Raw genomic sequence first — 72,089 nt, 5'->3', positions numbered from 1 at the left:
CCAAATAGTAATCTGTGACATGTGGCATCACTTGACACACAAGTTTAGAGAGTCCAAAGGCAGTGCCAAATCCTGGTTTGGAAAGCAAATAAAGAAAAAGTTACTGCAAGTATACTTACTTTAAAGAACAATATGATTGATGAGTTGATTTAAAAATGTCCATCAGAATGTACATTGTATAATGAGATGTACAACCATACCAATACAGGAAGCACATACAACTCAAAATAAGCGAAAAGGGATAAGAAAACTGAGTAAAAAACATAACATTTGGCACCCATTAGCAGGAATCAACCCAGGGATGGGGTGTCAGTCCTTCACAGGACCCACTTTATATTTGCTTTTTATTTATTTTTTTCATTCTTTCATTCATATTTATATGTGATGTTTTAAACTTTTGAATACCAGTGTATCCTTTTCATCCTATTATAGTGCTAAGCCAATTCCTCAAATTCAGGAAGGTAATCCACACCCCAAAAATATGATATTTTTCTTGTTTTGTTTTATATATCATTTCCCACTATTTTTTGGATGTGTCTTTTTTTTTGCTATGGCTTTGTTACACTTTTCTTTGCACCTTGCAGAAAGTATCTTTGTGCCTCAAAACACATTATTTTCTTTTGATTTTTGTGTCTACCGTTCTCAGGACTTCCTGCACCTCAGCACTAGAGCTTCTATTTTACGTTTGAGGATTTTTGTTATTGGTTGATGACTACTTAAGATTTTTGTAAATGGGTTACTGCAAAATATACTTTTTAACTGCAATTTCTAAATGGTATGTGTTTGCATCCCTTATTAAATTTAATGTTCATTTTCATACAAAGGATGTAGCTCGAAGTGCTTTACAACATGCCAAAGAAACAGTTACAAGAAAAGAAAAAACAAATTAAAATGAGATATGAATAATAATGAATACATCATATACACAAAATAATGCATAAATAATGAATTTAATAAAACAATTTAGTAAATTTTTCAGAAAATTGGCTTCTAAATATTCCTGCACCATTCACAGGAAGTTCATGTGCCACACTTGTTGAGAGAGATTTCCTTGTCCTGTTTTAATTTTTATTACATTCACCATTACTCAATTGATAAGCAAATTGTTTTTACTGTTAAAAATGTTCAGCCATTAGAAAAATCATTCCTGAACTGGTCAAAAAGCAAAAGAAATTATTAATTTTAAAGGAAAATTTAAACACAAAAGTTCATCCAGCTAAATGATAACTGTTTTCATAGCAACAATACTGTATAGGGACTTTGAGGAATTATTCAACAGGAGTGGACATCTTTATTTATGCATAAATAGTAGCATTATATGTAAAAAATCCCCATAATCACATTTTCAATTATTAATAATAGTAAAAGAGTTGCCAGCATTCTTGCCGCTCTTCTTTAAGCTTTCTATACAGAATGTTTTTGTGGTACTTTATTTCATATGCTACTTTTTGATAAACCACTTTTTTCTGCCCATGGTCCTTGTGTATAAGATGAATGCTGTACACTAATACTATTCTAAAAATGTCATAAAAAGGGCATAAAAAGAGGCTGGTTTATGATTTTTTACCTCCAGAGAAAGTCTGTGGTTTGATTGTATTCCATTTATTTATTCAGCAGTCAATCACATTAAAAATCCAGAGATTCCAGATGGAAGTTTTTTATTCTTATCCGCATTTTAACTGCCAGTCTCTAAACCGCTAGGAGCGCAGCTTTACATACCAGTCTCGCACTCTTCAAAAGCAGGCAATCGGGGCTAAATCAGCATGCAAAATGCCACTCAACCTTGGGCCTTTATTAAAGTTTGCAGGGACTCAATTTGAGATAGCGATCATTCCTATTAAAAAGCGAAATGTAAGATAGTTTTTTATATAAATCTCTGGGTGGAATGGAATTGTTAATCAGCATAGGCTGATGTGATTTCTCTGTCACAAATCCTGCCGAGGGCTCAGAAGCGGGACTTTACCACTATTTCAGGATTATCATCGGCAGCTAAACTATACATTCACCATTATGTATTTAATTTTAAGGAATATCAACTACTGGACAATGACAGCCTATTTACATTAAACAACACCATGATAGTAAGAAAAACAGTTTTATTTAAATTTGTTTAAACATGCATATAGTTATTATTATCATAAATAAGACATCTTGTACCTGATATTTTAGCCACTCAAACTATAACTATAATAATTTCTAAGTCAAATGTGTCCTTAACTTTTTAAACTCTTTTATTTTTGTTTACCTATGAGCACCATGCAAAGCCTACCAGTATTGTAAAAAAAATCATTTACACAAGACCATAAAATTGAGGTAAGCCCCCATCTCTCTTAATACGTCTCAGTAGGTTAGAGGTGCAAATTCAACACTGACTTTTGCACAAAGGAGGGCAGCACAAGCAGAGAAAAGCTGACAGGTTCATCTAAAGCTCTTAGTTATAGTCATGTAAAGCACCAAGCATTCATCTATTGATGACAGAGATGAAAAAATGTTAAATTATAATCATGCTAAGAATATTGAGTAAAAAGTATTTTAAATCAAGCAGAAAATGTTTGATGAAATACAAAATATAATAGGATTTCCCTCTAACAATGAATTTGGTTTAGTATTAAAAAAAAAATAATGCAAGTACTATTATGTGGCATTCCCTGAAGAATAATAGTATACTTTTTATCAGCAGAAGTGGTTAATTAATTATTTATTACTTTATTTTAAATTATGGATTGCAGCTCATCCTGTCATTTAAAGGCTCAGATTTTGTTCATGAAAGACTTAGATAATAGTATCATATTCAAAGAAAGACCCCTGCTTCTGCCTGTGTGAAATATTAACCCCCCAGAGTTCAAGTAAAGTTTGTTTCTTTTCAAATTGGACAGTAGTTCTAAAATCTGGTGAATAATATGCACAACAATGATATACTTTAGTAGACTATATTTGTAAAAGCTTATGTATATGAGTATATATGTATGTACATGTCTCTTTATCTCTCTCTCTCTATATACAGTATATACTGTATGTGTGTGTGTGTGTGCATAGATAGATAGATAGATAGATAGATAGATAGATAGATAGATAGATAGATAGATAGATAGATAGATAGATAGATAGATAGATAGATAGATAGATAGATAGATAGATAGATAGATAGATAGATAGATAGATAGATAGACTGGTAAGAGCTACTGGATTACATGGATTACTGTCTCTCTAGGACTATCTGTTGTTCACTTCTGCTAGGAAAGGCACTAACCTGCCATGACTCTAAATTAGATTAAGCAGGTTTAAGAATATTATGTAACACTTTTTATATACTGTATGTGCTGCCTTGGTTTGGAAACAAGAAACATATACTGTGAACTAAAACGTTTAGAAACTTGTTATTTCAAATAAATTAATATACACAAACTAATATTTGGCCATATAAATCATGTCTTGAGGACATTCGTGGAAATTAAGGGGGAATATATCTAAGCCTGAAGTTAAGAAGCATATCTTCATGCAGTGAGGTGTGGGAATCTGGACCAAACCAGCAAGAGAAGAGGTAAGGCAGAAACCTTGACTTGTTTTTAAAAAGTATATACTGGGAGAACTTAAGTATTAGATAACCAAAGAAACAAGATGGATTGAATGATCTCCTTTCATTTCATATGTCAAACTTCTTTCATTCTTATTTACAAAATCAGCACAATAGAATAGCCTTTTCACGGTCAGCCCCGCAATGATTTGAACACCATATATACTGTAAGTGATGTGGTCAGCTTCGGCCTGATCCTAAAACAGGGCTGCTATAGGGATACATGGTGGCCGGTCTGTGTTGAATTTTCATGTTCTTCATGTGTCTTGGTGTTTACTCTGGATGCTCCAGTTTTCCTGCCATCTTCATTAAGATGTGCATGCTGCACTAATTGGCAACCCTAAATTATCCTTGTGCGGGTGTGCATGTATGAGTGGTCTCTGCAGCAGACTGAAGCCCCATCCAGTACTGGTTTCTGCATTTTTGTCTAATACATTTGGGCCTTTAAGACTGAAAACTGTGAACCGGTGAAACAGATTTATGAATGCTTCATTATATGCTCTGTTTTCTCTCTTTCATTACTAAATATAGACAATTGTATTATTTTCTACACTTTTAAAATATATGTTGATCTCTAGAAGGTGATATTTACAAAGCAGATTTTAACTTTTCTCTCACAAATTGAAAATTCTGACTCAGAGTGGATGCACTGGTGCTGGCTTAGGCAGCAGAAGTGTATTACCTATATGCCATAAGAGAGTAAGTCACAAATGTCATTTCATATACTGTATAGCTCTTATGCTGCCTCATAAGAGGCAACCATGAGAAATCTATCAGAATCATATGTTGTGTGATTGTAAGATGCAGCTCTAAATTAAGCAAGCAGTGTATGGTGATCAAAGGAAACAGTGTGCAGCTGGTAAGAAAGTATTTCTCTATATACAAGGGTATAATAGATTTGAACCCTAGGCAAATTCTATCATTAATAACAAAATGCTGATTTAATGCAAAAGCATCCAAAAAAGCATGGTGTATTTAAAAATAATCAGTTTTAATAATATATTTATATGACTAATAAAAACCTTAATGAAGTACACAGTGTTTGCCAGTAAACACTTTCAGCATTGTTTTCTTTGTATGGTTCTGCATCATACAGCATATGCAAATATGCAGTTTTGTGTAACTTTTCTTAATGCCTAAGCATGGTGTTTATCAAGGACTTATTTAGAATTCTGCTTTGCACATCCCTAGCGGATTTTATTCCATAAATGATGGTATTATTTGTCAGCCTGGCAGTGTCTTGAGGCTGCTTCTGAGAGATACAAGGAGGCAACTGATAAGAAGAGCATCAGAAGGGCAGTTAATTGCCTCCAGTCTCTCGGTGCTGGGAATATTTAAAATCTATGGGATTAAAGGCAGATTAAAAACTGCAGAAGCAGGAGCCCAATGGCGCTTAAAGATTGCAATCAGCAAGGGTAATGGCGGAGAAAAAAATGAACGCGGCGAGTAAAATGACAGATAGGAAATTCAGATCCGCTTCTAATACTTAGAGTTCCATCTTGTAAGCACAATTCATCTACGTGTAAATCATTTTTTTTTTTTTTGGCTGCAAGCTTATCAGTTGATCGGAGAATTAAAAATGCTCTTCCCTCAGAGGATTAAGAAGGTTGATTGAAGCCTATTTGAAAACTAGCTAATAAGTCTGAAATGTCAGAAGGGCACTCTATCGAAACTGTGTACTTTTCATAACTGGAGCTGTCATGTCAGTGCTACAGGATCGGAAGTTAGAGATGCTGTGTTTGTTCAGTGGAAAGACTGCGCTATTGAGCACAGAGCAAGGAATACCAGTCACTGCATAACAGCAGTGCCAGCAAATAATAGGTGGCATACGTTATCTCAAATTGGCTGAGATTCAGAAAAATAAGTAATTATAAAGGAAACTGCATTTAATACATTTTATTCAATTAAATCCAGCATATGCATACATACAAAATATATAATTACCCTGTTTGCAATCAAAAGTCTAATGCCTCATAGTTAAGCGGCAAATATGAACTGCCCAATTGAATGATGTAATGGACTGTCCTCCCATTCAAGGTTGGCCTCGCAGCTCATCACTGCAACTCTGCAACTGATTGCATTTTCCTTTTTTCCCCAATGTCATCACTAGGTATCATAAATGCACACATGAATTATGGGAATAAAACAAAAATTAGGTATTGTTTCTGTTATTATTTAGCTCTCATGCTGCTGTGTTAATCCTATTATGATTAACATTAAATACAGTTGAAGGTATCAGCTAAAATCTGTACAAAGCTTTTTTTTTCCTGAAGATTAGCTTCATAAATTATGCAGACACAGATAAAGTGTAATCCTAAGCAAAGATATGATCACCAAAGTAAAGGGCCACAACAGGCCGTATAGTAATAATAATAATAATAAATATGAAACAGATGTTCACTGACATTTGAAAATAGAATACAATCCTTCCTCTATGGCTTAAACTATAATATCCCCTTTTTATATTTCGAGGATAGTGGCCTTTACAAAAATGCTTCTTTGAAAAAAATTTAAGATAAGGCTTCTTTTTGATAGCACACTTTTCAATTAAAATTTTAAAAATTCATTTTCATTATTTAAGCATATATTACAAGTTTGTAATTGACTTCTTCATTTTGTCCCCCTCATAGATAGATTGATTAATAGAAGACACTAAATAACAGACAGACAGACAGACAGACAGACAGAGACAGACAGACAGACAGACAGACAGACAGACAGACAGACAGACAGACAGACAGACAGATAGATAGATAGATAGATAGATAGATAGATAGATAGATAGATAGATAGATAGATAGATAGACAGATGCTGTATTCAATTTATTACTTTACAGAACTCTGCTCACTCATATTTAAAGGTATTACTATTGTTATTGTTAATATTATTATCAGCAGTAGTACTACTGATGTATGTATAGGTACAATGAAATTCTTACTTGCATATTTGACCAACATGCAACACATCGCCACTATCTGGTGTCATGATAAACAGGAATAGATGAAAATACCTAATAATTCATAATAACATAATAATAATAAATAGAATAATAAATGCTAGTTATCATTTAGTTATTACAGTATGTATAGCTGACACCTTTATCTAAAGTGACCTAATATTATTAGTATATGGTGACTTAGAAATTTTATGTAGTTGGAGCTTGGGCAGGTTAAGATCACACACTGAGATGGAGGTGAGTAATTTGGTGATTTAGAGTCCCATGCCTTACTTTCTAAACAATTCTGTGTATGACATGGTAACAGTAACACACAGAACCGTACAATATTTACATGCTTTAACACACATGTCAATGTAAACTAAATAAAAATAAATCTCAGTGGTTAAAAACAAACAAAATCACTTCCTCCATGTATTCATTTATCCATTTACTCATCTATTTTCTAACCTGCTGATAGATGTTTTTTTTTTTTTTATTATTTTACTTTAATGAAACCTTTAGTTACAGTAATACAACAGACAGCCTGCATTTTCATACATGGAAGCAATTACAGATTTTTCCACAAAGGTTAAAGCATTAGAAACAAACATGTTCATCTTCAGCAGAAAATAAAACATCATTAATTCCCCATATTTCTTGAAATACCTCCAGCTAATTTGTCATTTTTAATAAGAAAATTCTACTTTCTGTCTGCAATGACTCAGAACTTTAACAAAGCTTCAGTTGTTATTGTGCCTCCCATTATATTGCACTGTGTTTTCAAGATAGATATTTTAAAGAGACCTTTATTGTTGATGATATATCAGTTAAAATCCTACTGTATTAACAGATGCCAATGTATAACATATGGAAACATTTACAATTTTCAGGATTTTCTGTTCAGGCTTTGGTCTCATTGTGTCAGTTGTTACCCACTACTCAATGAAACTCGGATTGGAGAAACTTATGTAAAACTTCTACACCGAAGACACACCAGCTGATAACAGAACCAGGTTCCAAATGTTGTGAAATGACAGTACCACTGACAGGACAATCATTCTACTCAAGAAATGATTTTGACAGAACAGAAGAAAAACAAAGTCAATAAAAGTCAAAATAAATGTCTTTAGTCAGTTAATACTTAAGCTTTTCATTTGTGGTGACTTCAATTAGAAATGTGAAACAGGATAGAAAAAGTACTCCAGATTTTTGTATTTTGCCTTAATTAGAGTGGAAATTCTAGAAGTTATTTTTCAAATACAGTATGTTAAATAAAGTAAAGTTTTGCTATAGTTTATCTACAAAGGTAAATTGTCACTACACATAACTTCATTATACTTTTTAAAGCAAGTGTATTACAGCATTTAAAATATTCCAAGCATTAAAACTTTCTAAAAGTGAGATAATATTTTAATCCATATATCAGTGTTGGGTGGATTCGCTCTGGGAACTGAAAGTACCATTTGCTGAAATCTGAATAAATGAAACAGAGATAAAGAAACCATCTACCAGATCATAGCTTTTCAATGATCCCTAAATTTCACAAGGGTTATGTCTTTTTGTTATTGTTATTCTGAATATTATGCAGAGTACTTAAAACTACTTTTGCTAAAATATAAATATGAATGATAAAGGCTTAGGCAGTGTAGCATCAATCTAAATATAGACCTTCAGAAAATTGCATATTCCGATTTAGATCTTACCCAGCACATAAGCCTCATAACACTTTTGAGCAGTGGATTTATATACTGTCTTTTAAATCCCAGAGGTAACTGAATACCAATGTGATTTAAAGCGGATATGGGATAAATATCCATATTAATATAAAATGAGCAGTGTTAGCCCAGTCTCCACTGAATTTGTTTTGGATGTAATATTTCAGAGTTGGACAACATGGTAATATATGATTGATCGCAAAAATGTTTATGTTGTAACATCAATCTGTGAAATCAATTTTTTTTGTAAAAGTACTTTAGCCAAATAATAATGAAGACTTTATAGTCAGAAATGACATTTCTTAATGTTATCAATTTTTAGGAAATAAGTTGAATCATTTTAACAACTTGTTCATTCTCTTACTGCTTTACTTTTTTCAAAATTCCACAGGTTCAAGCTGACCTGCCATAGAGAACACTGGTCTCCCTGCTCAGTGGATCATTTAAATACAGAATGTGCGCACTTAAAATACTTTGTGTTACTGTATTTTACCATATTATGTATGTACATTTTAAAGTACTTCTTATGAGGGAAACAGCAGGTAAAGCAGAAACTAACTGTGCTTCAACTACAGTTCAGTTGCAGGCTGCCATGTCTTTTAACATTAGTGCTGTGTTATTCCCCTAAATTCACATTGTCAGGTCAAAGAGTGACACAACTTGCCCGATTAGGTGAGTTGGTGTGTATCTGGCCAGTGGGTACCTGACGTGCCAAATACCCTGTTTGTTTTAGCTACAATTCCCTGAAACTGTGAAGTGAAGATAGTAGGCTAGAAACTGAATAAATAATAGAGTATACTCATGTATTTTCCGTTTAAAACCTCTATTTTCCACTTTTGAATTACCGTTTTTACATTATTGACCATTCAGTGAAATATATATTCTTTCAGTTTTAGTTAAAAATAAAGTTATAAATATACCAGAAATGAAAATCTGAAATTACCTGTGAAATGCTCTACTGTACATAGTTACTATCTATTATTTTTGTAGCTTCATACTGTTTCAGATGGAGCCCATTCTGTCACCCCAAGTGCTACTCTAGTAAAATGCCAGTTCATTATACAGCACTCTTGACCACACAAGCATTCACACATACTGGTCCAATTTAGGGTCACTGGAACAGGTGAATATGCAAACTTTACACAGAGGGTACTGTTGCCTAGCACGTGGACATTCAAGGATATGCCTCCGTAGACCATCACTGATCCACCGCCAAACCTGTCATGCTGGATGATGTTGCAGTCTGCATAATGTTCACCATGGCATCTCCAGACTCTTTCATGTCTGTGACATGTGCTCATTGTAAACCTGCTCTCACCTGAGAAGAGAACGGGGCGCCAATGGTGGAGCTTACAATTGTGGTTTTCTCTGGCCGCACAGTGATGGGCTGTGAGCACAGGTCCCATATCAGGCCCTCATGACACCCTCATGAAGTCTGTTTCTGACCAACATGCATACCAGTAGCCAGCTGGAGGTCATTTTGTTGGGCTCTGACAGTACTCCTCCTGTTCCTCCTCACACAAAGGAGCAAATACCAGTTCTGCTACAGGATTGATGCCCTTCTATGACCCTATCCAGCTCTCCTTGTGTAACAGCCAGTCTCTAGGTATCTCCTCCATGCTTGAGACTAGGCTGAGAGACACAGAAAACATTCTTGCGATGGCACGCATGCCACCAGTAATGACAAGGACACTAGCAAAACACAAAACTAGAGACAAATAGAGGAAGGATAAGAAAGGAGCAATTGTCTGTGGCCACCATCTGCAAAACCATTCCCTTTTTTGGGGATTGTCTTGCTATTGCCTGTCCAGTTCACCTGTTGTCATTTTCATTTACATCTAAGCAGGTGAAGCTGATTCCCAATCACTTATGCTTCTTAAATCGACAGACTGATATCCTTGAAGCCTAATTGACTTGGTGTTAGACCGTGATGATTTAGTGTCCACTTAATTTTTTGAGCAGTGTAATTAAGAATCAGTCTATCAGTAGGAAAAATGGAAATCAGCGTCACTGCAAATTACATAAAGCTATGGTGATGTTCTGACTGTCTGATATTTGTGTTGAAGCTGCTGACTCCCAAGATGGTGCTAGGTTTTGTTCAAGGAAATTTTCAGGTCATGTCTGACTTTAATTTCATGACTCTGACTTTGAAAAATTACTACTAAATCACAGAGATAGGTATGTATAAAGGGGGTAAGTATTATCACAGTAAAGAATTGTTTCAAAATTAGTAATGGCAAATATAAATACAAGAAGAAAATCTGAATCTTTATTTTTGATTTGAATCACAAGGCAGATGAATTCTCACAAAGAATGTGTAAGCTACATAATGTATTGAAAAAATGTACTGTAAACTGAGTCACTTTAAATCCTTTAACTTGGAGATGACCACCCATTTTGGATCCCAAAGTAATCTGTGATCTTCCCCTGGATGAAAATATCTTTTTGTGTTTGTTATTAATATCACATCATTTAGTGTTCAGATGTGTAAAAGGGCAGGAGAAAACAGATGAACCTTTTAGTTGTATGCAGTGTGAGGTCATATATCGCCAGGTGGACCTCTGTTAAATAGGATTCAGTTGATAGCTGAAAATTAAAACATTTGGCTTGATAGTACGCCACTTTCATGCAGATGTTTCTACTAAATCTGCTTACGTTTGCTTAATATGTGGAAATAAAAAAAAAATACTCCATAAATAATGATTCTGTGCTTCTACTTACAAAGCTAATAACACTGAATGTTTTTAGTAAGACTGTCTGTCCATCCATTTCTTGCTCTCGACAAAGTGCTTTCGTAGCTCAAAGCTTTGCTATCAAATGAAAGGTGTAAATAAACACTAATGTTGATGGGTGAAATTCGTCAACATGTTTTTTGTAGGGAATGTGATGTGTTTGGGGTACATTAGCTGAATATACTGTATAACACTAAACCCTGTGTGCTGGCAGTGCAGTCTTGCATGACTACTTTCTCAAAACAAGCCTTAAAAGAGCCATCCTCCTCATCATAAAATACAGGATATCCTGTTAAATAGTAATAATAACACATGATTTATTACTATGTACCAGGCGTTTCTTTCTTCTTGATGGAAGAAAAAAGTACAAAGTGTCTGCACAGATACATCAGAAACAAAAAAGACGTTCCAGCTTTGCTCAGATTCATGACTTCAAACAATGGAAAGAGCCAGTCCCACACTGCAAATTAGTGGCATGGCTAATGTGTGCCCCAAGATTGGAACCCTGTGAACGCAATGATGTATATTTTATTTACTTATTGCTAGTTTTTGTTGTTTTGTTGTATTATGTTTGTGGTACTGTTTCTGTGTGCATCTTTTATTTGTTTGAGGCACGGTGGTGCAGTGGTTAGCGCTGCTGACTCACAGCTCAGATCACATTTTTAGCCACAATAATCGGTTCAGCATAGTTGGCAGTCGCCTCCCTAGCCCACAGAGGCACTTAAAAGACCACTGCACCATTATAGGACACTCAAAACTAGTTTAGTTTCTACTTCCCCATTGACTTCAATGCATTATATGAAGTTTGTCAAACTTCCCAAACAATTAACGAACTACTCGATGTTTGCTCATTAGTAATAAACTCTAAATGGAACACAGTTGCTCATACAGGACTGATATATAATTGGCAATTAAAGAAACCTAAATATCTTTGCAGTATGTGAGAAAAAATCTATGCCGCTTGAGAAAACAGATATTTGGGTATACATAAACATAAAACATATACATAAAACATACACTTATACATATGCATATGCATATACATATACTGTACATATACACTGAACTTTTTTTTCATATTTGCAAGCTGAAGGGTTAATCATCATCACCAAGTAGCTTTCAATGCCAGAACAAGTCATGAGTTAATGTAAGAGTGCGCATCTACACACTCTTAGACCAATTCAATATTTCCATATGTGTATATTTTTTCCAGTAGACAGAGAGAGAGGGAGAGATTTGGAGCGAGAAAGAGAATGTGTACAAATATCCTATATTTATATGTTTATATATATTTTTTATTGCAAAGATAACTTTGGTCTGTTTTATGAAGCACCCGCAAGTGTTCCACAAACAGCATGTTTTATGGGAGCCCAAGGCAGTGTTCACCCATCAAGGCCTTGACAGTAAGAAGAGGATGAATGAGGTCTTATCTCTAACACACATGTAACCTCCCACGTCCCTCTGCCCTGACCTCTCTCTGCACTCATTTATGAAAATGATTCATCCTCACAGAGCCGCCTTATTTGACCTGCAGGCTCTAGATCTTTGAGCAAAGGCCTTCTTGACACAGACAAAAAAAAAGCTTGAGTCATGGAGGGCTCATCGTAGAATAGCAAGCTTTGCCAAAAATGACTTTAAATGAGGGTTTAAGTGTATGTGAAAATAGGATATAACTGAGAATATCTAGAAGCAAAAATTCAACAGACTGAAATGGCACAATATATTAAATTCATTTCATGTGTTAAAACTATGTATGTACTACATCTATATTTAATCTTGGGGCTGTGTACATTGGCACAGCACTTAGCAATGCAATTCTCACAGCTCAAGAAAGACGGATCAGAATTCTAGTCTGGTCACGGAAATTTTCACGTTCTCCCAATGCCCCAGATCCCAATAGTGCACCTTTTAGGTTAGTTGGAGAGTCAGTATTGGCCAAGTATGACTGAGTGTTGGTATAGACATGTGATTGCGTGGTGCCCTCTCCAGGGCTATTTTGTATCTTGTGCACAGTGCTCCTTGGGAGAACTCTGAGCCGTTTTAAATGTGTTTAAAGTTTTTTTTTTTTTTTTAGATGCTTCTGTTAGAAATGATGAATATGACTTTATTTGCCTCTTTAACACAGGGAATTAGGTGCTTTGTTGTGTTATTTTTACAAGTAGGCATTGCCTTAATCGGCACTTTGTTATTTTGGTTTCATAAACTGAAAGAACAAAGAAAGGACACAAAAAGTGCATTGGCTAGACATACAGCTTAAAAAATCCCACCTATCCTGTCGGGTAAGTTCAGTATGCAACACTTCAATGAAAATCGTATTGGAAACACTGCAAGCCAGTTGGTGACTATAGCAACAGTCCAAGCAAAGTGACAGAAACGGTGACTGTAAAAACATGCACAAAGAAGGTGTGCATGTCAAGAAAGTTTGTTAGATGTATTGTTTTTTTAGTAAAGCGTACTAAATATATCTTTTTGGCAATGTGTCTCATCGTATTAGAGTGTACAAAGCAATCCTGCATTTTATTTTAGCTAAGAGCAGATAAAGAAGTTCCTCAAAGTGAATTTATTCTTGGCTTGGCCTTTTAGCAAGCAACTATTACCTTTTTTATTAATGGTAATTTCCAAAAAGGGCAGAATTTACCTTTTTATCTCTCACTTTCACTTATGTGTGGCACAATGTTTAGTGCTACTTCGGCTTACTTCCAGGGACCTGGATTTGTTTACCAGCGATTACTAATGCCAGTTTCCATTTTTTCAGCCTTCTTTCTTTCCACATCATAAAGATTTGTATGTCAACATAACTAGTGACTCTAAATTGACCTAATTTAAGGGATGGTGTGTGTATATGGTGCTCCAGCTTCTGCTTTGACTCATAATGCCTTGGCACTTTCTATACATCTTAGAGACCAGCATTTTATATTAATTGTTTAATTTAAATTGGCCACCATGACTGTGTGTAGCCTAATGGATTGGCATGCCCTGCATTACTAGGCTCTCCCTTCAGTTGTAATGGAGTAAGCAGGTTCATAAAAACTGAGTGGATGGATAGGTAATAATATACAAATAAGGGTCCTGAGGGGTAAACAAGTCACCAGTGGAGTAAACAGAAGCCTTTTTTGCTTGGCCTCATTAATAATGACTTTATATAATCTTCTGGCCTCATTAATAATGACATTATATCATCTATGAAATGGGAGCAGTAAACTTAGTTCACTACATACCACGCTGATTCCCATCTTCGTCTGACTTGCACCTCCTATCATTGATCTCTTATCGCCTTGCCCTCCTGCCCTCAGTTTGGCTTATAAAGTGCCAATCATTTGTACTGAATCTTTGGGTTCTTTTAAAATGAAGGGTCATCCTTTAACTTCTGTCCACTAGAAAACAGTTCCATGAAATATTATGCCCTGACTGATTAATGTTCAGCCATTGTAGCCCCACTTCCACTAACAGGTTATACTGCATGAGAAGTAACCCTTTCTGCAAGTGACTGGAGATACCACATTCATTTGGACATTTGTTCAAAGACAGAGGAGCATTTAACGATGCTGTCACAGAAATCAAAAATTAAAGCATCTGTTGAACAATGAAATCACTCTAAGTCTTTTTTTATCATGCTTTTTATTAGGAATAGCTTATGTAGTCTAGCCCAGTTTTTCACAGTACAGTATTTACTTTTGGTTTAATTCTTTCAATTTCTTTTAGCATACAGCAAAACAAATTTAATGCTATAAGACAGGGAATGTCATCACAGGATCAGAAGTAATCCTTGTATTCACAAACTGCTTTTTTGTTTACACCAATCTATGGCTTACTAGTAGGCCAAAGCAGAAGGTGTCAATAGCATTTTGTGCATTGTAACAAATGCCTTTGTATATGCTAAACAGAGCTCAACGAGTAGGGTTAAACTTAGTTATGAATGTCTTAATATTAACATTAAAGTAACCATTTGAAAAGCATTTTACTTTCTATATGCGGGGCAACAAAGTGGATTTTTTTCATTTTAAAAAAGTGCGAAACCAACATGCCTTTCAGCGTTCAAAAAAGAAAAAAAAGAGCAAATTACACTCAGGAGTCTTATCACTGGCTCTATCAGGAAACAAATTTGACAGAAGGAGGGCCTTTTTAATTTAGGCCTTATATTCTTTGTAAACTCCTGGTTCAAATTATATTGCCAGTAGACACTTAGCTTATCTGTAGGAGAAATCAGTGATATTACAACATTAGGAAGGTCTTTTATAACACAAGAGATGTGGGTGAAGCTTTTTAGCTGACATGTAATTATCTTACACAGGTGATGTGCCAGAAAATGTTGGTTTTGATGGGCAAGTTAGAAACATGTGGTGCTAAGATAGTGCGAAAATGTGAAACAAAAACATGATGGATTGTCGAACTTTACAACCACAAGGCCTGCCATATCACAGGATAAGTTTTGTATATGCTTGTTTAGATAATGCATTCTCCATTGAAATGTTAAGGGAGGGATTATTTTTGCTGTGTTAGTGGGACTCATTTCACAAATTAAAAATTTTGTTTAAGCTATTTAAATAAATAAACATATACATTGATAAATAAATAAATAAATATACTGTATATATACACACAAACTATGGTCTGAACACACATCAGAATTACTAAAAAGGAAAAAAAATTGAAAAAGAAAGAAAAGAAAACTTCTGAATTGTAAGTCACAGCTGCATTTTGCATTATGCAGGCACATTGCCGTTGGTATAAAGGAGCCCCAGTGTTGTTTCTTGACACACTTTTGCTGAAAAATCTGTTGTACTCTGTGTTAGTCTGCAGAGAGAGTATGTGTAGTATTGGATCACATTTTAACACAAAAGGGATGCATTTGTAGCACAGGGGAAACACAAAGTATACAAAAAAAAAAAAACTATTAACAGAATTGGGCAGATCATGCAAACGGCCAAACAGACTCAAACCCTAAATATTAGAGCTGAGCCACAAAGTGTCGTATAAAATTAAACACTATAAAGAAGTTTGAAGTTTGAGAATTCTTATTTTTTCAAGATTCTGCATCTACATTTTTTGTTTGTCTTATGATAGGATACCCTGACAAGAAAACAGCGGGGTATTTTCTATTTGTAAATAGGCCAAGGTTTTACAAATCAGCACAGGGAAGTAAAAGCAGTGTGGTATAGTTGCTAAAGTATTGCACTTTAGACCCCCGAGGCTTCTCATTCCTTTCTCACCTGTGACTAAAGGTGTGACCCTGAACAACCCACTTAAACTGTAACAAGTATCTTTTAATAGTGGTAACATATCTTAATCTAACATAAACAAAAATTACTTTGAATAAAGGCATCAGTAAAAAAAAATAATTTCCTACTAAAATTATTCTTGAAGACAAGGTAGTTCTTTTCTACATGACTCTTATAAAAATGCATTGTTCAAATTAGTATATAAAAGAGTACAATAAGAGTTATAAATTCCTCACATTAAGAAGTTCTGAAATAAGGCTGTTATACTCACTAATCATGGGGCCAGTGATGTGTTGCTTAGCAGATAAGAAGAAGAATTTCACTCTACTGTGTATATGTGACAATACTGACCTTATAAATCTATCATATTTAACAGTAACTGCTTCGGCAGACTTTAGGGAGCACTAGTCTAAGCCATTTTATTGTTCCTAAATCCTGAGGAGCCTTGAGCAGACAGCCTTAAAGGGAGACTTTAGCCTGGACTCTAGGAGCAGGTACAACAAACAGACTAGGAGAAGGAGGAATTGTGTAATTTGTAGAAAAGCAGTAATTTTTCTCCTTGTGAAAATTGTGCATTTGTATTTTGGACAGTGCCCTAAGGAAGCCAAATGACAGCCATTAACATGATAATGGAAGCTGAATTAGGATATCTGTTTGTAAACATACAGTAAACAGGTACAGATACTTTACTTTCTTTGATCAATACCAACTAGAATGAATATATAATTGAGAGCATCTTTTTTAAATGTAAAAAAAAAATATGATGTGTCCCCTTAGGATGATTGGTTGATAGAGTGCTAATACTGGCTATAACTTTCATAATTGTACTTCTTCTTTCGGCTTTACCCTTTAGGGGTTGCCACAGCGGATCATCATCTTCCACATCTTTATAACTATAAAGGCTATAACTTTCATAATTCTATTTAAATAAAATTGCAATGCCCTCTGTCTGTCTTTTGACATTTTCAGCCGTGTTTGATATTGTTTATCCATTTTGCACACTTAGGACCTCCTTTCCAACTCTCAGGCTGCATCTTGTCTATTTGCTTGTTCAGCAATCACGCAAAAGCAGCTGAATCGATTTCCAGGAAATTTTGCATGTAGGTTTCCCTTGGTCCAACTCAAATTATAGGAAATATAAAGTTTAAAATTTTCATTAAGGAAAGGGGTTGTAATGGTAGCGCAAAAATGGAAACTGTTTAGCCAATAATAATGAATGATTTGACATTCAAAATAACTGTTTATGGTTTGCTTTTGGGACAGCAGCAATAAGAATCTGCTTATTAAATTAAAAAACAAAAATACAGTATATTGTCTTTAAACTAAGCCTTAGTGTAATTCAGAATATTCCAACATTAGGAGAAACGTACTATCCCTCCTACCATAATAACTGTCTTTTTTTAAATAGTCTTGCATTGAGGAAGCATGATACAAGGCCTTAAGGATAGGAGGAGGTTGGTATACCAGGCCAAAACCATTTTTTTGAAGAAAGGGAACAAGGAACATTTTAGGATGATAATATAAAGATGACTATGCTAATAAATCCAAGAATGGTTACATGAGAGTAGATAAATTAATAGTTATCAGAGAGGGAGTGTAGATGATGGATGGGACACTTGCATTTCTGCCACTAATGACAAAACGGTCAATGTTTACAAATCACATAAATATTTTCTTTCTTACTATAACCCGTTATACAAATATACCTGGGAATTACTGGGTACTTCAGCTAGTTGTTACATAAATTAATCAATTCTGATATGGTGCTGCAGTGGTTAAAGTTACTACCTTACTGTTTCAGAATTTTTGTCTATGTCTTTGTCTGTGCAGAAGCTGCACATTCCCACCACACTCCCTTTTTTCCCTTGATACTCTGATTTCCACCTACACCCATTCCCAAAAAATGTGCACATTCTACACGTTGTAAATACTCAAACATGCAAATAAGATACTGAATGAAATTAAAAAGTATACTGAATACTAGAAATGAATCATTCATCTATTTTCTGAATTTGATTTTTCCATCATAGGATTATTAAGAGCAAGTTCCAAATCCACCTACATAAGGCAGCATCCACAAATACAAACATGGACTCTCACTCGTACAAGACAGCTTTGTGTCACCAACCAACCTAACCTGTACTTCATAGCTTTGAGATGTGTGAATAAATCAGAATAAACACAGAAAATAACACAAGTAAAAGTCAAACATACTGCATACAGACAGTGAATTTGCCAGAAATTCAGCCGAAAGCTTTGAAACAGTAGTACTACTATTATGCCCCTTGAGAAACAACCATTTTGTGTATTTTGAAAAATGTTAATACAGTGTTTTGACTGCAACTTAATCTATTAAGAGGATCATAGCCTATCTTGGTAGCATCAGGCACAAGGCAGATTCAAACCTGGATGGGGTGCCATTCCACCAAAGGGCACACTCATTCTCATGCCCATAGTCTTATTACATTGTTACATTAATGATAACAGAACATTGTTCAGTACTCAGAGAAAAATCCATGCAAATACAGAGAGAAAGATCAAATTCCACAAATAGACTGTGGCAAAGCTGTGAGGCTGCAGTGCTTAACAGCTAATGTTCCTCCGCAGAAATAATCATTCAGTTAACTTTATTAAGCATATTAACTCAAAGAATACTGTGAGACAATGAAATAATCAAATGTTTCTAGGTAAGTATAAATTCTTGTGCACTGAGTCACTTCTAAGGCACCAGTTTTTAAATGCCTCAAAGCAATGTGTCTCATGATGAACACATCTGCCCCCTGCAGCACATCAAGGAGATCAGTAAAGGTGGAGGCTCACACAAAATGAATGTTGTATACTGCAGTACAAAAGGATACACACTGGAGAAAATGTGTTTTATTCTTTACCACAGAGTAGGTGGAATGTGATGCTTTAAGGCTGAATCCATACATATTCCATTAAAAAATTGCAGCTAACACATTATACATGATGTGATCAAATGTACCTCTCAAAAATACTCTGAAAACAGTGACAGCAAATGGAAGTTGCACCATATATAGTTGTATCAACTAAAGTGTCAACTCTTGAAATGCTAAAAGGCCAGCCACAGATGATATTACTTACTGGCCATGTTTTGATGGCAAAAGTAAAATTTTATGGATGTGTTTAATTTCAGAACATTTTATAGTACATGAGGGATTGAGTTTTTCAAGATGTTTCTTAAACTGAGGGTACACAAATGCAGTCAAAGCAAGCTACTCTGTTGTGGTATATTTAGTAGTAGTATTTCAGTGCTGGTGTATTAAATCTTTTTTATGGAAAAGTAATTATCTAATCCTCTGTTTATGTGAAGGTAGTGAAAATGTGAGAAAATGACTCAAGGTTTTTCAATTGAAAGATACTTTATAGAAGCAGAATACACCACACAATTGCAGTGGAGCAGGTACGGTTAAAAGTGCTATGGAGTTAGGAACCTGTAATAGACCCAGATCCCAGTTGCTAGAATGTGGCTACGGGTGATGGCCATTAATTTTAAACTTAGTTATGTCACTCTGCAAACCACTGGAGTTGTGTCTCAAATCCTTGGGAATGGATGTGGTGCTGAAGTGAATGGGAGTCACCCCTGGAATTTAAGTTTGTCTTTTTCAGATCTCGCAAGTGGTGCTGTACATCCCGTAGATGTCTGTTGTGAATACAGGAATGCTGTCACATAAACATGAACACAAAGCTTAGTAGCAGGGAAGCTGCATTTATCAAGGGTATGTGAAATTCTCCTTGGGATTAATAACATTTATCTAATCTAATCTAATAACCTAATTTTCACATATACTACAGCATGTTACTTTCATTTAAGGAAGTTAAAAATCAAGTCATACTGTGTATCATCCATCCATTCTTTAACTGTGCAAAGCAACAGTTATAAGCTAACACCACACTGAGTGGAACACAACTCTGTCATAATGTGCAGTACCAAGGAATTACTATAGCAAAGAAATGTTAGTCTGACTACCTGGAGACTCAGGATCAAACCCGGAAGAACAATAAAAAGGTATGTGTGAATTAAAGCATTTGAAAGCTGCCAAAAATGTGCCTTTAGATGCTCACCAGCAGAAGTGGGATTCTGCTATTTCTTTGCAATAATTTCAGCAAGAAATATCAGCAAAATAATAGGTGTTCATTTAAAAATATGAAGCATGAAAATAAAAAATCATATTTGTCAAGTGTTTTTTAGTAAACACTATCACAAAACATTTTACCAAAGCAACCTTCAAATAGGCATATTTTTCTTTAAAGTCCTAATCTTTCTGCTGAAACCAAGGAGAAGATTCAAATACTGTATGTTTCTCTCCATTCTGGTAAACCGGTTGCATTTCACAGTGGCCAGCATTATTATATTTCCCATGATTGCTTTTTCTTTTCCCATTAATAACGTTTTCCCAGATATATAATCAATCATTATTTTCATTATTATGTTCTTTGCTTTGTTACAGAAATAGTGATTTTAGAAAATGGATAAATTATCATTGAATAGTTTTCAGAATTTATCATTTAAAGAACTAGCTGTTTAGAATATACTGTACATTTTAATGTTTTCATTCATGTGAGACTTTTAAGTAAATGCATTATATATATATATACCTGCTGTTAATTACATTTTTATCCCTTGATTAATTTTATTTGCTTTGTAATGCTGTTTTACAGCGACTTTGATGATTAACAAATATAAAGCAGCAAAATCAATCAAATTTAATACTCATCCAGGAAAGGTGCACAGATTTAACTCTTTATATTTGTAAAACGGTGCAGGAAATCATTTTTCCCCTGTCACCCTGAAACTTCCTGATTGGGAAACTCTGTGTTTTGAAATCTCAGCAGTTGAAACATTTCTTTAATTGAAGCTTAACTGCCATTGCGGCTAACATGTATCAACAAGAATACTCACTACAATTATGTGACCAAAGCAGTTTGTACCAGCATTTATAAGTTAGTGGAGGCTTTGGCTTCTAGGATGGTGACAAGAATCAACATGCCTCAGTGATGACACGCTAGTGGAAACACTCACCTGAGGGGGAACAGTGTCTTACTAAGAGATTTAAAAAATTGGATTATTTGCTTTCTATTTCTTCTATTCTGTATAATGTCATTATTAATAATACACAATAAGTATTTTAGCTATAGCAAAGGATTACTAATATTATTATGAAAAATGCTTTTCTAGCTTTTAATGTGTGTGCATAACGCTTTATCACTCTGCATAAGGAAGACACCAAAAGACTCTCCTAATGTCAGTCTGGCTTGGCATGGAGTAACATATTACTTTAAAGGGTGATTATTTTAATGCAAGTGACATATTTGTATTGTTTGGCACAATTATACTCACAGAATGTTGAATCAATTTGCTTTCTTTTTTGTCTTTTTGTTGCAGTGTTAATAGCATAATTTAATACAAATGAACAAGGCATGGAGCAAAAGAAATCTGTGACAGTATATTGCATCCAATAAGCAGAATGGCTTGAGATATTATAAAAATAAAATCCCTCACAAGCAACAGTTTGCATTTGATTATTTGTTTCATTGTGGGGCTAAAGACATAGGAATAAAAAATCCTACTAATTCTCTCAACAATTTTGGACACTCATCTTTGTAAGCTGCTTTACTATGAGGGTCTCTAGCCTCCATTTATGGAGCACTGTCTTTCAAGATTTAAATGAAATCAATTTCTAAATTAATGTATCTGAAATTGGTTTCATTTCACTCACTTTTTAAGACTCTGACGTGTTAGCTGTTTTTGTGGGTGCATTACTCTCTGTATTGAATTAAGTTATATTAATTAATTTTATCCTTTCACTCAATGTGTATTATTATTCACATACTTTAGGGCAAGACATAATCATTTGTTTGAAACACTTGCAAGCAAATTACTTATGAACATCATTTAGAAATATGGATTTGTGAGATTTGGAATATAAAGCTTAGATAGAAATCTGCTATATACAGTAAGTGGGTACCACACCATCCAAGTAGGGAAAAAACAGTATGCTGACAGGTAGGGGAGGAAATGTCTGACTTGATCTGACAAAGCATTGTATGTCTGACTGATTTGTAATTCACTCATAACATAACAGCATTCTCACACCCACCTAATCCAAGTCAGAGATAGGGAGTCCTATTAATACATAATAAAAATGGCTTGTACTAGGTGTATATAATGTATTTAAGCACATTGACAGTATTTGAAATGAAAGAAATTCAAATGTTGTTGCCCTCTGGGGCTCCCCAAAACAGCTTAGTCACCCCGTATATCAGCACAATATTGTATAATACACGCCCTTTCTCACTTCCATTTTCCCTCTCCAGATTCTGTCCAACAAATCATTGGCTTGCTGTTAGTTCCCCTCCAGAGTCTTCACCTTCTGACCGTAACAGTAAATTTGGTTGCTGTTCCAGAAGAAATTCCTTGGATCAAGGGTGGCTAAATATTTATAAGAAGATCTTGGGGGTTTCAGCTTCACCCAGTAGCCCCTAATGTCCCTGAATTCCAAAGCGTTCCATTGGATGAGAATGATCAGGCCTCCTAGTCAGGCCTACTGCATGTCTTATTTGAAGAGCAGCACAGTCACATGTGTTGCCTCCTGGGACCTTGTGCTGTCTAGTGGCTAGGGAGTGTTTCCACCTCTGGTATTTTATTTATTTAATGTGCCACAGCCTAGCGCAAATTTTCCTTGTAGTTCAGTTACCATTACTCATGTATGCATATTCTACAGCCGTGTCAAGTCCTGGGCTGTCCTTTCCTGTCTGCATTCTCATCCCTTCTACAAACATATTCAGTTCATTCTTAAGAAACACTTCAATTGCTGGACATACTGTAAATATAAGTATGATATGGTTAAAGTAAAGACCAGAAATATCATGTAAAAATGATAAAGTTCAGCTCTTTCTCACCTCTTCTGATACAGAATTACTCATCATGACTGCATCACCTTTGGCTGGATTACTGCAGTTCATATGTCAATTGACGTTCTGCTCAATTACAATGTGCTTAAAAATGTTTTTGCTGGAATTCTTTTAGGTACCAAAAATGGTGAATGCATCATCCCTCAGTTGATTCGACTACACTGGCTTCTTTGTGTAGTAACACATTATATGTTTAAAACTATCCTGTTGACTTTCAGAGCTGTTCATTTCAATACATCGGTTTACCGATGTGATCATGGCTTAACTCATATCTACCAGTCTGACCACTGTGATATCATAGTGTCACTCTTCTTGTCATATCAAAGCACTCCCCTTTTTCTCTTGCATCTCTCAGACCCTGACCTGTCTACTTCCCACAACATGAGCCTTTGCCCACAATTCTCCTTCCAACTGCACAGTCACATAAGCTCTGGCAGTGAGGTGGCTTTAAAACTCAAATTAGCAAATTTCAGCCAAGCTCTAGAATCACTTCCTTGATCAGTAACACTCCTGCCTTTGCCCTAGAAGCTGCAGGCTAGACCTCAAGCTGCTCCTGCTTCTGTCCCTGTACGTCTGAGCCCTTTGTTACCCTGAAAAAATGGATCTCCCAGGCAGCTCCCATACCATCTGTTCTATTAAGAAGACAGCACATGTCATCTTCTTGGATTGTGTGTCTTCTAGTCTCCTAGAAATTTTGCCACTGCTTTACTTGTCTCACCACTATATTTAAATAAATACTGTGTAAAATACTTTTTTTTTAATTACACACTGACAGGTTCATATGTATTTATTAAAATTGTACGTTTCAGAATAAAACTCCACTCTGATTTGTAATATTCTGTAAATCAATGGACTGACTAGGTTTTTAGGTTACATAAGACTGCCAGCAAGTCAAATAAAGGTGAGACGCCTCTTTGGAATGCTGTGCATGTATCAAACTGTCAAAGGTTTCGCTTTACTATAGTTTGAAATACCAGAAAATCTGCTACCACTTGCTAATTACTGTTTTTGACTGTTACTTCCTGCAAAAAAAGTTAAAAATGCTGTAAAGCTGAGGGAGGGTTACAAAATATTATCATTATTTCTAGATGGCACAATATGTTCTTTTCAAATAGATCAGCATTATTTTTTACACAGGAAATATAATTAGAAGTAATTTGCTATTTCTGACCCTTCGCATTATACAGAATTAGCAGATATGGTTTCAAACAATTTCTTGGATTTCTTTGTGATTTAAGTGAATAATAAATTTCCATTCCACCACACCTGAACAAATCATGCTAAAAAAGTGAGAAACAAAATTGGAGGAGCAAGGTCAATACCCATGAAGCACAGCTTTCATTCAAAACTATACAACCTGATGAACTTATAAATGCTTCAGGTTATTCCTCCCTTACATCTTAGACAAGTAAAATATCTAGAAACCCTTGTGCATTAAAGTTCTCAATACTTTTAGGACAAATACAAGTTTGAAAGCATTGGTGTAGTCCCAAGATATGATCAAGTGCACAAAGTGGTCACGCAATATAATAGTAGAATATCTTGAACAGGCCAAGAATGATCTGTTACCATCCGTGTATAAAATGCAATTTGGAAACACAATGAACCTTCCATATTATTTGCTGCTTACCATTAATAAAAAAAACAATAAAGTGTTAATGAGAAATGGTTACCAACAGATCTGAATGAAACCAATGTATCTACAGTATATAAAGCTGAAAATCGATGATTTTATAATGCCTATTTCTAAATGTGACAGAAATGCTCACCTTCAATATTGTGGTATGAGAATTTGTACAAGACATGCTTGACAGGTTTGGTAAAAGCAAACACTGTATTTATAGATGAGACTATGCCGAACTAAAAAATAAAAAGAAACAAAAGTTAAACTTCCCTTCTTTAAATTTAAGAAACTACAAAAATAGAGCCAAGGGCTAATATAATAATAGAATGACAGATCATGCCTAAGAATACCTCAAAACACAAGAAGGCCTGCTGAGAGGAAGGAGGCTTTCTTCAGAAAACACCCAGAATTAAACAAGCAGGCAACAGAGCTTGCAGGAGCTGTAGTTACTTATGAAATATTCACTAAACAAGCACTAACAAAATCCTGACGCTTCTTTCTTTACTACCTTCCCAAGATCAGTTCCAGCTTCACTAAAGCTTTACAGAATCTCCTTGCTCAGGCTCTTTGTTTCTTTAGGCTGAAGAAGTGCAACTCTATACTAGCAGGGCTCCCAGCAATAGCTATCTAATGTCTAAAACTCATTCAGAAAGCTGCTTCCTGACGTGGTGTATGTTGATCCTCCATTAATTCAAACTGTTCCTTTTCTTTACTCTTTCCATTTGCTTCCAATTTCTATTAGGGACATCTACAGAATCCTTATCTAGACCTCCTGCTCACTGTGTGACTCTCGCACTATCTCATCTCTGGTCCTTTCATATATCCCTCCAAAAAGGTTTAGTTTTGCTTTGGCCTGACTGTCTTATCAGTTCATTACACACTCCATCCAAAAATGATATGTTTTGTTTCTGTTACTCACCCCACATTCTTTGTGAAAAAAGAAAAAAAAATGAAGCTCATGATTCATCATGGACAACAGAGAAGATAAAATTCCTTATACAATGGGCATCAATGAACAACTGCAAACAATATCCAAACGTCTTGTCAAAAAAAGTTCATATTACTTGTGTCACATAATCCAAATGTGAGCTATCCAGTCATACACTCACAAACTCCCAAATACATGTACTTTTGTTCTCTAAGCATTTTAAAATAACATTTTGATTCTTAAAAACAGAGGTAGCTTTGCTATTAGTGGTTAATGTCCACCAACATTCACAGCAGTGAAAATTTAATTCAAATCATGCTTTTTCCTTCATTTTATCTTTTATGCTATGTTTGGTTTTTCTATGAGTTAAATACATATTTAAAACAACACATTATGCAAATGCAATCAGGCTTCAGTTTTTTTATCTTTGTGTTGCCTTATAAAATATGATCCTCCTTCAGATCATGCTTTTATGTTTTAAAATTCATGATTTTTCACAGTTTTCTTGTTACATCCTGAATAATGCAGATAAACATTTAAAACCGTAAAAAGTGGAACTGGAGTCTAAATGAGATCAGCTTGTCTCATTTAGAGTGCGTATAAAAATATGATTACCTCTTCAAATGATATTTTTAGACCTAAAAGCCCTTTTTCATATTCACTTAAATGTATTTTTTCTGTTTCTTTTTACTGTATGTTGTGAGCTATACCTTAAGGATCATCAATTGTTCAATTTTTGTTAAGCTGTATGGTTCCAGTCTCATACTTTCTAGTATATGTGTTTCTCTTGGTTTAGGAACCTTTGCCATGTTTCATTCGATTTTTGTTCTTTCAGTTTTTTGAAAAGTCCAAAATGTCCTTGGAACATAACTATTCAGATCAGCTAGGTCTGAGGAGACTAAAATGAAGGGATCATGGGAGGGGATGAAAGGCAGGCCAGAGAAGTCATGTGGCCCATTGTTTTGTCCATTGTCGAATCCAAAAAAATAACTCCCAACCTAACTCTACCCGACTCCTCACTTTTTGGAACACCCCGACCTCAGTTTAAAAAGGTCTCCTGTTTCTTCTTGGTTTTGTCTGAATGGCCGCAGGACTGTACAACTCCATAACTGTGCAGTTCATATGCCTGCAGTGTTCTCATGCATCTTTCTATTATAAACAACAATTAACAGAATTCTCCCAGGGTCCCAACACTTTATCATCTCCTTTAATTTTATTTTTACACTAGAAACTTGTTCTGTGGTGGGTTGGCGGCCTGCCCGGGATTGGTTCCTGCCTTGCGCCCTGTGTTAGCTGGGATTGGCTCCAACAGACCCCTGTGACCCTGTGTTCGGATTCAGCAAGTTGGAAAATGGATGGATGAATGGACAGAAACTTGTTTGGAGGTGCCTGAGTTATTCTGTTTCTCTTTCCCTTGACACCAACCCAATAAATGACATAATTTTTGTCAATTGTTTCAATATTTTGTCATAATGAGAAGTCAAGCAAAATTACACTTTTTATTGGCTAACTGTACTGATTACAATATGCAAGCCTTCAATACCTTATTAACACCCTATTAATATTTTCTTATACAAACAGGCCCATCATGTAATCATCCACTCAAGGTTGCTGGATCTGCACACTTTTCCAGTAGCAAAATGCAAGAAGGAACACAGAATGGGACACAAATCCATTACATGGCTCATTTATGTACAGAACCATTCAACCATTCAATAAACTCAACAAACACATTTTTGGAATGTGGGAGAAAAATCTTGAGAAAATATTGCGCAGACATAGGTAGAAACTCCACACTAGAAGTAACGTGGCCAGAGTCTAAATACAATTGCCCAGAGTTGTAAAGTGGCAGTAGCCACCCTGCTGTACCACCTGTTCACATTATTTATCCATAAAAATGTTTGGTTCAGATATAAAGGTCCAGAAGATGGCAGTTTCAACCAGACTAATAGGTAATTCCTTCTTAGTATCTGCGTTAATTTGATAGTCCCATCATACCTGAATGAATATTTGGAGGTTCAGGATGACTTTACTGCCACACAGCTGCAGATGGGGGTAGGTGGTTAAAGAATAAGGTGCTGGACTAAATTAATTCAAAGTCTTTAAACATTTTGTGTAATTTCTTTTCAGTTGTTTAATTAATTTTTGTTACAGCCTGCAGACAGCAGAGAATGAGAACGTATACAGCAAGACACCGTCCTTTCACTGCAGAAACTCTGTCCAGATTACTGTGAAACTTTGGCAAAGGTAGCTAGAGAGTGCTTTACCAATATTGAAAGGGTGGCTCTTTAAAATGGTGATTTTTTTAAGGTTAAAATAATAAAAAGAAAATCAGATATGTAGCAGTTATTTTCCATTATCATTCATAAGATGGAAAACTAACTGCCATTTGCATGCTGCAATATATGTTTCGATGTTTTAGTGTGTAATAGCAAATGACCTAAGATCTAGGGCAGTGGTCGTCAACCAGTGGCATTCGACTGATAGATCTATGAGACTTTCTCTGTAGGTCCCAAGAGAAACAGAAAAATTAATACATAATTGCATTATGTCTGATTAATGTTCAGTTTTGCAAGCACCACTCTCTCTGTAGATCCAGTTGTATGTTTTCCTGCATAGTAGGTTCTGAATTAAAGTAACCAATTAGTCAAGTCAAGTCAAGTCAAAATTTATTTATAGAGCACATTTAAGACCACAGAAGTGGTTTCCAAAGTGCTGTACATGAAAATAGATGAAAAAAATCAAATATTGTTAAATAAAAATTTTATAGAAATAAATAAAAACAACAAACAATTGACAAATAACAGCAGCATATTAAGACACATCATGAACAACTGAAAGCCAGAGAGAAAAAATGTGTTTTCAGCAAAGATTTAAAAATTGACAGGGTTGAAGATGCTGTCATCTGTAGCAGTAGCAACTGGTTAGATGATCTCAGGGATCGAGAAGGAACATAAAGAGACAAGGAGGTCAGACAAATAAGCTGGGTCCATACAATTTAAATATTTAAAAGTATGGAATAAAATTTTAAAATTAATTCTAAGACTGAAGCCAATGAAGTGAAGTCAAAATAGGAGTGATGTGCTCACGCTTACGTGACCCAGTTAAGAGCCTCGCAGCAGAGTTTTGGACCAACTGCAGGCAAGAGAGGAGAGTTTCACTGACAACAATGTACAATGAATTACAATAGTCAAAGTAGGATGAAACAAGAGCAAGAAAAACTTTTTCCAAATCAGCATAACAAAGAAAAGGCTTGATTTTTTAAGATGATTCTTAACTGGAAAAAGCAGGTTGTTACAGTAAAGTTTATCTGCTTATCCATTTTAAGACTATTGTTGAGAATAACACCAAGGCTTTTTGCAGATGTCTTAGAATGAGCCTAAGTTAGTAACAGGCATACCAGATGCACTGGATGGACTAAAACGCACAATTCAGTTTTACTTTGACTTAAGTCAAGAAAATGTGATGATGTCCAGCTCTTTACATCATTCAAACAAGCCAAAAGAGACTCAAGGGAGTTGTTTCCAAGCGGTGTTAAATTTGGGTGTCATCCGCAAAACAGTGGAAATATACATTATGCTTATGAAAAACAGAACCAAGAGGAAGCATGTATAATGAAAACAGAATTGGCCCAAGTAAAGAACCTTGTTGGATCAAACATATTAGCTGAGTGTGGGAAGATGACAATCCACCCAAATTAACTGAAAAAAACTTTCAAAAAATATGAACGAATCCAATTTAGATCCTCGAATGCCAATAACATTGTCTAAATGATACAGTAAAATGTTGTGATCAATGGTGTCGAAAGGTGTTTAAAGTCAGACTGAAAAATGTCATGCTTATGATTATCCTCTAAAAATGTTTGCAACTGATCAGTTAAAACCTGTTTCGGGATCTTTGACATAAAAGGTAGCTGTGATATTTGGTATAAAATTTGATAGTACAGTTAGATCAAGATTTGTGTTTTATTTTAAGAGAGGGCACACCACAGCATGTTTAAAATAGGCTGGGACTGAAAAAGTTTTGAGGGAGATATTAATAATATTCATAATAAATGGCCCAAGAGTTTCAAAGACCTCCTTTAGCAACCATGTAGGAATTATATCAGAGGGACAAGTTGTGGACTTTAGATGGCTTACCAACTGGGACAAAGCTGTAAGAGAGACAGGTACAAATTTGTTTAAAAACATAGAACAGCTAAGGGAGTTATGTTCATCACATGAGAGTGGTTGAAATCCAGATCTGATTATATTAACTTTATCCACAAAGAAATTTTAAAACTTCTCACACATGGCGATTGACAACTCAGAGTAAATGGGTGTAAGAGAAATTATATGTCACCATGCTTTGCAACTAGAGGGGGAAGCTGTCTGGACAATGTTTACACGAGTGCTCCTGACGCCTACAAGGCCCTACCCTACCCCCACCTCGGCTGTTCAGATCATATTAGTGTTTTTATGATCCCTGAATGCAAGTCCCTCCTGAAGCGCACTAAACCAGCCCACAACAGCATCAGAGTGTGGCAGGATGGTGCTGTTTCAGCTCTCCAAGACTGCTTCGATTTGACAGACTGGGACATTTTCAGAGAGGCTGCTATGGATGGTGACTCCATCAATCTGGAGGAGTACACAGACTCTGTGACTGGCTACATCTCCAAATGCATAGAGGATGTTACTGTTACCAAGGATGTTACCAGAAGAGCCAACCAAAAGCCCTGGATGACAAGAGAAGTGCACAAGCTGCTCAAGATCAGAAATGCAGCCTTCAGATCTGGAGACAAGGCCGTCCTCAGGGTGACCAGAGCCAACCTGTCTTGCGCTATAAGGAGAGCTAAGTGGGTATACGTGCAGAGGATCAACAAACAATTCAGCAGCACCAGAGACACACGTCATATGTGGCAGGGCATTCAGACAATTACAAACTACAAGCCCAACCCACACAGCAGCGATGGTGATGCCTCCCTTTCAGATGAGCTGAACAACTTCTTCGCATGGTTTGAGGCACAGAACAAAGAGCCTGTGAGAAAAGCAACACCTCCCTCCATTGACCAGGTGCTCTGTCTCTCCATAACTGACGTGAGGAGGACTCTATCCAGAGTCAATCCACGCAAGGCTGCAGGACCTGACAACATACCTGGTCGTGTGCTCAAAGAATGTGCCAGTCAACTGGCTGGTGTCCTCACAGACATCTTCAACACATCTCTGAGCCAGTCGTCAGTCCCAGCATGCTTCAAGTCGACCACCATCATACCAGTGCCGAAGAAGTCATCAGTGACATGCCTGAATGACTACCGACCAGTTGCACTCATGCCAATCATAATGAAGTGCTTCGAAAGGTTAGTCATGTCACACATAAAGACTAATCTCCCTGCCTCCCTTGACCCTCATCAGTTTGCATACCGCTCATACAGGTCAATTGAGGATGCCATATGCTCTGCCCTTCACCTCTCCCTGACACATCTGGATAAAAAAGACACATATGTCAGGATGCTATTCATAGACTTTAGCTCTGCCTTCAACACAATCATCCCTCTAAAGTTGGTTGTAAAACTGAGCAGGTTGGGCCTGAACACCACCCTCTGCAATTGGATCCTGGACTTCTTGACAGAGAGGCCCCAGTCAGTTCGGATGGGCTACAACACTTCCAGCATCATCACAGTGAGCACTGGAGCACCACAGGGCTGCGTGCTTAGTCCACTGCTGTTCACCCTGCTGACTCACGACTGCACAGCCACACACAACACCAACCACATCATCAAGTTTGCAGATGATACGACGGTGCTGGGACTGATAAGCAGGGATGATGAAACAGCATACAGAGATGAGGTGGAACAGCTGTCCGCATGGTGTGAAGACAACAATCTATCTCTCAATGTCGACAAGACAAAAGAGTTAATCGTGGACTTCAGAAAATCATGTCCTGCCCACATCCCACTCAGCATCAACGGTTTAGATGTGGAGACTGTTAGGAGTACCAAGTTCCTCGGTGTGCACATAACTGAGGAACTTATGTGGACACATAACACCTCATCACTAATCAAGAAAGCCCAGCAGACACTACACTTCCTGAGGTGGCTGAAGCGTGTAAGTCTTCCCCCTTCCATTCTCACCATGTTCTACAGAGGCACCATTGAGAGTGTTCTGACCAGCTGCATCACTGTCTGGTATGGCAACTGCAACATATCCGACCGCAAAGGATAGTGAAGACAGCAGAGAACATTATTGGGGTGCCTCTCCCTTCACTACAGGACATATTTTACAAACGCAGTGCCCGCAAGGCCTGCAGCATTGTGCAGGACCCCTTACACCCCTCACATGGACTTTTCACACTTCTGCCAGCCCAAGAGAAGATACTGCAGCATTAAAGCCAGATCTGCCGGGATGCAGGAGAGTTTTTACCCTCAAGCTATTAGACTCCTTAACACCAGGCTGCCCCCTGGGACCTTCCACATGGCCTCAACCACCTCTAAAAACAGAACTTTTATACATGCAAGCCACTTTCCTTTAAAGACGAGTGTGCATGTAGAAAAGAGCTGAAAATCTCATACTGACCTTAAAGTATTTTAACACTCTTGTTATCCTTCTGCTGTGAAACATACTGACCTGTCATTGTTTACATTGTTTTGTGATTTGGAATATAAGACGTCAGACATTCCGATATATAGGATGGGGCGAGATTATTTAAGGCTTTATAAACCATAAGCAAAATTTTAAAGTCAATCCTGAATGACACAGGTAACCAGTGTAGTGACATCAAAACTGGAGAGATGTGCTCGGATTTTCTTTTCCTGGTTAGGATTCTAGCAGCTGCATTCTGCACTAGTTGCAAACGATTTATGTCTTTTTTGGGTAGTCCTGAGAGGAGTGCGTTACAGAAATCTAGACGACTGAAAACAAACGCATGAACTAATTTCTCAGCATCTTTCAATGATATAAGACGTCTAACTTTTGTTATGTTTCTTAAGTGAAAAAATGCTGTCCTAGTGATCTGATTAATATGTAATTTAAAATTTAGATTACAGTCAACAGTTACCCCAAAGTTTTTTACCTCCGTTTTGACTTTTAATCCTAATGCTTCCAGTTTATTTCTAATAGCCTCATTGTATCCATTATTGCCAATTACCAAGATTTCAGTTTTCTCTTTATTTAACTTGAGAAAGTTACTATTCATCCATTCTGAAATACAAGTCAGACATTGTGTTAGTGAATGAAGAGATTCGAGGTCATCAGGCGCTATTGATAAATACAGCTGTGTGTCATCAGCATAGCTGTGGTAGCTCACGTTGTGCCCTGAGATAATCTGACCTAACGGAAGCATGTAGATTGAGAAGAGCAGCGGACCCAGGATAGAGCCTTGTGGAACACCATATAGGATATCATGTGTCTTTGAGTTGTAATTACCACAACTAACAAAGAATTTTCTCCCTGCCAGGTAGGATTCAAACCAATTGAAGACACTGCCAGAGAGGCCCACCCACTGACTAAGGCCATTCTTAAGAATATTATGATCAATGGGGATCAGGTCAGCCAGAATCAGGTCATCTACGAATGATTTAGCACCGGGTTCCCCACGAACGTGCGGTGCGAAAGAGGAAGAGGGAGCGGCTACTCATCCGGGCCGCTCCCTGACCCTGTCTCGAACGGCCCTCCACGCCGGTCCGACCCCATGAGGAGGGCGGCCTCCGGCTATCCCTGGCCCACCGAGTCTCCGCGGCGCTAGGGTATCGTCACGTCTATGAGGGATTCTGACTTAGAGGCGTTCAGTCATAATCCCACAGATGGTAGCTTCGCACCATTGACTCCTCAGCCAAGCACATACACCAAATGTCTGAACCTGCGGTTCCTCTCGTACTGAGCAGGATTGCTATTGCGACAACACCATCATCAGTAGGGTAAAACTAACCTGTCTCACGACGATTCAAGTTAATCTTAAACTTAGAAAAAATCTATGCAACTCCTGTAATGTACCTAATAATGCAATAATACACATAGGTCAGTAATATAAAGTACCATGTCATCTGCTGAAGAGATTTCAGTTCAAGTTTAACCCTTACAATCCCCTGAATGTCTACTAACAAATTGTATTGGCAACAGAGGGCAGTCCTGTCCATCCTCTAAAGCAGTGTTTCCCAAACTCGGTCCTGGTGAACCCCTGTGGCTGCAGGTTTTTGTTCCAACCAGCTTCTGTTTTTAATTGAACTCCTGGGCTAATTAAGTGAACTGATATTTCCCAAGTTCTGTGTTTAGGGAACAATATAGAAATTAGAAAATTAAGTTTGCTAAAAAAAAAATATCAAAATGTACCAAGCAGTCCTCCCACAGTCCAAAGACATGCAGGTTAGGAGGATTGGCGATTCTAAATTGGCCCTAGTGTGTGCTTGGTGTGTGGGTGTGTTTGTGTGTGTCCTGCTGTGGATTGGCACCCTGCCCGGGATTGGTTCCTGCCTTGTGCCCTGTGTTGGCTGGAATTGGCTCCAGCAGACCCCCGTGACCCTGTGTTCAGATTCAGCGGGTTGGAAAATGGATGGATGGATGGATTATTCAGTGTTGTTTGCCTGGGTGTCTGATCTGCTCGTTTTAAATTGTCATTATTAAGATACAATGAAGAGGGAAAAACTGCATAGAGAAAGGGCAAAGTATAATGAAATCAACAAAAGAGAGTTAAGCATTTAAATCTATAGCAAAAGCAGAAATATTTCTAAATGTCTTATAAATGTAAAAACTATGCGGCTGTGCTTTTCTGAATGTCGAATAAAAGAAAAAAAAAAACAATTAATTAAATGAGATCAGTGCTATCAGGTGTTGTCAATGATTAGGAATCCGGTTGGAACAAAAACCTGCAGCCACAGGGGTTCACCAGGACCGAGTTTGGGAAACACTGCTCTAAAGTGTGGAGGTCTAGAGCAGGGGTAGGCAACGTCGGTCCTGGAGTACCACAGTATGTGCAGGTTTTTGTTCCAACCCAGTTCCTTAACGAGAACTCAATTATTGCTGATGAAGCACATATTGCTTAAGTGACATTTTAATGCTTCATTTTAGTGGTCTCGCTTGTTAAGGTTCTCCAACATTAATTGCTTATTTCAATCTTAAACTGCTGCATTCAGTGTTTTAATTGCTCCTTATTAGCAATAAGATGTAAAAGACAAAGCAGCCGGCAGTTCTCCAGCTAGCTTTTTTCCAATTACATCTGTGTGTGTTCATCATGCACGGTTTGATTTAATAAAACACTTAATAGAAAAATGTGACAGACTGAAAATGATCTGTTTTAGGCTTCAAATCATTTGGATGATATCCTTGGAAAGGAAAAAAATCTACGATATAAAAGTCTTACATTGCACAGACTAACAAGCCATAAAATTAAATAAGGTCTGAGATTGGCAATGATTGGTTTCTAATTAAGCAATTGGGTTGGAATTAAAACCTGTAGCCACTGCGGCTCACCAGGACCGACATTGCCTACCCCTGTTTTACATCTTATTGCTAATAAGGAGCAATTAAAACACTGAATGCAGCAGTTTAAGATTGAAATAAGCAATTAAGGTTGGAGAACCTTAACAAGCGAGACCACTAAAAGGAAGCATTAAAATGTCACTTAAGCAATATGTGCTTCATCAGCAATAATTGAGTTCTCGTTAAGGAACTGGGTTGGAACAAAAACCTGCACATACTGTGGCACTCCAGGACCGACGTTGCCTACCCCTGGTCTAGAGGATAATAGATATCTCCATCTTTTCATTTTTTGGTATGAACTTTCCCAAAATCTTATAATATTGGTTCAATAATGAAATGGGTCTATAGAATGTATGTTCTATCAGGGTTTTTATTTATTTTTTTTATTTAGAATTTTGTAAAAGAAACACGACAAATAAATACACACACAAGGTGTAAGAAGCTGTGCCATTTGACGTTTAAATATCTTTGACTAGAGTCTCTGTTCAAATACATTTGGATGTGTATAACATCCTATTATATTCCTTTACATTCAGCAACTTTAATTCCTTCAACATTATCGATTCTTGAAATTGTATTTCAGACTGCCTCTCTATGTACAGTAGTTGCTTTGCAAATGTTCTTAAATTAAGCTGCTTAGCAATTTAATTTCTCTCCCATAAAATTTTGCTCTATTACATTATTATACAAAAATTAGATCGGCTTTTAACAAATGATAACCACCAAAAATGTAAGGAAGATGGTGATAAAAATGAATTCCCTCTAACAACTTTTATAGAAATCAAATAAGTTCAATAAGGATTTTAGGAATACCAAAAAACTGAAGATGTCAAAAAATAAATAAAATCAAACAACCAAAATATATGTGAATTGTTTTCAGAACATTCAAGCATATGAAACACTGTTAAGCAAAAGTAGCATAAAATTTACACAGTCCATCCATCCATCCATTATCCAACCCGCTATATCCTAACTACAGGGTCACGGGGGTCTACTGGAGCCAATCCCAGCCAACACAGGGCACAAGGAAGGAAACAAACCCTGGGCAGGGTGCCAGTCCACCGCAGATCTACACAGTCTTTCATTGGATCTTTGAGGTATGTATTACTGGAACTACACCCAGAACTGGAAAAACCCCAACTTAATAATTTGTGGGGATGGGGTAATTTTAGTGTTGCTGGCCGGGGTGAGTGCAAGTAAAACTTGTCCTGTGGAGCAGAATGAATGCTTTAGAAACTGGGCAGGAATGGAATTATAAAATCAGTCTTGCACAGCCATCTAACCTACAGTTCCTTGATTGTTTGTAGATATTTCCCCAAATTACTTAAATAATTTTCTATAATAAAACAGTATCTAAACATGCTTTACAAATATAGATACACAGTAAAATTGTTTATATATATATTTCTTACTACTGGAGCTCTTGAAGGTAAAGTGACTGTTTTAATTCCATAAAGTAAGTTGGGGGGTAGTATGGAACTGACAACTTTTCGGGTTTATGGTCCAATGTCTTAACCACTAGACCACACCATCTTCCAAAATACACAAGAAAGTGCAATCATGTGAGATTCAGTGACCCTTTTGAAGAACTAATTTTAAACAAACGGCTGGAATCCATCATATCATCTCAAACACTTCAAGCAAGAGACCTCCATTCTCCATTTCCATACTTATAGCTTTAGTCTCTAATAGGTCTAGTAGGTCTTGTCTAAAGTTTTGCGCTGCAATATCCTCAATATTTTATACAGCCAAGTCTGTGCAACAGTAATGCATGGCCTCACAGAGTGTCTTATGCAACGTAAAGTCAAAACTATTCCAGACTTGTATTCTATAAGAATGTTATACAAACCTTGGCATCTAAGTTTCTTTTTTAACTAATTGCTGAAGTCAGTAGTCACTGTAGTCAGAATTGCTGCCCTAAAGCCCCTGAGATAATGAGTTCAAATCCAGTGGTGGTTAGTGTGCTTTTATATTTGTTTCGCATTCAGTTTTCTGTCTGCAGATGGGTGCTTATAAAATGGTCACTTGTGGTGTCTTATCCAGGATGGGTTCCACCTTTCACCTGCAGGGTTTGGCTCTACTACCCTTACTTTTTAATGAAACAAGGAGAGCTGCCAAAAGCTTTAATCAAATTCAGGAAAGGAGGAAAATATTTGTGGAATTCAGGGCTGACACAAATGAATGCTGGAACATTTCCCCATTACCTGCTCTACACAGCCTAGACTTGGCTAAGAATGGTGTTTGTTTTAAGGCCTAAGGGCTCACTGAGAAATTGTAAAGGGTGTGCCTAGATGGACACACTAATGAAGCAATTATATTAACTCATTCACAAGGTTGTTATTAGGGAGGTTTGTTGACTTTATTTGGGTAGGTTTATGCTGTAAATCATATCACTCTTAACTGAAACATCTCACAATTCGGAATTAAGACATTAATGCTTAGAGACATTTGGATTTTTGGAAAAGCTATAGGATTAGTGCTTAAGCAGTTGCTGCATACAAAGTAAAACTGAGTAAAATAATGTCGTGACCTGAAAATGAGACCGAAAAATAAAATTATTCAAAGGAAAAAAAGTTCCAAGAAAGTCAAAGATGAATGTGAACTGTTTCTTCAGTGCTCATTTTATTTCTTTCCACAGAAGCATCCAGACGATAACAACAAGGTAACTTGGTCCACTAAGTTGTCCTTTTCATCCTTTATCTTATAGGATTATTTCTTGAAGAAGACCCCAGGTGGTTCTATCAATTTTACTTCTATTTTCTGTTCCCAGTGTGGTTTCTCATAGGCCATTTTTTCAATTTGTTACATTTTGAGGCAGTATGTGTCTTTACATTAATTTTACTGCTCTGTGTTACACTTTCCAATAAATGAAGCCTCAATAGACATATAACTTGAGGTGCAGATTAGCTGTGTAATAAAAGAATGACTAAACGTGTGCGTGAAAGCCGAGTTTCTCAGAAGACAACTTAGCGCTAATGGTTTCCCATTAAACACTTTGAACTACAGCACTGGTATTTACTGATATCAGCTACGGTTCGGATGATAAAACATTACAGGTGATTGGATGATCCCTGTGTGTCCAGCTGAGTGCTTTGCTTCCAGCTACCCGATGCTATTGGTCCCCTAGCATTAGCTGAATTGAGTTTTTACACCTTCTCTTTGTACATCAGGATATTTTCAGATGAAAGGCTTAGGACTGAAATGTTTTAAAGGCAAAAAAAAAAAATAAACATAAAGGCATGCAGAAAATGGCGGCAAAGGTGAAATTGGTAGAGGTGAGTTCTGTACACACTCTCTCTCGCTCTCTCTCTCTCTCTGCCGGTTGTTTTGGACAATAAAGATACATATTTTGCACAGCAACACAAAAATAAAAAACAATAACAGAAGACACTTGGATAGTAACAGTTACACATTTTTCAAATCCTGTTCTCACAGGAAAAATGTGTATAGTGCCCTATCATTAGGACAGAACAATATCAGTAAAGAGCTGCAGCACAACCAGTTGGTATTCAATAATAAAACAGCTTCAAAATTCAATTTTGTTTTCGTTAAACTGTAGATTTCTGGTATTCAAATAATTTTTTGATAGAAGTGATCTGACATTTTTATAGCATCTAGTGCTTCTGCCCGCATAATCCAGGAAAACTGTCTTAAATCTACACTTATTAATTTGTGTGTTCTTTCCAGGCTTGCAGAGCTATATTTTACTGAATACCACACACACGTGTGTTAGTTGTTGACATGTCTACTCTAAGCTAGGCTTATACAAATGAATGTCTCCTGGAATGGCCCCCGGTTGGTTTCTGCCTTGCATTTCGTACTATTAGGATGCACTCCTCTTTACTGACAGCCTAAAATTGTGTTAAGGAGGTTCAGGTAATCGATGGATGGATGATCTGAGATGTTTTGTTTAAATATAATGTATATGAAAGTCAATATTCTGTCTCATCACTTAGATCTTAGGGTCATTTGAAAATTCCCCAAAGACTCCTGACAGAAATGTATTCATTCTGATTATGCAGTAATATAATAAATAAATGAATAAAGGAATGATACTGTGCTTGTAAAATAATCACCCTACATGCCTTATAATGTGTTCCATAAAATGACAGGTGAGAACCTTGGAAGTTTTCACTTTGTCACTGTGTAATGTCAAATCACACACACACACTACAATTTACATAGCCTGCATAGATTTGGATTGTGTGAGAAAACTGAAATATCTAAAATGAAATATCTAAAAAATCTATGCAGACATGGAGAGAACATGCAAACTCCATGCAGAAAGGGACTTATTTAGGCTTCCTAACCAGGTTTTCCTGGGGCTATGAATGACCATGCTGACCACTAATCAATCATTCTTTAGTTTGTATCATAAAGTGTGTGTGTGTGTGTTTTTTTAGCCTTTTGTGCTACATTATATTATGAAAAAATACTTAATAAGGCAATCAGAGGTACAACAAAGGTTAGAGAAATTTTTAAGAAAGTACAGGAAGGTATGTTAAGGTAGTATGGATATGTGATGAAGAGAGATGATATATGGGCAAAAGAGTGATAGGAATGGAAGTATAGGGGAAAAGAAAGTGAGAGAGGCCAAAATGGAGGTAGATGGATTGAGTAAAAGAAGATCTGAGGGAAAAAGGGCATACTGGGGAGGAGGTGCAGGACCAAGCTTTTTGGAGGAGGTTGATCAAGCACATCAGTTCCACGTAGACGTGGTAAAAGGTGAAGAAGAACAACAACAACAGCATAAAAAAATACTTACATATACAAAAGAAATACTGGTCCATTCTTCTTTTACCTTGCCATGCTTTTGCTTGGGCAAATTTGTGAAGAAACTGACAACTTCTTGTGGTAATGGTACTAGCTTTGGACAGGACAATACGCTATTACAAGGCACATGGAACCACACACATCTGGCCAGATTCAAATCACCATTTACCTGACACCAAACCTGATATTTCCAGAAGACCCTTCTGCCCACTTTTTTTACAAGCTTGCAGAGAACTGGTCTTCCCAGGCACAATGCAGGAACCAACCCAGAAGGGATGCTTGCCCTTCACATATCACACTCAAGAAAACTCCTACACTGGGTGGCTAAATATCTAATTAAATAAAGTACTGAATATATGGGACTAGTTAAGTTTTCACAGAGTAATGTCCAAGGCAAAATATATCATTAGAAAACCATCCGTCCATTTTATAAATTCTGTTTATGGATTACAAGGCCACAGGGAGCCAACATCTACTCCATAAACCAACTCCCATCACTCATTAGATTAGATACATGTTATTAATCCCATGGTGAAATTCAGATGCATACAGCAGCAGAAACATAAAAAGCAAGCATACAGACTCACAGGCTCCTATTGGGTGAATTTGCATGTATTTAATTCTTTTGTGAACCATCTTTTTCACAATACATGGTCATAAACAGCCTATGCCTTTGCTTCCAGCAAAATGACCAGATTATTTCTAGTAATCGTAACTGACTCACAGTGGAAATCCAGAGGACACTTTAGATCTGCCAGTTAACCTGACCTGCTTTGCGTTGGAATCAAGAAGGACACCATCAAGGACAAACCACGTAGAGACACATGGAGGTAATTAAAACTCCACGCAGACAGTGTTTAAGCTGGGATTTAATCCATTACTCTGTGAAGCAAAAGCTCAGTTCACTCTGCCATTATGCCACACCTTTCCTAAAACTGTGTTTACAAAAGTAACAAATAGAGCGCTTCTTTTTTTTATTTTTTTCCTAAGGCAATTTTTTTTTGTACTGAAAAAAGTTCATCTTTGACATTGAGCCATGGTGACAAGAAAGAAAACTGCTTGCAGGCAAACTGAATGCAGCCATGAATCATGTTTTTTTCTGTCACAGGTGTTATAAGTCAGATTTAGGTTTTGCCGCTTTAGAGGTGAAATCCATCTGCCTCCTTCATATGACATCCATTTTGTGGGATTTCTTACTAAAAATCAAGCACAGAAAGTGTTTTGCGTTTATGAATGGCTAATATTTAATGAACATTCTGAAATGCGAGTGCTCTTTCCACTGATGTGAGCGTCAATACGTTTTTTTGGCCTTTTAAGGGGTGCGTCTTGTATCATCCAGACACTGTTACTAGTTTGAAAATATGTTTACAAATAAAAGTTTGACTAGCTATAATTTCATAAAGAAGTTATGCTTTTTATAATTTTTTTAATTTTAGATCTTTTTATTCAAGACAACTATTCATTATACATTGAAAGTATTTTAACAATTAACAAATATTGCATTCTTATTTAAAATGTATTATTATAACTATTATTAAAAATTTTCTAGAAGTCATGTCTGCTTCTAACTGTATTTTTCTGGGTTGCCTGACCAGAGTGTGCCACTCCATATTAAATTCTGTCTTCATTTGTTTCACATTTATCGCCTCTTTTTCTCTTCACATTCTCTGCAATTCTTGAATGTTCAGTTTGCCTGAAAGCTTCAAGCTGCAATCTTCAATCTGAAATCCAAACATGCCTTTGCTTTTGTTACAAAAGGGGAGGGTGGGGGGGAAGAATTATTAGGCATGTGCTTTCTAGCATCCAGTAAAGCCTAAATATCCCTTCCCTTGGGACACAGATACTTTCTTGTCTTATCTGTGTTTGTAACAGGGATTTGGCAACACGGCTACTGTAGCATTTCTGCTTTCCCTTCGCCAGGGCAGTTTACATCCAGAAGCATTATTTAATCTTGTCTCTGTGCTTCAGTTAAGATAACACTGCGTGGCTGTGAATTACTTCTCTGTGCAAGATCAGAAACACAAATCTCATGTATCTTCACCTTGCCGTGCTTGCAAAGAGACTCTTCTTCAAGCCTGAATATGTAGTTCGAGAGGTTCAGAACTGTTACATTGATCAAGATCAGCTCTTCATTAAAGTTTACTTTTTATTACTAAACTACTGTGGGGTTGAAATGCAAATAAAAAATAAACACTGACAAATATGTGCCCATCCTAAATGAGCTTATAAATTAAACATATTTTGGCGAAAGCTTTGGAACATCACATAACGTTTTCAACCTGCTTATTTAAATTCATGGTTATCTGTAGCTGAAGCTCCTGCCATTACCATAGTTCAGAATTGTCACATATATATGGATGACAGTTTGTGATCAACAGGAGGCAACACAGAGCCACAAACCCCAGACACATATGCACTAACGCAGTCCCGGGTTCAGAACACAAACGTTAATTTAGTAGAATACTGTACCTCAGTGCAACAACATGTTTCTCTCTTCTTCTTCTTTTTCTTTTCCACTACTCCTCCCAGATGAGTATTGCCTTCCTCCTTTCCCATTAGTATTACTTTCTCAATATATAATATAGGTATATATACAGTATATGTATGCAGGAAAATGACTGTAACATAGTCAACAGTTGGACTTCAGGTTTTCAACAGATTTACCCTTTTTACATGATTTGACCACTTTCACAGTAATGTCTATCTGATTCTCTGTGTGTGTTAGGATGTGCCCGTGACATGTGCTGCAGACACAATAACCTAAAACTTTGCACAATTAATCACAATGTAAAATGTTAGAGACTTATTAATTTTGATCTACAAAGGCAATTGAATATATACACATATACAGTATATATATATAGCTTCGCCCCCTGCTTGCTTTGGTCTTGTGGGTCTTTAAAATGTCTTATGAGAAGATCACGTATCGTAGACTTGCTTTTTGCATTCCAGGACAGGATTTCTTTTTATAATATATAAACTGCTCAAAAATCAAATTAACACCTTGAAAACACAACAGATCTCATTGGAAAAAAAAATCCTGCTATTTACAGTATCTCTACTGATATGGACTGGGTAATGTGTTAGGAACGAAAGGATACCATTTCGATGGAAATGAAAATGATCAAACTACAGAGCGCTGAATTCAAAGATGCCCCGAAAATCAAAGTGGAAAAAATGATGCTGCAGGCTAGTCTGTTTGCCGAAATTTCATTGCAGCAACTCAAAATTGTACTCAGTGGTTTGTATGGCCCCCACGTGCTTGTGTGCATGCCTGATAACATTGGGGGGGGGGGGGGGGTTGTAATATGCTCCTAATGACACGACGGCTGGACCAGGGAATCACTGAGTTCCTGGATAGTCTGAGGTGCAACCTGGTGGCATCGGATGGACTGAAACATATTGTCCCGGAGGTGTCCTACTGGATTTAGGTCAGGCGAGAAGGGAGGCTAGCCAATGGTATCAATTCCTTCATCCTCAAAGGAACTGTCTGCATACTCTCATCACATTCTCCACGGCTTCTCCAGACCCTTTAATGTCTGTCACATGTGCTCAGGTTGAACCTGCTCTCATCTGTGAAAAGCACAGGGTGCCAGTAGTGGACCTGCCAATTTTGGTATTCTATGGCAAATAGCAATCAAGTTCCACAGTGCTGGGCAGTGAGCACGGGGACCACAGGCCACCCTCATGAAGTCTGTTTCTGATTATTTGGGCAGAGACATTCACACCAATGGCCTGCTGGAGGTCATTTTGTAGGGCTCTGGCAGTGCTCATCCTTGCCCAAAGGAGTAGATACTGGTCCTGTTGATGGGTTAAGGACCTTCTACGGCCCTGTCCAGCTCTCCTAGAGTAACTGCCTGTCTCCTGGAATGCCCCGAGACTGTGCTGGGAGACACAGCAAACCTTTTGGCAATGGCACATATTGATGTGCCATCCTGGAGAAGTTGGACTAACTGTACTACCTCTGTAGGGTCCAGGTATCACCTCATGCTACCTGTAGTAACACTGACTGTAGCCAAATGCAAAACTAGTGAAAAAACAGTCAGAAAAGATGAGGAGGGAAAAATGTCTGTGGCCTCCACCTGTTATACCATTCCTGTTTTGGGGGTCGTCTCATTGTTGCCCCTCTAGTGCACCTGTTGTTAATTTCATTAACACCACAGCAGCTGAAACTGATTAACAACCCCCTCTGCTACTTAACTGACCAGATCAATAGCCCAGAAGTTTCACTGACTTGATGATTTCATTGGCATCGATTTTTTGAGCAGTATGTATACATATATATATGAACGAGGTATCCATAAGCATAACATGACCACTTCAAGACTTACGTGTGTGCCAGTATGTGAGTTTGTGGATCTGATAATTCAGTATCAGCCAATCCAAATGTAACCTGGCCCAGTAATTTGCATTGTAAATTTATTTCAACAAACATACATTCATTGCAAATATTAATGATTTGATTGTCCCCTACATGGATATAGAATATCATGTTTTCAATTAGATCGGGGTGGGCAAAGTTGTTCATGGATGGCCACAGTGGCTGCATGGTGTTTGTTCCAACCCAATTGCTTATTAAGAAGCACTTACTGCTAAAGTAACACTTCTGTTTCATTTTAGTTGTCTCGCTCGTTAAGATTTTGAGCCCTTATTGCTTATTTTAGTCTTAAACATCTGTATTCTCATTTTTTGTAATTGCTTCTTATTAGCAATAAGATGCAAATAATAAAAGAAGCCATCAGTTCTCCATTGAACTTGTTTCTATTTACACCTGTGTGTATTTATTGTGCACCATTTGGTTTAATTAAATATTTGGAAGGAAAGTGAAGAGAAAAAAGTGAACTGAGTATTACTCATCTGTTTCAGGCTTCAAATCACATGTATGGTATCCCTAGAAAGGAAAAACAATCTAGGATATGAGAATGACCTGACATGGCACAGTTAAAGCACTAATAAGCCTTGAAATTAAATTATTGGCAAGGATTGTTTTCTAATTAAGCAACCGGGTTGGAACAAAAATCTACAGCCATTGTGGCCCTTCAGGACTGACTTTGCCCACCCCTGAACTATTTATAATCTTTTCTCTTCATTCGTAATAAAAAAATATTAGTGTGGAATATTTTATTGGTAAATTACATTTGTATGCATGAAAAGCTCATTCTGGACATTTAAGATTTTTTTTTTTGCTTATGCAAATGTACCCTTAGAGACTCTGCAAGAATAATGCATAAACCTTTCAAAGAGAAAAAAGCAAAAGAGCTTCACATTTAACTGAAAGTAGATTCTTAAATTTTGTGACAAAACACACATCTACAATAAAATGCGTTTTCCACTTCTGATGAATGCGTTTAATATGAAAGTATTATTATTGCTGTTGTTATTTTTATTTAGCAGATGCCTTTATCCAAGGCAACTTACAAAACAAGAATGGCACAGGAAGATTACACTATATAAAGGCTATTGTGGGGTTGATACCAGCAACTATCTTGTTTGTAACTGATACAATTGGCAAGAACTAGGAACTTGACAAAACGTTATTTTTAGAAATCAAAGTCAAAGGTATGAGGGCAGTCTTTAAGTATTACTATGTATATGTTGTGACAACTTTTGGCCACCCTCCACACACAGAAATAACACTAAAAGTCATGCCACATTATACAACTTTTATAGTGATTTAGTCACAGACTTAATTTACGTAATCTTAGTTGCACTCCCATGGCCACCAGGTAGATTGTCTAACATAGGTTTAATTTTATTGTTGATTTAAGTTGAACAGAATGGCTTGTGTGCAAAACTGTGTGAAAACTGACAGCCAATGAGCACTCATTCAGAAGCATATGGTGCAGAAACAAAGAACAAGGAACCTGACAAACAAAAGAGAGACTTGGCTGTCTGATGACACATACTTAACATACCTAGACAGAATAAAAAAAGAAAAAACAAGGGCTGAGGTTATGGCCAAGTTCACCATACCTGCATAGTCTGGGCACCAGACTGACCTGCCAGGCAACCCATTATTGGCTGTCAGAAGAAATGGTCAAGCATGCAGTATTTTGAAAGTGTGCTGGAAAGTTATCATGCATTTGTCTAATTTGACATACCATGCAGTTTCTTGTCATCTAATCTGGCAAACACCAGGGGAAGAGAATAGGTAAAGAGAACACTCCGAACATCACCTCTGACTAGAAGTCATGTAATGTAACATCGGTCTAAGGAGAAACAAGACACCCAAACTGGTGTCTTTAATACAAAAGTAACTGCAGGTAAAGATAAACAGAATGAGAACACAAGGTACAAATAATCACATACTAAAGAAAGAAATCTGCAGTATTGTGATATGAAATAGGGCAGATGGGTGTGAGGTCTCCAAAAACTTTCACAAAAGGCAGGCCAGGACCTTCACAGATTAGAAGAAGCTTTCCCAGTCAATCTTACTCAACTAATACCTGCTGGTGATTCTGCCTATCAGGCCCCATGAATGAGAGCTGACTTTAAAAGTTCAAAAAGACTGTAAAGTTCCAAAATATACAAAATGCCCTTCAAGAGAGGGGTTACCGTAAACCCCTGACTTGCTGATGAAAGGGAAATATAGAATGTTTATAAATAAAAGATTTATTAGCAAAAATGAAAAAATACAAGAAAATGTTCAAAAGAGTAAAAAGAGCAAGAAAGCAGTTGCCTAAAAGGCAATCCTAAAGCAAAAATGTCCAAATCTGCAATCCATGAGAGACAACCAGATACAGAATCAAATAAGTCAAAGAAACCATTAAATCCAACAAAAATAATACTCACAAAAAAAAAAAAAGAAAACACAACTTGCACACACTGAATGCTAGGTTGTTCAATGGCTGGGAATATAAAGCTAGAAAAAGGAATCATCAGCTGTAACATCATGGGGTTTAACACACAAAACCTATTTAATGGACACATAAATACAAACATAAGAGAAAACTCATAAACATATGAAAAATAACGCTTAAAAATGTCTCTTAGACATTGTATTTTTTTCTATTTTTCTGCCATTCCAGTAACTAAAAACCTCTCTCCTTCTTACTATGTGGCCTCTTCCTCCTGGCATCCTTGCACAAGATAGGCCACTGTCTGAGGGGCAGCTCTGAACCCCATCACTTTCAAGTCCACTGGGTCAATAGCAGCCTTCTAATTTGTCCTTGCTTCCTGATCAGTCTGTTAGCCTTTAAGTGCCAGAACTTCAAGGCAGCTCCCCAGGTGCTTGCTTTATAACACCATTCCATATATTTCTAATAGGAATTGTGTACCCTCGGAGTATATCTTTCCTACTTCGGCATCCCTTTTGCTTCCAAACAGACATCTGCAGGATCTCTCCTGCTGAATGTGTGGTTCTCACTCTACATCATGGAAGTCATTTTCAAGATTTAACTATGTGCTGTGACATCCTGGTTGTGTCCTTCCAATTGACAATCACTTGCTGGCCTGGCACCACCTTAAAAAGTAGATCAAGATTGAAATTAAGTCTAAGGCAGAAGCCTCATCCAGTTTGCATTCACAAATAACACATTATCATTATCCAATCTAAAATGTCCTCTTCTCATCTTTACAATGATAAAGGCACAACAAACAAATGAATACATAACTTCTTAAGTAATAATCAAATATAATACCATAGTGGGTTTTTTTTCATCAATGACGATGTACAAAGCCGTGCCCATTTTGATAGTGAATTGTTGAAAGGACTCGTCCTGCTGGATTTAGGGAGTTTTTATTCTCAGATCTTTAGGCTGCTTAACATCTGTTTTTACTGCCTAATGGGTGAGCTCACCTGATGTGTGCTTCTTGCATGTATTGTCTGGTGTTTTGTTTAAAGTATGGTGTTTGCATTCATGCTTAATATTGTAGTTATCTCATTAATCTGTGTGAGACATGCAAGTTAGAAACTTGAACTTAAATTTAGCTCATCACAGACAGACAAAAAATCCTGCCATCAGCATATTAATAAAAGAATGTCAGTCAAAACAAAAAAATATATATATATAATATTGTAAAGCAAGAAATCAAAGTAGATGTTCTTTTCCTGTAAATATAGAGAAGAAACACCCACCGAGGTCATTATGTTTGCCAAGCTAATTTGGGAATGGAGGATACTGACAACTGATTTATTCACACAGATATCTGAGGTACTATTGGAAAAACGCATTTTGTAGATTTTCAGAAGGTTTAAGACATCAGACAGCAATGGTATCTTATTATTATATTGAACTGCTTATTTATATTTTTCCTATGGTTCCCTCATTGTTTTGGTGTAATTTTGCAGCCCAAATGGGAGTTTCCCGTTTTAGTTTTTGCAATTATAACTTACGTTTGTTGTAATTATTTTATTTTTACCAATACCACCACCATCTTGGATGGCTTAGTCAGTGCCATTTTTGTACCTAGGACCACTCTAGTGTTTCTATGGATGGGTATCTGAGGTCATGACAAATTATTTGTTGGGACTGACAGTCCATTCATGAGGTCACTTCACTACCCGAGCTAACAGATTCCTCAACAAAAGTTTTTGTTTAGTCATTAAGAATTCTGTGTTTGGTTCTCTAGTTTTTTTATCTGTGCTTGTATTTTTTACATCAATTTGTATCTCTTGTTTTGGCTTTGGTAAATGGTTCAGTAGCTTTCTCAGTTTTTTGGCCCTTTTTTTGATTATTGACCATGTCTCTTCTCCTGGTTACAATTATATTCTTTTAGCTAGTTGCCTAGCGTAACACTTATGGAAGGTGCTACAAGAGTTTCTGTTGTGCCTTGGTGAAGCAATAGACTGCTGTTATAATGCAGTTGATGGTAGACTTCTTAGGCGTAAAAGAAGACTGCTGCAGTTGCTGGTAGGTGAGCAAGTGATCATGGATCCTATTGAGGATGACCCTAGCAAGGACCTTACAAGGCACCGAGAGCAGTGTTATCCCACCATAGTTGCCACAGTCCAGGCGAGCATCCTTCCCTTTCCAGATAGGGACAACAAGTCCTGTTTTCCAGTGAGGGGATTGGTTCCTGCCTTGTGCCCTGTGTTGGCTGGGATTGGCTCCAGCAGACCCCCGTGACCCTGTGTTCGGATTCAGCGGGTTGGAAAATGGATGGATGGATGGATGGATGGATGGGAATCCCAAATGGAAGCAAAGATTGTTTGCAATGCCAGGAAGACAACCATACCACCAACCTGGAAAAGTTCACCCCGGATACCACAGTTCCCTGAAGCCTTCTCTACCCTCAGCTGGTTCACCACCTGTGCAATCTCAGTAAGATCATTCTAGCTGAAGGATCAGCTTTAAACAGCTAATCAAAGTAGCCAGCCCAGTGGGTCACAACTGCAGCCTCATCTGTAAGGACTATTCCATCACTGGCTCTAATTTTGACTCTCTGAGGACCAGATTTGGATATGCGTAATGCTTCAGTTCCTCTGTAAGCAGTGACGTGGGTCACTAGATAACAGATGGTGTGTCACTTTCTCACAGATTCCTCTAAAAAATGCCTCCTTATCTTCCCTCAGAGCCCTCACAGCCATCCTTCTCAGTTCCCAGTACAGATAATGCCGTGCACTGTGACTCCACTTGATGATATCCAGGGTGCCCAGCGAGATGAAATACCTCCTTCTGGTAACACCAGCAACACCAACACAACCCTCAGCAACCTTCAGTGTCTTGTCACAGAAGATCTTCCATATCACATTAGGATTGGCAGTCCTACCTAAGTCTGTAATTTCCTCATATATACTATATACAAACTCATTAGAAACAACCTGACCTTGGTGTCTGGCCAGGTCCAGCCTCATTCTCCTAGTAGATGGTAGCCAACTGGACTTAAGTTGGATCTTCAGAACAGCAAGAACAAGTCTATGGTCAGAATTCCCAAACTGGGCACTTCTGTAGACCCTGCAGTTCAGTAGGAGCCTCAGGCATCTGCCCACAAGGATGAGATCAATCTCCTTGATCCTGGGTATGACGTTAAACTGCATACAACCCTGCAAGTGGTTCTCCAACTTGCAGGGAAATCTTGGGGGTTGATGGCAGGATTGGCACTCTATCCACCGTAAAAATTGCATGCAGTTCTGAAATGGCAGACAAGACTTCTTTCTGCTCTCTGTGGGAGTAGCTCTGTTTCAATCACCCACTGGAAGGCTGCTCGCATTATAAAGGAGCCATCAGGAGCCTCATCCCCGGAAGAGTTAAAACCTCAGGAGAGCCAATGGGGTCAGGCCTGTTGGGGATGAGAACTGGTGTGGTGCTGAAGCATCTCCCTCTGCATGGCAGCACTCCAGTCCCAGTTTGATGTAGCCCACCCGGGTAGGTGCGTTGAACATTTTGTCTCTCCGGCATGATGATCATCTTCCTCTGCTGTTCCAGAAGCTTTCTAAACTCAGTGTCAACATTCTCTGAGGTGCTTAGACCTTACTGGTCAGAACTCTGTAGGTGGGTACACCTTTTATTGGTCTGGTCGCTCTGATGGCTTTCATACTCAGGGAGTAGGTGTTGCTGTGGCAGATCAGCTCCCTCCGATGGTGTCCGATATCACTCCTTCTGACAAGCATATTATGAGACTCAGATTAAGACAATCTCTGGGTGCCTTGTCTGTTGTCTCTGTGAATGCTCCAGCCACGGTGAGTGATGTCTCGATGTGGGAAATATTCTGTTCATAACTGCACTCGATCTTTGTGACACCCATCTGGTCATGAGTGATTTCACTGCAACCACAGGCACTGACAGGACTGGCTATGAGGACTGTTTTGGTCTCCATGGGTCTGGCAACCATGGTGAAAGTGGCCCCATGTTCCTTGACTTTGCCAAAGGTCAGGGGCTGCAGATCGCTGGATTCTGGTACCAGCACCCTGAGCCACATTGTTGGACTTGGTACTCCAGTACTGGTGGTGTGGTGAAGGGGATTGAATGAAGGCCTCAAAAAAAACAAAAAAAAAAAAAAAAAAACATAAAAACACAAGTCAGACCGGCTCTCACCAAACGTTATGCATTCAAGGAGCAGGCCTCACTAACACAGGCATTATCACCCCATATTCTAAAGGAAGGTTCAAAGTCTGCCAAGGACCAAAAGATTCTGCTCCTTGTATACAAGTATCTTACTGTTATTGCACCTGCATATCCTCAGGACCTCCACTTCTGCTGTCTGCCTCTGGTCTGCATGTATTTATTCCACAAATAAAGTTGTCTGCAGTGAGCCTTTTGCTGCTTTGGCCTACACCTATGGAACAAATTGAGCCAGTCTGAATGGCTGTATCAGTTGCTGTTTTTACATGGAGATTAAGAACTTATCACTTTCAATGTGCTTTTAGTGATTTAAAATGGTTATGTATTTATTTATTCTTTTTTATGTTAATATATGATTAATATTTTACTGTGTTTTATTTATTTGTATTTTCTAAAGCACCTAGAGATGACTGTTATGAATCGGAGTTTCCTCTACAGGCCTCCAAATAGAAGCTAAGGAATCTTATCTGGTTTGCCCAGCAGAGCCTCACCAGACTTTAGCCAGACTTCTAAGCCACCTACAGGCTTCAGCAAAACAACCATAAAAATCTCAAAATCTGTAACAAAAGCCAGGCAAGGAGAAGGATACCGTTAACCTTTGGCTTAGTAGAAAGAGGGCAAAGAATCTTTATGAATCAAAGATTTGTTTGTAAATAATAACAAAATACAAAGAAGAGCCTAAAAGAAAAAACAGAAGTACAATCTTAAGCAAAAAATCAGAAAATTCCTCCATAAAAAGCAATATTAATAAATAGCTCCAACAAATACAACAAACTCTACTCTTGAGCTGTCTCCTTCAGTATAAATAGTCTGAGGGAGGGCCCAGGAGTGGTGATGTCAGAGTGGCCCCTCCTCCTGGGGCTCCACCCACAAAGAACATGAAACAAAACTGCCTTTACAGAGAAAGCACAATATTACACAATCACTTCTGAAATTAACAGAAGTAACTTAAAGACATGAGAAATAATCATTCAAAATTAACAAAAACAATATAAAAAATGCATTACTTCAGCCCAATATATGACAATGACATTACTTATAGTGTGTACTATATCCATCCATCCATCCATTTTCCAACCCGCTGAATCCGAACACAGGGTCACGGGGGTCTGCTGGAGCCAATCCCAGCCAACACAGGGCACAAGGCAGGAAACAATCCTGGGCAGGGTGCCAACCGTGTGTACTATATACAGTAAATAAAATGTATTATTATATTTACAATAGTTACAGTGGAATAAAGAAAAATGTAATTGACAATTGTGCTAGAAACAAGTATGTATATCCTTTTTTAAGGGACAGTAAGAAATTGTCTTAAATGTTCAAACCTGAAGAGAACTAATTTTGAAGGCAAGTTAACTTGTTAAATTGCAAACCAGAGCCATATTTAACACCTTAGTTTCAGTAAGTAAAACTCAAAATGTATGCCCAAGGTATTGTGAGCTGACATAATGGATTGCTATCCACAGAGCTAAGACTCTTTAGATCCTATTCCTAGAAGTTATTGAGACAATCAATTGACCTTTATTGGATAAACCACCCTTCACAGAAGAGTAATTTAATGTAACAAGATAAAGTAAAATATATTATTCAATACAAAATACATACAATCGACCGAGTAGGCACAAAAGAATCAGGGGGCCAGTGAAAATTCAAGAACTGAAAGGAAGCATTTCAAAAGTAACATTACTGTGGACACATTCTCATAGATAAATACAGAGAAAGTAGACCTAGAGCAGAACTAAACAAGAATTGAAGTAGGAGAAGGCCAGCATCAAATGATCTCAGGAGTCTTATGAGCGCATTTGAGGCATAAAAGGATTAAAAGTAATTTGGGGTTAAATAATAACAATAATTCTTTAACTTTATATAGTTCTGGATTTAACAGGTTGTAGACAAGTAGTAGCATTGCAAAGAGGGAAGCCAGGAAAACTGAAGTATTTTAGAGGTGGTGTATTCATTATATGTGATTTATACCAGAATATTTTGAACAGGAGCGTCTTTGCGAAGTGAATCATACTAATCCCACCTAAAGGTGTCCAAGGTGAAAGAATATTTCTGAATAGAGGGCAGAGAGAAAGGGTCAGACTACAGTAATGTTCCTTAGGTGGTTGTACAATGTCATAACTACTGCAGTAATGTAGACTAGTCACACAATCTAGTGAAGAAGTCATTCTTTGAAAATTAACTTGAAAATCCCACAAGATCCAGTACAGTTTTGTGTGACTTCAGCCCTAGGAGGTTAGCTGGCATAGAAGCAGACAGTGAGAAGTTGGACAACAGCTGCTACTGGCATGGGCCTAGCACATATAGTGTTCCTGTGCCAACACATTAAAGAGAGGTGATTTTAAAATCATTTCAAGAGGGATGAATAACTGGGCATTACTGCCAATACCATAAACACAACTAACTTTTAATACACTACTGAAGAAAAGCATGTGTATTATAAGTTAAGATAAGGCGGAGTGGTGGCTCTGAGGCTAGGGATCTGCACTGGCAACTGGATGGTTGTCGGTTCGAATCCCATAAATGCCAATAGGGACTCTGCTCTATTGGGCCCTTGAGCAAGGCCCTTAACCTGCAATTGCTGAGCGCTTTGAGTAGTGAGAAAAGTGCTATATAAATGCAAAGAATTATTATTATTAAGTTTTTTAATAGATTTGCTTAAACTGACAGCTTCAGTACAGTCTTGGGCAGGTGTATTTAAATGTACCGTATTTTTTTATCAGAAACTCTGCATATGAAAATCAGCAATATCTATGCTAAGTGATATTGTCAGTAGATTTAGTGATTTAGTGTTTCATTAACAAAAATAATATAACAACCAGCAACTATTATAAAGGTATTTAATAACAAAGACATTGACATCTGAGTTGAAAGTCAGCAGTATTTCTAGATACAGTACCAGAATCCTGAATCACATATAAAGTAGTACAATACATACCATACTTTATGCAGAACATACTGTATATGCTTTGTAACAAGGCTGAAGGCACTTTAATATCCCTCTACACAGAAGGAATATTCAAATCCATGTTCATACAATTTTTACCTTATGCTGCTTGTCGTACAAATGTGTGAACTCGGAGTACTGTAATTAAAGCCAAGTGGAGACTGACCAGAACATCAATGCTTTTATTTTAGTATAACATGCGGTGTATTTTTCAAATTTATGGCTGTAAACCCAATTTCTATGTAGCAATGCTTTTCCAGAACCTAACAGGATATGAACAAAATTCTTAGTGAAAGGAGACAGTCTTCGTCCTTTGTTGTGATGGATTGTGAGATGGCCTGGTTATTTTAATTTAAATGAAATGGAAGAAAATAACAAGCCTATCCGTAACATAGTTTTGCAAAACATGTGAACTGTTTAATATCATTTAATGAAGTGTTATATATGAAGTTCTGTACTCCTTCTTGAAAAATGCTATCTATACTCCTTCTCGCCCACTCAGGTCTGCCAGGGAAGAGCATCTGGTGATGCCACCTCAATGTAGCATCAAGTCTCAAACCAGACTCTTTCACTATGTAGTTCCTAGTTGGTGGAACAGGCTGCTGACCTCCATCAGTACTGCTGACTCCCTCAAAGTATTTAAGTAACAATTGAAGACCCATCTGTTCTGTGAATAACTGTCAAATTGATGAAGAAAAAAAAACTTTGCTCTGCGATGCTTTATATTCTTGGTTAACTCATTTGTTTAATTGCTTGATTGACTGTAATCTATGATTGTAAATGTATGAGTTATTACATCTTATCACTTGTAGCAATGTACTTTTGTTACCTATCCTATTACACTTGTTGAACAAACAGGCCTTAGCCTAATGTTACTCGATTATGTTTACCTCTTTTGTAAGTCGCTTTGGATAGAAGTGTCTGCTAAGCAAATAAATGTAAATGTATTTCTCTTACCAGAAGTTTTTCATTTTTTCACATTGGAACTTGATGCCTAAGATGTCTTATTTTATTTCCTGTATTTCCCTTATTATTAACTCTTATTTATGTACATCTCTTTGGTTTGCCTAAAGATAGCATAGCTTGATTTTTCATTACATACTTTTTTATATACAGTTCTGATCATACAAATGTATGAGCAACAACAACAACAACATTTATTTATATAGCACATTTTCATACAAAAAAGTAGCTCAAAGTGCTTTACATAATGAAGAAAACAAAAATAAAAGACAAAATAAGAAATTAAAATAAGACAACATTAGTTAACATAGAAAAAGAGTAAGGTCTGATGGCCAGGGACGACAGAAAAAAAAACAAAAAAAAAAAACTCCAGACGTCTGGAGAAAAAAATTAAATCTGCAGGGGTTCCAGGCCACGAGACCGCCCAGTCCCCTCTGGGCATTCTACCTAACAAAAATGAAATGGTCCTCTTTGTGTTTAAGGTTCTCACGGAAGGACTTGATGATGATGGTCATGCAGACTTCTGGCTTTTAATCCATCAATGTTGGAACATTACAGTGCTTTGAGTAGATGGTGGTGGCGCAAGCCGCCACCACAAAGAAACCGGAAAAAGAAACAGAAGAGAGAGTAGGGGTTAGTACGGATTTTAGAGCCACCATTAATAGTTATTATAATGAATTGGATATACAGAGTATCAGGATTCAGCAAGTGCTGATTTATTACTAAAACTGAAGAGAACAGCACAGTAAGTTCTGATAAGTTACTATAAAACTACATTTAAATATTTTATGCACTCAATACCTAATCCTGTACATTAAAGTTTGTCTACACTGGCCAGCATTAGAGAGTGACAATTTAAGTGTCTGGAACAGATAAATCAGTCAGTCATTCTCTAACCCGCTATATCCTAACACAGGGTCACGGGGGTTCTGCTGGAGCCAATCCAACCAACACAGGGTGCAAGGCAGGAATCAAACCCCGGGCAGGGTTGCCAGCCCACTGCAGGGCACATACACACACCCCCCACACACTAGGGACAATTTAGGATCGCCCAATGCACCTCACCTGCGTGTCTTTGGACTGTGGGAGGAAACCCACGTAAACACTGGGAGAACATGCAAAGTCCACGCAGGCAGGGACCCGGGAAGCAAACCCAGGTCTCCTTACAGCGAGGGCAGCAGCGCTACCACTGCACCACCCAGAACAGATAAATTGTTGAAGCAAAGCCAGAAGCTGTCTGCTGAATCATAGATCTTGCAACCAATGCATCATTAAAGTTGCCCATAATGCGTAGCTTCTAATTTGAGGATTTCTTATTGGTCACAATAGATAGATAGATAGATAGATAGATAGATAAGATAGATAGATAGATAGAGATAGATAGATAGATATAGATAGATAGATAGATAGATAGATAGATAGATAGATAGATAGATAGATAGATAGATAGATAGATAGATACTTTATTAATCCCAATGGGAAATTCACATAGATACTCTCTTGAATGCAAATTGAACATTGCATCTGTTTTGACTTTTGAACTTGGTATAATGAAATTATTGACTGTTGTAATATTTTGTTATGCAAACTTCCACTTGGAAAGCATCTTCCAACAGTCCAGCTGTCCCAATTACTTGTAGTTTTTGCGCCTTATAACTATTTTGTGCATCATTTACATAATGCAAATCCATATTTAAAAAAAAATGAAGCTCAAGTCAGATTTTACAATGAGTGTGTGTGTCATCTGTGTCATATGGTGTGCAGAGCCTTGCTTCTACTGCTGAAATCGCAGACCATTTTAAATGACAGATATGTTTTTGTCTTATGTAGTGTGGCTAAGAGTTTACGTGGTCTAACAGGTACTTCTCTTAGCTGGTTTACTTTATTCTAATCAAATCATTTTCAATATGTGCAGGTCTGAAGACAATACTCCTTTGTTGCTGTTCACATTTTGTACTCGAACCAAAAATTCTTCTCTATATTTATACCAGTTGGGCATTACTCTTCTTTCATATACTGATGACACAAAGCAGTAGTTATCATTTAAAACAATAACACTTCTTTGGCTTCATCACATTCTCAGACCTGCATTCTCTAATTCAGGGACCTGGAGCACAGCCTTTCTTGGCAGCATGAGGCACAAGGCAGGAAAGAAGCACTAGACAGTAAGCCAGTCTATCACAGAGCAAGATTGATAATTATTTTGTCTTAAAATAAAATGAAAAGCGTGAGGTCTTTTAGTAGGTAATAACTCTTTGAATTTTAAGGGGAACTGCGAATATAAAAAGTAATAAAATCCTGTATTATTCTAACTTGTAGAGATTTTAGAGTAAAACAACTCACACTCAATACAGTAATCCCTCGCTACATCGCGCTTCGCCTTTCGCGGCTTCACTCCATCGCGGATTTTATATGTAAGCATATTTAAATATATATCGCGGATTTTTCGCTGGTTCGCGGGTTTTTGAGGACAATGGGTCTTTTAATTTCTGGTACATGCTTCCTCAGTTGGTTTGCCCAGTTGATTTCATACAAGGGATGCTATTGGCAGATGGCTGAGAAGCTACCCAGCTTACTTTTCTCTTTCTCTTGCGCTGACTTTCTCTGATCCTGACGTAGGGGGATTGAGCAGGGGGGCTGTTCGCACACCTAGACGATACGGACGCTCGTCTAAAAATGCTGAAAGATTATCTTCAAGTTGCTATCTTTTGTGCAGCTGCTTTCTGAAAGGACATGCTGCACAGTGCTTCGCATACTTAAAAGCTCGAAGGGCACATATTGATTTGTGCTTGAAAAACAAACTCTGTCTCTCTCTATGTCTCTCTCTCTCTTTATCTGCTCCTGACGGAGGGGGTGTGAGCTGCCGCTTTCAACAGCTTTGTGCCGCGGTGCTTCGCATACTTAAAAGCCAAACAGAGAGAAATGCAAACAAATCAATAGGGCTATCTCTGTGACAGTCACTGCTCCTGACACGCACTCCTTTGAAGAGGTAGATATGTTTGCATTCTTTTAATTGTGAGACGGAACTGTCATCTCTGTCTTGTCATGGAGCACAGTTTAAACTTTTGAAAAAGAGACAAATGTTTGTTTGCAGTGTTTGAATAACGTTCCTGTCTCTCTACAACCTCCTGTGTTTCTGCGCAAATCTGTGACCCAAGCATGACAATATAAAAATAACCATATAAACATATGGTTTCTACTTCGCGGATTTTCTTATTTCGCGGGTGGCTCTGGAACGCAACCCCCGCGATGGAGGAGGGATTACTGTATATTTTCAGCCTTAATAATAATAATTCATTTCATTTATATAGCGCTTTTCTCAGTACTCAAAGCGCTATCCACACAGGGAGGAACCGGGAGCCTTGCTGACCCTACACAGCATGCACACTGGAAAGACTTGTTTCCAGTTCCTTCCAGTCGCAAGTCCTGTTGATGTATTCTACCATAAACAAATATGATAGCTTTTATTTTGTGTACTAAGCAAAAATTGTTATTATATAAAGAAACAGGACTTTTAACGTACATATAATTTTTGCAGAAAGATGACATAAGCAGGCTATTTGTGGTTGCAAAAGAAAGCTTTTTTCAGTTTAGAACTATTAAATATGTCTTCCTTTCAATAAAATAAAATTGTTCAGTGCACTTAATGATGAAATTTATACTTTATTTCAAAAGAAGTACCTCCACCCATGTCAGTGTTAAAGAGAGATGGCATTTAAAGAAACAATGCTTATTATCTCCTACTGACAGGCACAAATTAGGGCTGTCTGTCTAAGGGCCAGACATGAATAGAGGAAAAGTTGTTATTCACCTGTGCACATCACTATCCCTCTCCTTTACAGGTAATTTAAGCCCTGACAGAGTTGAACATGGACAGATCTAATTGGTTGTAATATGGCCCTAGTCTCTGCTGCTTCCAGTCTTGCAATTACCATAATAAGGCCATACGAGCAGGGGTCAGTAGCAAGCGGCCACTTGGCTGGTGCCCTTTGCAATTGTCAAAAGGAGGAGAACAAGGAGTTCTTTGGCCACAGGTAAAGTCTAAATGGGCAGTGGTAACTGACACAGAGACAGGAGTGTCTGCCGTGAGATAGCAAAAGTGCATAGTGGTGATGAGAGACGTGGTGCCAAATATTGTTACAGGCTTTTTTTTGTGTGTGTGTGTTTCTTTTGAATGAGTCTACCATCACCAATTTGGTTCACATGCAGTGTTTTCCAGAGTTCATTAGATTCCCAAACAAAATGGTAAATGCTAACAAATAAAAAAAACAGTCTTTGCAAACAATTATTTCGCTTAATCAACTAAATATTTAATTTTTAAAATGATGTTGCATGAGAACAAGGCATATTAATTGGTGTCTATTTTATTGTTTCTTTCAAAATGGGCAAGTCTCCCCAAACATTCAACAATTATATGCAGTGCCATAGCAATTCCTCCTTTATACTGTACTTTTTTTTAAAGGGGGTATTTTCTTTCACCCAGTCAGCTACCTCGTAACACTTGATATCATATAAAGAGCAGGTGTGCTGCTGTCAGGATTCTTTATGTAACTTTATGCTTTAATGTATTGTACCCACAAATGATCAGAACTTGAGAATTCAGGTTGATCCGAATTGAATTACAGCAGTTGTAAAAAAAAAAAAGTGCTACTCGTGTCCACTGGGATACACTTTCTAACTCATCAAAATAGCATTTATGTCATTCAGGCTGGCTGGCCAAACCTGAAGATGCCCAGGGCCAAAGCAGGAAAGGAACACATTTAGCATGACCAGAACAATACACGGAGCTAAAGGTGTTTAGCTAGTTTGCTGTTTAAGTTTCACAAACTGATAATTTGGTTGATGGGTTTGAGTGTGTGTGTCCAGAGTAAAGAAAGAAAGTTACAATGGTCTGAGTAACAATCAAGTGCTACTGTACCAGCTAACTGGTTTATAAGGCTGCCTAAGCTGTAGTTGTTCCATTTAGTGGATGTGATTCACCTACTGCGAAAGCCTTGGTTATTTTTATTGCAAGTGCTCGCAAGCATTTGAAATGCATTTAGTGGACAGATATCATGGACATTCTCTGACATGAAATTGCTCCTTTAAATCTCTATAGTGAGATCATTTGATAAAGGCCTTATGTGTTTAGGCTGAATGATCTGAAGTTGGCTGTAGAGTTATTTAAAGAAAAAGAAAGGTAATAGCAGTAATGGAAAAATCGTGTGATGCTCTGAGCTGATTTGTTTTGAGCTTAGACAGTGAGGTTCAAAGTATGCCCAGTAAATGTCATGAGTAATACCAGCAATGCAAGAATAGGCTGAGAAGAGAACTTTTTATATGTAACTCCCATGTACAAGTACAAACGGGATATCTCATTAGATTATGAGAAATATAATCTTTAAGACACAATCTCTATAGTCTTTAAACAATTATTTTAGTTCCTGATAAGGTTTGTGCTGTCAAAGTGATGTTTTAGACAAAAGTCAGTACCCCTTAAGTCATCAACTATGAATCTGCATATCTACAGCACACATATGGAATAGAACGTTTAAGTACTGGAGATATATTTAAAACACCATATTCCTATTTTTCATAATCTGTATAAGGATTTAACCAGGTTATGTTCTTGAGAATAAAATGCTTATATAACCATTATGCTAATCATAATACTTAGTTTTTCCAATTTTATTTACTGCTGTGTACTTGGTTGATGTCTTTGTGCAACACCAGGATACATTACAAATGTTTCCTTTATTTTACAATTACAACTTGAATCACAAACAATTGCATTGATTTGTTCAGGGTCTCATAGTACTTCAAAAGGCATTTTTGGGTTTTAAAAACGTCTCTATAATGTATCATCTTCCATGACTGTTGTCCATGACTGCTGAGAGCTCTGCCATTGGCCTTTAAATTGTGTTTATGAAAGTTTAATGAATCATGTCCACTTTCAGTGAGGTCCAGGACAGCAAGTTAAGTCAAGAAACCTTTACATATGGACTTTGATTTTGGAGACAATTTTGCACTCCCATATTCAAACTGTAACCAAGCAAAATTACTGGAAGGAGTAATATGGTTGTAATTATCTACTGTAGCAATTATATGGCACACATCTAATATGATTTAAACTCTTTATTTGTATTTTAATTTTCATTAATATTTGTAGTTATATAGATAGCAGTTTCTAATTTTATTAAGTGGTTGGTTCATCAGTTCATACTGTTAGTAAGGCAGAGCTCACACAAAAATCCCTCTCGCAGATCGAAGGATTATTAGTTGCTTGAGGTAATGGAACTCTTCTTTGGCCCAACTGAATAAGTTGCTTTCCATCCTTCTTGTGAAGTGATGACCAGAGTTCCTCTTACAATAACACAATCATTTGGAGTTCCACCCATGCAATAAGAATACTTTAGCAAAAATAAAAAACAAAACAACGCTCCCCAAAATAGTTCTGCCTGTCGAATATAAGAAGCTGAAATGGACAAATGGATAATGTGTGTTGCCATTTAATTTGATGACAGATTTTTCTTTATTATGAATATTCAGGCTGGAGTTGTTTCTCAGATGGAGATCTGACTCTTACAATAACCATCTGTCTTATCACTTTTTACAACTGTAAGGCGGAGCCTTCTCCTTCTCCTTTTAGTCCATTCTGTGCAGGAACACCAAGAGTCCCTCCTTGGTGTGTCCAACCCATCAAACTTCTGGTTTCCTCCTGGAGAGAGAGAGAGAGCAGAACGGGTACTGAGGCCTATAGATTTCTCATTCCCCTTCCTAGTGGCTTCCGAGCTCTGGTTGCCCAGGAAGACAAAAAAATTTATAATAGATAGACAGACAGGTACATATACAATATAGTCAAAGGTTAAATTGTTAGACCTACAAATGAAGCACTTGGCTGATTAATTACTATAGAGAGTCATGTACAAAAAAGAACACTGTCTAATGCTTTGCTTACTTGTAGCAGTATAAGTCATGTCCCCCCTTAATTTATACTGAAAAGGTTATGTAAACAAAATCCATTACATTTATCACTTGGCATTTCAATCTTGTGATTTTTTCATTCTTGCTTATCTTTCATATGCAACTCTAAACCTTTAGTTGCTTAGAAAAAAAGGAATAAATTTCTACAGCAGCCATATATTTCAGGCCATCACAAAGAGGTTGATCAAGCATGAAGAGATACAATTATTTAACATTTTTCTGAAAATGTTAAATTATGGTCTGCCATGATAACATTATAAATGGTCTTTTTCCCTACATATTGATGTTTGTTTTGTTTATATATTATACACAATGACAAACCAATATCTTTATTTTGAATTACAGTATAGGATGGCTACTGCAAGGATTAGATTTTCATTTGTGACACCCTGTACCCATAACATTTCTTGCAACAGTTCAACATTGGGTATTATGTTGGGACATTGCATACACAAACAAGTGGTTACAAAAATAAAGAGTTCTTTACTAAATACAAGGTGATATGAAAATATCAGTCATTTTCAAAAGCTGGAATAAAGTGAATTAAATCAATAATCACACAAGTACACCCATCAAAATGTTAACAATTCATGTATGTGATTATCCATCCATCCATCCATCCATTTTCCAACCCGCTGAATCCGAACACAGGGTCACGGGGGTCTGCTGGAGCCAATCCCAGCCAACACAGGGCACAAGGCAAGAACCAATCCTGGGCAGGGTGCCAACCCACCGCAGTGTATGTGATTATATATCATAAAATAAAAAGAAAAACATTAAAAAAACTCCTTGACTCTAGTCCTCTTTACTTTCTCCCTTGTTCACACTGCTAGAAAGGACCACCAAGGAACTTCCAAATCAGACACACAAACACCATTCCAATCCTATAGCACCTCTAGTCCCATTCCTCTCACCCTTACCCATTGACCTCCAAGGACTTTCAGAGCCATACTGAGTAAATAAATAAATAAAAACACACAAGCAATCCAAATCCCAGTCATTTTTCATTTTACCATCTTTTCAGGATGTTTCAGGGGAAAAAAAAGTCTTCTTCAAAAACTCAAAAAAAAAAATATCCAGCTCACCACATTTATCCCTACTCCATATTGCTCTAGGGGATAAATAAGAGAAGTACATTCCCTCCTTTCTTTGTTCGGGGCTACTCAGGTGTTCCTCAGTGCACCCTTCATTACAACATACTCCACTGCTAACGAAGACCAACTCCGCTGTCAACCTTCCCCTTCTTATACACCACCGGGTATCCTTCCACCAATTCCGACGGATGCCTCACCTTGCTTACCCTACTCACCAAGTCTATACTATGTGCTGTAACCCTAGAAAAAAGCCAACAGATCTGTGACCCATGCTTGCATACGCGTGAACAATCACAGACAATCCAACTTCCAATTACTCTCCGGCAAAAAAACCTTACCTTGTCATCTCTCTCAGTACCTTTTCTCACTGTGAAACGGCTTCACTGATTTGTCATCACTTTACTTTGCAGCTTGGCGCCTCATGCCTGGGTCCCTCCACACTTCCCAACCTGGCTGACTTGCGTTGCACTCCACTATATCATTGCAGACCGTGGACACTCTTGTAACTGCCTCACTGTTTCATACTGCTGGCATTCTCATGGCAAAACCTTTTCCAGTATTCAAGGTAAGTGCCATCAGCCTATAAATCTTTAAAAAGTTACACTCACACATGTTGCACTTACATTCAGGTAAACACCATCTCAATAGGGTGACTTACAACAACATTTCTATGTCCTAAGGATCAGTCATCTAGATATTTTCTTATATCCAAGTTAAACTGTCGCAATTATGAGGTTATTCTCTGACCAGACAACTACCCATCCATCTTAAACATTTTTTATGCAGAGGTTAATGTTGGGCAACTGGTAAATAATCAAATGGCTTTCATCTCGGACCACCACCTGTATAGTGATATCTGATAGTTAACTTGCCATATGGGAATGAGCGGGAATTCATACCAAGAGAATGTACCACACTCCATAAAAAAGCCATAAGAACATTTCACTGTGGGCAATAAACACTTGGGTGTATGGACTTGTCTTGCTTAGACTAAACATATACTTATTGGTTTGTTGAAAAAAAACATGAAGGATGAATCAGTTGGGTCACCAAAAAACTCTGCATTAGTGTAAAATCCCAAACTACAAAGGGATAAGCATCACTGAGATCTCCAAATAACAATAATGAAAATTAATTTAATTATGTTATTACTAGTTGATTACCCAGTCGCTTCACTCACTGAGAGCAAGGGTAAAAAATAAAATGTAGTCTATAAGTTATTAAACAGTAAAACATTAACATTTTAAGAAGTAAAGATACATTGAGCACTACTGGAGTGGTTTCGGGTAAACTACATTTTAAAGGCGGTATAACACAACAGGTAAGTAGTACTAACAGCAGCTAAAATGTATTTGGATCATCTGTCAGTAGTAGATCCCTTTTGAAAGGCGCTACACGACCGCTGTGGTATAAAAATTACATTTTCTATGTGATCGTCCAAATTTCTGCCTGACAACCTTACACTATGTGCCTGTGATTTAAGAGAAAAATAATTCTGATAAATGTGGACGCTGCCCTTCCGTGCTTAACGGGCAGAAGGTCCAAACAATTCCCAAGTCCAAAACTTTACATGAAGAGGTCTGTACATCTTTTTACAATGTAAACTGTCCATCTTCTTAAAATAATTGATTACAAAAGCAACCTTGAATGTTGTGGGGTTTTAGTGACCCGAACTCACCTTAAGGGACAGTAAGTAGTCGTGCAGAGCAATTTACAAACAGAGTCCCGCTTCGATGGTGCCGATTAAACTCATTCGCAAAGATTTCCACTCTCCCAGGAGCTGACGGAGAACTTGAAGTGTCACAAACAATGCGAGAAGAGAGGACGCAGCCCAACCCATTGTTTATAGCTTGGCGCAGTTAAAAAGTAGAAAGACGCAAAGCTGTTTTCCTCATCTCTTCTACTATCAAGTACTGCCAACTAAAAAAAAGTTACAATGTGGCAGTTTCTGCGACAGTCACGTGGATGAATAAATAAAACTTTTCGGCGTGTTTGTGTTTACTTCTTTTTAATATCAATAAAATAACTCTCACACAAATAGTAACAATTCGTAAAGACGATATAAAAATGGCGTCCACAAACAAAGCGATTAGTTCCTATATTATAATATGTTCTGTGGTCATATGTAATTTCCATATCGCGTGGTCATACTTAATTTCCGTTTCATACGCAATTTCCATATTGCGTGGTCATACGTAATTTCCGTTTCAAACGCGAAAAGAATTTTTTATATATAGAGTCTACATTTAGCAAAGAATAAAAAGCAAGTAATAACAAAAAATGCCATTAAAAAAAGTGCAAGATTTCACTGTATTGTGTACAACAGTAATACTACTACTAAATAATAATCAGATGAAAACAAAGTGAATTGATTAACATAAAAATAAAGAATATATTGTAATAAAGGGTTAACCCAAATCTTTTACTCTAAATACAAAGAAGGACTGTAGTAAATGAGAGAATTAGTACACCAAATCAGATTGACATTCAAATCAATAATAAAAGCTAAAAACCCAAAACCAGAAAAGCAAAGCAAAAACTGAAGCACAGCTTTGTAAGGTGAAAAGGGCTAGAAACCGACATCATTGAGCAGCACATTTAAGTTAGAGGTGAGATCTAACAACATTTTAATATTTTTGATGATAAATAAGAAGTATAAGAAGTCATATTTCTATGAACCAATTATTTAAGCAAAACTTTTAAATGATTAACTATTTTGGGACTTTAAGATGGCACTTAATAGAATGGAGATGTTTAATGAATGTACAATTTATCAATGTGCTAAATGGCATATTTTAAATATTTTCTAGCTTGTATATGTAAATTTATTGAACTGATAAAGGAAACTGTTCTGTTAGGATAGATCAGTGTTGCAATGGAGAACTCAGCTATTCGCATGGTGCAGTTCCACCAAATAAGTACAAATAAAGGATACCCAATTTTGAACAAATTTGTAATGATGACTCAAGACTGTTCTTTTTATTTCTTAATATTTTCTCTGAAAAGCTATTACTAACCAACACAAATCAAAACTAATCAATAAAAATGCTTTTAAACTTAGTGGACTTAAGAGGATGAACCCCTTCAATGGCTCCATTATGATGTCCTGAAATAAAAAAATGACAAAAAATAGTAAAGGCCAAAACAAGAATTTAAAAAGCACAGAACATTTAAAGTCTCAATTGGCAAAAGGCCAAATCACCTCAGTCTCAAAGCACAAAAAAGCCAAAAAAAAGCAAAAGAATCAACTTCAGTTGACCAGGGAAGATCTAGCAAAGCAGAAATGTCATATGCTAACTTGTGGCAAAGGTGGCATCTTGTGACACTGCTACCAAGCACTTCAGTACAACCCATTCAACGTTTGTTAATGGAGATTCCTTGGCTGTGTGCTTCACTTTATGCCTCTGGTAATATGAAGTGTGGCTGAAACACCTGAACTCAATCACTTGGAGAGGTGTCTACATATAGTGTATGTAATGCCAATAACACAATACGAAAAACAGGAAACAATATATAATTATAAAGAGTGATGAGCTAAGTTAGCCAGAATGGTCTTCAAGGAATGCCCTAGCATATTTGGCTTGTGGTTCTAATAAGGTGGGAGGATCCTAATGTTAAAATCTACACAGATGCAAGTCCATTGCTATTAGAAATATTATGAAATCCATTTTTTGCCAGAATTTAACATTAATATCTGTTTCTATAAAGAGGAGGCAATGGACTGGAGATAACCAATACTTTTGCTCCCACATTTCTGAAATTGTTGTAAGACAATAGGTTTTGAAAAAGTTCAACCAAATCAATCCACAAGAGTCTTAATTAATTGGTGCGCAGCTGTATTTGTTTTTGTGATGGATCTGAGTGAACATGTCCAGGATAACCATTATAGGAAGCCCATCATGTGTTTAAGTAATCCCATTTTCTGACCTATTTCTTCTCAGCACATATTTCTTACTGCATTTATCACATCTGTGTCTAAATTACTGGTTATTGCCTTGCTAAAAGCAGGTCTGTCAGTATTCAGCTGCTTTTGTGCTAAAACATGTCATTTGAAATAAAGGGGCACTGGACATTTGAAATAAAGGGGCACTGGATAATTTTGAGCTGGACAATCTCAATATCAATATTAGAAGATATACCCTGTATAATGTAATGATGATGCAACAGAAAGTACGTTGAAATAATCTGTTTATTTTTAATTGTTCCTATTTAAAAAATACATCATACATTTGCATTTTACAGAGATTAAATTGACACTATGAAAATTTGTTGCAATTTTGAATTTCCCCAAAATGTATGCATTATCAAGAGCATTGGACATAGCGTTGATGTGGATAGACAGACACTAAACTATTGAAATGAATTGAAGAGAACATGCTGTGAGGGAGTAGCTCTTCTGTAAGCATGCCCATATCAGGACACGTATAACTAAGTGTGAAAGGTGTGAGTATGGTGCACATCTTAAGGGGCCAGTTTCAATGGTACACCACAGAAAGATCTAAATGTAACACCACCAGTTACCCATTTTCTGCTTTCATCCTCAGGCAAGAAGACCATAAGCCAGAAGAAGACCAATGACCTCACTTTTGTTGCTGCTGCTTGCCGCTCTAGCAACCAACAAGCTTTAAGAACATGATGGCATGAGTGCACAGATGACAGTGAGGAAGCCCACCTTTTTCACATTTTTCTAACCCTGGATAATTTTGAACTGCACAATCTCAATATCAGTATTAGAAGGTATGGCCTGTATAATGTAATGGCGATGCAACAGAAAGTATGTTGAAATAATCTGCCTATTTTTAATTGTTCCTATTTAAAAATACATCATACATGTGAATTTTAGAGAGATTAAATTGACACTATGAAAATTTGTTCCAATTTTGAATTTCCCGAAAATGTACGTATTATCAAGAGCATTGGACATAGCGTTGATGTGGATAGACAGACACTAAACTATTGAAAGTCTGTTCAGGCAGATGGCCACAGTAGTAATGGCCACAATGCCAACAATAGCTCTTATTTCGAAGCTACATCCCAGTTACCTTAGGTGTAAAGGCTTCAAAAGTTGGTCAGCATCTTGGATTATTTTTAATAAATATACATAATGGCTTAGAATACAATTTTTTAAATACATAATTGTTGTACTGTTTCTTCAAATATTTATTTGGATATATGGTGATAAAGAGAATGCAAAATATACAGAATACAACTGCGGAATTAGAAAAATCGGTATACATTGAAATAAATTCAGTATATTGTTATAGTTATCCGCATCATCAAACCAAGGGCTTTGGGGCACAGTAGACACCCTTAAAAATAAGGTGGACAACTGTGTGTGCCTCCGAGGTGTTGCTTCTTCTCATTGCAGGTAGACACTAGAAGTGGGATCACCAGAACATGATCAGGCAAGACAATTGGAAGTGGAGGGACCAAATCACCACACAACAAGATTGTGAGGAAAGGATGAGAAGGTCTCGTTTCATGTATGCCCCTTCCGGAGTCTACAAGAGCAAATGAAGGGTGTCCAAGGTGTAGTTCTCCTATCGTACCTGTAGGAGAATGAAATCAGACTGTGATTTGGTAACAGGCACTCTAGAGAGAAAGTGAACACAGCATCGTCTAGGAAGGAAAATTAAGTCTAGCAGTTAAAAGACAAAAATATTTTAAAATGTTACATAAAAGGGCAAATACTGTATGTCTGTTTTGCTGAGAGCCCCCTAGTTGTTACACAATAGAAATTAGTATACAAGCAACCAATTTCTCTTTACATTCTTTTGAACAGATTTACTGTATATTCAAATAGAAAGCAATATTCCACTTCAGACTGTTAAGTGTAAAACTGTATTAAGATAATTGACAAGCAAACTGTACTGTATATAATCATGATGAATGGAAAATTATTATCAAGTTTCTGTTCATTCCTTACCGTGATATTGTGAAATTGTGTGGAGGCTAAAAAGGGTTCTTCTTTTTTAAGGTGACACTTCACAGACTGTAATCTAAAGCAATAACATTTGGGCCACACACTATGAAGTCTACTTTACAGCCATTTTTTTTTCTGCTCCATACAATGGCCGAGGTCAGTGGGTGGAACGTTTTACTATACTCACTTCTACTCTAGGGCAGTAAACTTAATGATTTGTCTTTGTGTAATAAGACCTTCTCTGGTCAAATGGAGGCCATAAACACTCATCTCTTTTTCTAAACGCTAATAGCCATAAACAATTCCAATTTAAGTTAATGTCTGTGACTGGCAATAATGTCAAAAGAAATTAGCCAAGCAATTAACACTTTGGAAACAAGTAGTGTAAGAATATTTGGAATGCAAGCTAAAGTCTGATTTGCCAGTAACATAATCCAAACTCTCATTCTCTTTCTAACCTTTTTACGTTATTATTTTTGATATTTTGCTCACATATATTATCATTAGATATCAAATAATATTTTAAATACTAATTTGCAACTGAGAACAAGAGGCAACAGGCACTGCCAAGTGTTAGTCTAACCATCAGCAATGCTGTCTCCAACATTTGCTTCTTCAGGTTGGAATTTATTAGACCAGTGTTTCCTCTGGATTAATGTAACTCATTTTCTTTTCACAGAATACAAAAAAAGTAAATACACTGATGAGTCAGAATCAATCATGAAATTCTCCTTGAGGCTTTCTGGAATGTAATTTCATTTTAGCAATAACAGAGCATGTATGCAAAATTAAAAGAGAAAGTTTCTAATTTGCCAAAAAATAAGACGACCTAAGTAAAAACGCCTTTTGCATGTGGTTTACTGAGCACTTAATCATGGCACCTTGATGTCTTTACATAGGTTGCATAAATAACTGGTGCTTATGTCTGCAGGGAAAATGTATCTTTACTGCTCTAAATTGTACTTTAAATTAACAGACAAAATCTTTCGAATTTGAATTTAATGTAGAACAGTAGCAAATTTAACAAATAAGAAATGAAAACATTTTCCATCCATTGTTCTAGCCTGTTTATTCTGTTCAAGGTGATGGGGAGCAACAACAAACAAAAAAAAAAGCAGGAACCAGCTCTGGACATGGAGTTGGCCTGAGACAGAGACCCCTGCACATACTCACGCTCACTCATATGGGGCCAGTTTAGATTTTTCAATTATTCTAACATACATAATATACTGTACAATATCCATCCATACATTATCCAACCCGTACGGGGTCACGGGGGTCTGCTGGAGCCAATCCTAGCCAACACAGGGCGCAAGGCAGGAAACAAACCACAGGGAGGACGCCAGCCCACCGCAGACTGTACAATATACGGTAGAAAATAACAATAGCTGAAGAAAAACTGAATCAGAAATGAAGAGAACATGCTATGAGGGAGTAGCTCTTCTGTAAGCATGCCCATATCAGGAAACGTATAACTAAGTGTCAAAGGTGTGAGTTCAGACATCTTAAGGGGCCAGTTTCAATTGTACACCACAGAAAGATCTAGATATAACACCACCAGTTACCCATGTTCTGCTTTCATCCTCAGGCAAGAAGAGCATGACCCAGAAGAAGACCAATGACCTCACTTCTGTTTCTGATGCTCGCCGCTGTAGCAACCAACAAGATTTAACAACACAATGGCATGAGTGCACAGATGACAGTGAGGAAGCCCACCTTTTTTTCACATTTTTCTAACCCTTCAATGTTCTATTAAATGAATGAACTTTCCTGTGGGCGCCCTATCCCTTTATCATTTTATTTGTCTTATTATTCTCATAACTCAGAAGGTTTTTTGGAGTAAAATAACTTTAATACATTTTAGTGCATGTTAGTTATGTAACAGCAACAAAACCAATGCCTGAATAATTGATTTCATTCATTAAATTATTTACAAATCACATTGTTTTTATATCTGTACATGTTTAGAAGTTGCAATGTTACAGTACACAGCTTCCTCAGAGTGACACAGTGTGGCGATACAGCCAGGCCTGTTTTGATTTACTTCTCAGAGTCTATGCAAATAAGCCATACTGTATGCTATCACAAAAGCATTAAGGACAATGTACCTTTCAGGTTTTTCCATACCATTCACACATGAACACTATCAAACAGTGCAGAATTAATTACAGTATCTTCCTACAAGTGGTCTACAACTATCCTGCCCAAAATGTGTCTTGGACTGTTGCTCACATTCATCTGCAAATTATCCTAAAGAAATACCTGATGTGGGGCACACGCAGCTCTTAATAAATTCCCATATTGAACAAACAAGGTTGTCTTTGTTCTCATGTGTTGTAAATATTGCATTGTTTGATTGCATTTATGGCTATGGATTACAGAGTGTTTAGAACCACATCATGAAACACACAATTAAGTGTCATCTTCATTAAACTTCTCACAATGAGCAGTATACTGTAACCCATCTCTAATACTGAAAGATGACCAATGGTGCAACACTGAAACAGAAAGGTCAGGCTCAGCACATAACCCTTGCATCTAGAACTTTACGTAAAGTATTAAGACAAATAATCACCTGTCACACCGAAGCTAATTTGTAGCCAATTAGAAATGTCTATTTATGTACGACCCCCAAATCAGAAAAAGTTGGGACGATGTGGAAAATGCAAATTAAAAAAAAAAATGCAGTGATTCTTAAAATTTACTTTGACTTTTACCACATTGCAGATAGTATGAGCACAATATATGTAATGTTTTGTCTGGTCAAACTTCATTTCATTTGTTAATAAACAGTATATCCATTCCTGCATTTCAAGCCTGCGACACATTTATAAAAAAAGTGGAGACGGTAAAGCATTCACCACTCTGTAATGTCGCCATTCTTTCTCACAATGCTTAAAAGACATTTTGGCACTAAGGATACCCAGCAATGAAGCTTTTCAGGTGTTATTTTGTCCCATTCTTTCTGCAAAAACGCCATAAGGTGTGCAACAGTACAGGGGCGTCGTTGTCACATTTTTTATTTCAAAATTCTCCATACATTCTCTATTGGGGACAGGTCAAGACTACAGGCCAGTCCCTCTTCTTCTGCAGCCATGCCTTTGTAATGTATGCCTAATGTGGTTTAGCATGGTCTTATTGAAAAATGCATGGATATCCTGGAAAAGATGTCATCTTGAAGGCAGCATATGTTACTTAAAATCTCAATGTACTTTTCTGCATTTATTCTGCCATCACAGAAGTATGAACTATCTTTGTTAATGGCACTGACACAACCCCATACCATGACAGACCCTGGGTTTTG

This window comes from Erpetoichthys calabaricus, chromosome 1, assembly GCF_900747795.2.
Source record: "Erpetoichthys calabaricus chromosome 1, fErpCal1.3, whole genome shotgun sequence".
Lineage (NCBI taxonomy): Eukaryota > Metazoa > Chordata > Cladistia > Polypteriformes > Polypteridae > Erpetoichthys > Erpetoichthys calabaricus.
Note: the sequence above shows the minus strand (reverse complement) of the source record.